The sequence below is a fragment of the Prinia subflava genome, chromosome 1 (assembly GCF_021018805.1).
Source record: "Prinia subflava isolate CZ2003 ecotype Zambia chromosome 1, Cam_Psub_1.2, whole genome shotgun sequence".
Taxonomy (NCBI): domain Eukaryota; kingdom Metazoa; phylum Chordata; class Aves; order Passeriformes; family Cisticolidae; genus Prinia; species Prinia subflava.
In genome coordinates, this window is record NC_086247.1 from 142,298,202 (window position 1) to 142,366,233 (window position 68,032).

The window sequence follows — 68,032 nt, forward strand, 5'->3', positions numbered from 1 at the left end:
TAAATACGGTATATTAATTCGTGTTTTTGGTGCATGTACAATGTAAATATATTCTATAAAATAATATACAAGCAGGTTGGGCACAAAACCAACTAATCTCAGGACGGGCAACACCCAGGGGCTGCTATTCAGAGAAGGACGATGTCTTGCCGGGAATCGGGAGCCCACTATTGACATCAGAATGAAAGGCAAATCAAGATCAAAATCAGTCCTCCAGGGGCAGCAGAACTGTGAAACACCCTACCATCACCAAAAATACCATCAGGGGAACACCTTTCATTCAGGACTTCACCTCCCATTCATACACTGGAGGAAAGAAATTAACACTCATCTTTTCCCAGGGAAACCCCATTCAGCAGACCTGACTGCAGAGATGAATTTGAAAAAAACATCCCAAAGACAAAGAACTGTAGGGAAATCCTCTGCCACCGGCCAAATCAACTGTATAAAACCAGGACCCTGAAAAAGCCCAATTTGTGAAAGAAGGAGTTACCACGCGCTAGGGGCTGTAACTGGTTCACCCAGCGTCCATCCTGGGCATCGACATTGTGCTTCCCATTGCTGGTTTTGCCTAGAATTTTGTCTTGTAATTCTTTAATTAATAAAATTCTATTTTATTAATTGGAAATGGATTGTCATGTATAACGTCCTGTTTCTGTAAAGTTAAAGGAGGTAACTGACGGTCAGTCAAAATGTTTCATTGGTTATTTTGTGAAAAATATTTTCTTTCACCTAAAAACCTCTAGGCAGAAATGGTTTAGAAATCATTTAGATTTCAGAAGGGATTTTCAATAATCAGGTTCCTGAATCTAAAGAGACAAGCTTAGAGAGAAACACATAGGAGATGGAAAAAAAATCTCTGCAAACGAATCTAAAAGTAGTAGATTCAGAGAGTAAACTTGGAGCTAAGGAGGAGAGTTACATAAATTTGCATGGCATAGCCCATGGGCCCTCAGGGAAGGAACTGGACACACACCAAAGAGCAAGGAAGCAGCAAATCATTCACAGCTGAGCATGACCTAAAACATCTCAAAATATTTTTCCTGACTATTGTTTTGGCCATTTTTAGACTACTATAATTTCTTGGAACATACAAGAAGAGGGAAGTAGGTAAAGGAGTGTGTTTCTGTCACATGTTGCAACTTTTTTTTATGTTAAAATGTGTTGCTATGAGCTCCTAATTGATGAGAATCAGGGATAAAAGACATTCAGTTGTGGAGGAAATGGGCAGGAGAGAAACTTTCAGGATCTTGAATATCCTCTGAATAATCCTTCTGCTCTGTTTATCTCTTTAAAAACATCTCTCTGCAAACAGTGGCAATGTTTTTATGGCTGTGGTTTGGGCACAATTTTAATCTCATGCTTATATTTTTGCATAGAAGAATCGTCTGTCTGTCTCTGATCACAGAGGGCAAGAAACAAGCACATATTTGTAGTTATTTGGCTGAACTGTACACATTGTTCTGGCAGCACTTTGCTCTGACCTGTTAATGGGCAAATGGAACATGCTCTGCAAGTCTAAAGGAAAGAGTTTACAATCAAAAATTACCAAGTAGGCACCACATCTCTTTCTGAGGGACCTCTGCATGCACTAATCACAGAAGTCCATGTGATCTTCCTTGAGTTGCCAAGCTCAACTGTATTTATTTAAAATGTACAAATATATACATGCACACTGTTTACTATTTAGAACACAAGTGTTCCTGTTTCTTTGGTGTCACAATTTTCTATTGTCTTAAAATTTCTTAGTATCATACTAATGATTACTTGTTTGGAAGGAAAATTCTGAAACTGCTAAATGTTCTTTTCTGATGATACATAAATGTAGATATTTGAGTGCAGTAGCTGTCTGGGAACACCAAGTTAAGAGAGACTTTTCTTGTTTTCCTAGTTTAACAGGACTGATTGGCTGCCATTAATTGTTCTGTGTTAGTAATTTTTGTTTCATTGATTAGGTGCCTCAGTGGTATCCAATCACATAATGACATCTTTAGAAATAGGCTGAAAGGCTGCAATACTAATTAATATGAAATATTATCCAATGAGCAGTAATGCAAGCTAGTACTTTGTTGAAATACAGATGCATGCCCACAGCTATTGGATGAGGCATAAATGATGATTATTTTACTATTAATGTAATGATGATTATTTTACTATTAATGTACAGAAAAGCTCATTCATTTCTGTAGAAACTGGTAGTTTTTGTGGGTTTTTTTGTTATTGGTTTTGTTTTTGTTTGGGTTTTTTGTTTGTTTGTTTGTTTTTGTTTTGGGTTTTTTGTTGTTTTTTGTTGTTGTTGTTGTTGTGTTTGGTTTTTTGTTGGTTTTTTTTTGGTGGGGTTTTTTTGGGTTGTTTTTTTTTTTTTTGGCATAGTGGTTTTCTCTATATGTGAAACCAAGCTGAAGTTTCAGTGCTGGAGAACAACCCTGGGATCCTAAACTCAAAATTAGGCTTTGGTGAAGCAGCAGCCATGCCACTAATTAAAGGCATATTGATTTGTTTGGCCTAATCTAATCATAGTCTTTATAATAAATCAGAATGTGTTTTGCAATTAGGAAATCTATACTAAATAACAAAAGCACTCTTATCTTTGTAAGCTTACTAACTGTGTTTTAATACAGAGTTGCTCTTCTTAGAGATGCATTTTATGGCTTTTCATCTGGGCCTCATTCAGGACTTTAGTGCCCTACATTACCCTGAGAAGATTCCCTTAGAAAATATGCACCAAAATAACCCATCAACATGTTTGTTCCCTCAGGATTTTTCAAAGTCCTTTTTTTTAATTTACATTTTCCTTCAATATCACTCTGCTGCAAGCATTGCTTTAAAAACTAGCTACTAGAAACAAATATCTATTTAGACATCTATCTTAAACTCAAATTCATAGTTCACACATAAAGGTATGAAACTTTTTTTGTAGATGGCTAACAGTTAAAAAAAGCCTTGTCTTGTATACTTGTGTGCCCTGCATGCCTTGAATGCCTCTTCATGCCTGCCCCCTTCTAACCCTCAGGAAGTAAAATCAGTGTTGTTGCTGGGCTTGATCATGAAGCTACATCTCTGATCAGTACAACTGAAGATATTGAACCAGAAAACTATTTGGTCTCTACAAATCATACCATTTCCTTTCCAAAATGTCAGTATGCGTGGGATAATTTTATACACAGAGACATGATCCATGCGTGTTCTTCATGCAAAACATCTGTATGCACTAAACTGTGCATAACTCAGAGGCAAGAAGGTAATGACTTAATAAGAGCTGTTAACCCAAATAAGGGGATTAAAAGCCAATTTCAGAGCAATTAATTAAATCGGGATTTCTGTTATGGAGTAAAAAATTAATTTTGACATTGTAAAAAAGAATACCTGAAATTAACTGTAGGAAAGGTTCCATAATCTAATTAGAATTTGTAATTCTCCTTAAAATATATGGAAGAAATACTGGATGGTTGTGGTTAAGCTTTTAGTCACACAGGTTCAATATATCTGAAAGCAGACCTTGCCATTCAGGGAAGGTAATTCCCATTTTCACTTTGTTACTCCTGCACTAGAGTAAAAATGGCCTGATCACAGGTGTAAAACCAATTTGCCAGAGCAAAGTGTAAATTAGGAACAGGATGAAAGTTTCAGTAAGGGCATTGTGTTGTGCTTCTGAGATGCTGTACATCAGCAAGAAAAGACAAAGGTAAAACTGAAACAGCCTTTATACACTTAGTAACACCATCATTTCATTCCATTGTGCTTTAGCTCTATAACTTCGATTTATCAAGGGTAGTCAGAGTCCCTTGACAGAAGATAATATCACCATTATAACATATGGTAAGACTGAAATTGTGCTCATTCTTTACCTCTAAATATTTTGCTCTGGTCCTACCTCTAGCATTATGGTAATACTGGGGGTTTGTTGATTTAGTTACATGCTCAGGAGTGTGCTCTCCCTTTGAATGGTGCACATAACTTCCATTAATGGTACTGGCACTTGTGTGTGCATGTTGAGATGGGAATGCTCCCCTCTAAAATTATATATGAAAATCCCGAAGGGAATAATATTTTCCACAATTACACCATTACCCTATCAGAGACTAAATACTTAGCATGCACAGTAATTAAGCAAGTACAACAGGCAAATTCAAATTTCAGGAGTCTGGGGTTTATTGTTACAGATGTTCTTCAGAGCAAAGTCTGCTCAGCAGTTCCTTGGGTCATAAATGTTTAATTTTTAATCTATTCCTTATCAGTTTTGTGTAATGCAAGCTCCTTGTAAATCGAAAGAATTTTTACAAGTGGGTTTTTTTATGTCTTGGAAATTTAAAGTAATAGTGGTTGTTTAGCATTTTTCTTCTAAAAACCTTCTGCCCCATAGAAGAGCAGTGTTATGCTTAACTCTAAAAGTGAATTCATTTCCTTGTGACTAGTGCTGTGAATTTGACCGTAAAAAATTAATAGATTTTTTTAAGGGAATCTAAGGGCTTGATTCTATTCAGTCAACTACGTGACCTTAAGGACCTGTCCCATTTGGAAATGACCCTCAGCTCCCCAGTCTCACTGTGAAAATAAAAATATGCTTTGAGAATGCCCTCCTATGGGGCTCTGAGGGTACACATCACCCTGAGGGATCAGATCTTGTGAGCAGGCACATCAGATGTACACTTCCTATTTATGTTGCTGTTTACAGATGGTAGTCTGTTTGCACAGATTGAATATTCTCCTGTGAAAACCACACAAGTTACTTTGCCAGTGTATTGTTGGACTCACTTTGAGTTACATCATTTATTTGCACTGAAGATATCTATTTAGTAGACTCAGGAACTCAAAACAATAGCTGTTTCAGGTGATATTTATCTTTTGTGACTCAAACAGCTGTCTTCTCTATTTGCATGATGATATAGTTTGTTAGTTAACAGGAGCTGATAAAAGGTAAACTGCTTTTTGAAAGACTGAAATATAATAACATAATGATTGGGGGGGGAAACTCCTGGTGATTTAAACATATTTACATTTTATCTTCTGCCATCTGCTCTAAGCCAGAAATATGCTCCTCCACATCATGTTGTGTGCTCCAGTCACTCAACCCACCAGACAGGAAATTACTGTCTTCAACTTCACAGAATTAAATATTCCTGTGGCCACTTCCTGACCCAGTGCAGCTCTCTTTACACTGTATTCAAGAAATGAATCAATAAATACATACAGGCATTGAAAAAATCTTAATTTTTAATCTACAGAGAGGGATAATCTATTATTTTGTATAATGCAGTTGTCTTTAGTCAACAATGTAACTCAAATAATAACCTGCAATTAAGTAATTATTCTTTGTTGGTCTAGATGGAATTCTGGTGAGGAAGGGAACAAGTATTTACTTACTCCTCCAAGGTGCTGCAGAAAACAATCATGATGATAGAGTGCTAAGAAAGCAGTTGAATATTTCAGAAATGCCTGGGTACCAAGCTAAGTCACTTTGCTTTCCACAGGATTTAGATATATCACTAGTTCTGGATCTGAAATGGATGTTTTCCTGTGCCTTTATGTACCCAAATACCTGCCCTTGTCAGTCCCTTTATCCCAATAGCTTTCAAAATGAATTTGGCACTTTTGAAATTCATGTCCTCTAAAGCTGCAGCTCCAGATCTAGAAATACCATCTAGAACTTGACAGTGAGATCTGTTATTTAAGTTCATCCTTTTGCTATGAAGTTTGAGGACAGCTGGGCTGGGTCAGAGCCCAGCAGAGGTGAGGCCAGGGCTGCTGGAAGGTGGGTTTGCAGTGCACAGCCTGCACATGGCAGAGGATGGGGTCATGCTGGACGTGTCTGGTACCACAGGTCTTTGCTAGCCCAAGGTGGGTGCAACAGCCCTGGGGTGCCTGCAGACAGGGGGGTGAGGGCTCCCACATCAGGCACATGTGCTGGGACAGCTCCCCTGGAAAGGAGAGGGAGGGAGAAACAGGCAGCTCTGCCTGGAGTCTGCTCCTGTAGCTTTGAGTCTTGTGGCTGTGAGCTGAGGTGCTCGAGGCTCTGGCTTGTCCCTCCAGTCCATGCTGGGGCTGCCACATTATGGCAAGGACAGTGCAGTCAAGCAGAGTGAGCAGAAATGCACTCTGCTCCTGTGTGAAATGGATTCCAGCCTCAGTGCCCCACCTATTGCTTTCAATCAAATACATTGTTGGAAACTGAGCTATAATAACATTTTAATGCTCTCCAGTTATTAAAATTAAACAGAGGGGAATAATTCTCCTTAGTAATCCAAAGCATTCAAGAATGAGAACCACAGTATCAGAAGATTGGCAGGAAAATTAAAATATTTATATGTAATAAGATGTGGAGGTTTTTTGTATTCTGGTTCTTATCTACCTTCTGATTCTTTCAAGTGTCATTAACACTGGAAACTCCTGGGGAAGGGAAGGGAAGGGAAGGGAAGGGAAGGGAAGGGAAGGGAAGGGAAGGGAAGGGAAGGGAAGGGAAGGGAAGGGAAGGGAAGTTGCTAGGTTAATGAGCAAAAAGTTTAAATTCCATCAGATTTTGTGGTAAAGGCACAAGAGATAGCAGAAGCCTCACCCATAGTTCCCTTGGAAAAGGATAAATTCTCCACGCATTTGCAACAACTTGTGCAATTGGGGTCAGGGCCAGTGCTAACAAACACAGCTGATTTGCTAGCAAAGGTATCTTTGTCTTGTTTCTGTGCCTGATGTTAGAAATTTTGAAATAATAGCAATGTTTGTTTCATTTTTTCCCCTTTGTGGAAAATATTTTGATTTTTTTTCCAAAATGCCCCAGACTAACAAAGCTAGGCAAACCCTCAAATATTTAGCTTTTAGGATTGTCAAAAACCCCCCGATTTTTCTTGCCTCTGGAGAAAGTACTTTACTATGTTTTGAGGACAAAGGACCAAGAAAGAAATGTCATTCACACAGATTATAAGGCAGAATCCATTGCTACACAGAATACAGGAAGCATAAAGCACAAAGTGACACCTCTCAGCACACCTTTTTCCCTCTAGATTTTGGATTTTTGCTGCCTCTAAATAGAAAATTTAAGTACTCGTGGTTATGGTTATGCAATATTTCCAGTGAAATTCAGACATTTTTTCCCCTAGAAGATTGCAAACTCCTCCCCCCACACATGTGCACAGATGCACAGATAGAGTGGCTAATTCTATTTGTTTTATGTGCATGTTCCTCTGCCACTCAGAAGGGATCTGCTTCCTTCCATTCCACTCCTACCCCCACATTTTTATGTAAATATTTTTCTAAATTCTTCTTTACACTCATTCCGCTTGTTTTCTGCATCACATTTAAGCTCTGCAACAAATTTAATCTCCTCACGCTATCAATATCCCCTGTAGCTTAATTCCTGCCTGTACTTCAGTGCAGCAGCCAAGCCAACCTTCATCCAGCTGTGGCTACAGTCACCAGATGTGCAGACTTTGCTTTCAGCTCAGATTTGCCCTTTCTTGGTTGATGGCAGAATGTGTTCTAAAATACATTCAGACCATATTTAAATCACTAAATCCCCTAGTATCAAATTTCTTAATTAACTGAAAAGGCTTTTCCCCTCTATTTTTCATTTCTCAGACAAAGGCTCAAAGAGAGATAATAGATTTCCTAGTAACACCTGAATGTCTTTTATGTGACTGAATGTACACAGCTGGACCCAGAACAATTCTTTGACTGATGGCAGTGGAAATATTGACTTTGGTAGTGAAAGATGAAAATACAATATACAATAACACAATGCATCCTCTACTTTTAGAAGTGATTTTCAAGGCTAGATATTTAGTAACTGCTCTAAAAGATGTTTGTAGATCAATTTTTTTGTTCTGTGTCCTTTGGGAAATGACCTTGCTGCTAAGAATGAAGAAGGCAGCACATGTGCTCCTTTAGACATGCTGAAATAAAAGGAATATCCTCACACATAATGGTTTTTCTTTATGGATATTTCTGCAGAGCACTACAGCTCATGTCTGTAAATCGCACATTTATTACCCATGTGGATCACTCCTGCACCCAACTGAAAACAAACACAAGTTTTCACTTCAGCAAAAGTTTTATCTGATGAGCTTAGGGCCAGGTTGTAAATGGTAACCAAGTGCATGAAAATGATCACTCTGTGAGTGAGATATTTTGAACCTGCAAATCCCTCTTGCCTGGAAAATATCTCAATGATTTCTGTAGGCACTCAATTCCACACCTGCAAAAACGCCAGAGAGAAAAATACTATTGTGTGAATAGAGCCTTCTTTTCTTTCACAAAACTGTTGATTCTTTTAATGACAGTTTTCGCAATTGAACAGTATTTGCTGTGCAACTAAGCAATTCTTATCCTGGAGAATCTTCACTGAGGCTTAATAATCAAAATAACATCATGTTCTGTGTTAGACTCTGGTATTACTTCATATTACATATTCCTCTTTTAAGCTGGTGTTCCAGATTAATATATAATTTTTCAGACATATTTTTCTTACCAGCATTGTGTATATCTTCTTCTAAATATATTTAATTTTTTGTACATATCTTTACGAACTTTCTATATTGCCATAATATTTGAAGAATATAATTTTAAAAAGTACTGAAATAGAAGTAGAGAATAGACTGATAAAACAGCTTGTTAACCCAAGACTAGTGAAAAAGACCTAGGTCTGAATCATGTATAACTTACAGCTAAGGAGTTTGAAGGTCTGAAATGTATCTTGGACCTAATTTCTTCAACAGTTTTTCACAAGATACCGTTCTGCTATCTTATAGAACAATAACGAATTTTGTGCACATAGGTAGTCCAAAAATTTCTATAGATGTTGGCAAAACTGGGGGAAAAATCATCACACATGTTCCTTCTTATATGAACTACATTTTATCATTTCCTATAAGGAAATCAGAGAGAAGTAGGTGGTGTGTCAGTTAGAGGCAGGAATTCAACAGAGGCCCTTCATGCCTTGAAGCAAGAAGAGTCTGCATAGCAGCCTGCTGGTGCCACGTGCCTCCTGCCTCCTTTCCCCATTCACTGACTTTGTTTGGGTCCTGGTTCTGTGCACAGACAGAACAAACTCCCTTTGGGGATGGTGTCTTCATCTCAGCTGGCCCAAAGCCTTGGGTCAAACTGCACTCTGGAAAGAGACACTGACGCCTCCCAAGGCAACTCCCTCCTCAGGGAGTGGGATGAATCGCTGAAATGGAATGCAACACCTGAAATTCTGACAGGCTGTATTCAAACATGGCTTAGTGTTCAGTGAGTTAAAATGTGTTCATTGGGAGATGTGGCAGCTGCCTAACAGGAGGAGTTCATTCCTTCAGTCTCCTCTGTCTTGTACAGCTGTGTTTTCTAATGGGATAAGGTTTAGGAGAAGGATGACTGAGGATGAAATCATTATATCTTCCATCCTCCTCAGAATTAGCTCAAAGGAGAAGCAAATAGTTTAGGGAAAGTAAGAGATTATGAAATAGATCATGAAGGTGCAAGTTGCTTAACATGGTAAAACCAAGACTCTTCACTCAGGGTGTGACTCACCCAAGCTAACCTTAGGTATCAATATTTCAGTCTTTTTGGGATCTCTCTTGCCGTAATTGGGAAGTGGAAAGACTTTTGGGGCATGAGACATCTGTAAATATGGACGTGTCTCTACAACTCTGCTCTCTACAAATATCTCTCTGAAAGGAGGTTGTGTAAGGTGGGGGTCAGTCTCCTCTCCCAGGTAACTAACAATAGAAAAAAGGGCCTCAAGAATGTGCCAAGGGGCATTCTGGTTGGGATATTAGAAAAAATTTCTTCACTGAGAGAGCAATTCAGCAGTGGAACTGGCTCTCAAGAAGAGTGATGGAGTCACCATCCCTGGAAGCATTCAAAAAATGAGCAAATGTAGCACTTTGCTATATGGGTCAGTAGGCATGGTGATATTCTGTCAGTTGTTGGACTTCATGATCTTAGAAGTGTTTTCCAACCTTAATGATCCTACGATGCAATGATCTGACTAATTATAGTGACATAAATTTACCTCTTGTCTGCTCAATCACAAAGAGGAAAGCTAATGTGACTAGCTCAGACATGGATGTTTCCTCTGTGGAAGTCTAGGTCTGGTCAGATAAATCCCTTTCAGAACATAATAAATGTCTGCACCTCGCAGAATCAGAATATGAAATTTTCCTGTGCAAAAATGATATTTGCATTTGTACAATAGATTTGAATGTAACAGCTTTAGTTCATGTAAACAAATAAAAGCATCGCTTAAGAAAATCACATGTATTTGGCAAAAGCAAGAAAAATATTTCTTTTTCCGTAAAAAATTTTATTATCTAGTCTAAGGTTATTCTTATAAAAAAAAGAAAACATCCATTCTTTGCTCTATCTATATTTTTTCAGGGGCATATTCTGACAATTTTCACATGTCAGTGGGATTTCAAATACTTTCAGAATTAAGTACCAGATCTCTCACACCAGTCAGGGTCTGTACCTTTACTCCTTCAGCTGATTTTAGAAGGTTTGCAGATAGACTTCAATGGACAGAAAGCCAGAGATGTTGAGCACTGAGGTGATTAAAAGGAGTGGGAGCAGTTCTCAGGGCATTGAACAATACAGACAGAACATTATGTGCCTAATAGCAATATGCTAAAGTTATTTTCAAAAAGCAGATATCTTCACATCTCTTTCATTTTCCTTTCACTTTTACTTTTTTAAATATATTAGATATTAGGTCTTTCTGACTGCAGTATGTCTATGCTTTCTCACTGCACAGAATTACCTAACTAATGCAGAAATTAATTTCAAGTACACTTTTATCTTCACCTCACACTTTTTCAAAATATTTTTATTTTAAAAATGTTTGTGCTTAAACTACAATAATAATAAACAAGTGCAAATAGAGAAAATGTACCTTCAAAATGCAAATAGGAAAAAATGTACCTTCAAAATACAGTTTTATTACCAAACAATGTTTCCTTTAGATAGATACCTTTTGTGCTTGGTTTGATTTTTTTAAACACTGAATTATAGTTAAATACTATGTACTGATAAACAGGGAGTTGATCATGCTATTACTTCATATATTCCTTTAGCCATAACTAATATTATTGAATTTCAGCAAAATAGATTTGTCATAGAAGTAAAACAGGAGCAGAAAAGAGAGAGAGAGGAGGAGAAAATCCAGTAATTCAAATTACTTCTTGGAACCAATTTTGCAGTGATAATATGTAATGGGTAGTAAACTATAACTACTGCACACACATGGTCATAAACTTACATTATGCAATCCATTCAGAAAAAAAACTGTGTGTGAATATATGCAGTTACTACATAATTTTATATAAACTGTAATAGCATCATATTTACAGCAATTTTTATAATCTATGGTTGTTAACTCCAGCAGGCCTCTTCGTAAAAAAAATAACTATAAGCCTACAGCAAATGTCGACCTATGTTCAATTCATTTTATCCATCTGAGCTGGCTAAATAGGTTACATGAGTTCACACTATAGTCAGTGGAGAGACAGAGAAAGGTGTTTCAAGAAAATGATTCATATCACCAGAAGAGACACAGGAAAAATAGGAGTGAACAGGTTTCCTCTCGTGACTCTGCTGCCTGTGAATTAGCTTATAGGTAGCTGAATTTAGCTGAGAGAATTAACACAAAACACAGAGGCACTCCAGCAATGAGACCATAGATGTAAAAATGAAAAATAAATATTTTCTTTAGAAAAGGTTATCTATTCCTTTTAGGTAATCTTGTGTTTCACAGTCTTTTTGATGTTGCAGCTTCTGATGCTTTGGACACTATCACCATAGTAACTAACTAGAAAACTATTATACCAAGAGTTCAAAAGTCAAGATGGAAATTATCCAGTATCATAGTTTACAAACATTTCCATCCTTTTAGAGTGCATGTGAGAGGTTTTCATCAATTTCCACATTTTGCCTACAAATAAGAGAGCTAAAACATACTTTTCAAGCACAAATTAACTCAGATTATTGCTTCCAGAATATGTTCCTTTAATACAGAAGTCTTTAAATATGTACAGTTGATGTTATACATTATTTATGTTCACATTTCTATTTCTGCAAAGAGATGTAATGACAAAGATGTAGGACAAAGGGTAATAGCTTTAAACTAAAGAGGAGAGATTTAGATGAGATATGATGGAGAAATTCTTTACTGTGAGTGTGGTAAAACACTGGACAAGATTTCCCAAAGTGTGCATGTCTCATCACTGGAAGTGTTCAAAGCCAGGTTGATGGTCATTTGAGCAACCTGGTCTAGTGAAAAGTGTTCCTGCCCATGGCAGGGAGTGGAAACTAGATGAGTTTTAGTTTTCCATGCAACTCAAACCATTCTGAGATTCTCCAGTTTTCTTGGGATAGAAGTTATTTAAATCACTGAAAATGACCCCCACATCTAGTAATAATTTTTTTCTCTAAATAAATATTCTTGATCTGACTGGTTGTTTTTTTTTTTTCACAAATGTATTACTATTTTCTTAAGTTACGTATTTTGATAGGTTGTGGGGTGGGTTTTTTTTGGTTTTTTGTTTTGTTTTGTTTTTTTGGGTTTTTTTTAATTTTTAGTGATTTGGGGTGACCCAGCATATCGAGTTTATTTAGAGATTTCTTCAAAGCTTCTGATTTTTTGGGAAGGGCTGAATAAATAAAACTTATAGATTTGGTATTGCTTGGGTGTATTCTGTAAGTTTTTAAGGCTTGCTTGCGGTGATAAATGAATAGATGGGATGAATCGAGGTGGTTTTGCCATCTCTGTTTAGGGATGTGTTTCTTCTTCTCTCAAACCATGAAAGTGTAAATCTTCAGACACCAGGCTCTGAAGTTTCAATGCACCACACATAAGCCTTCAGACTGAGGCTTTGTACAGGTTTTTCTGTTCTGTGCTGGCATTAATAGGTTACCTATCCAAAGCTGCCACATATTTACCTATTTTTGCATTCAGACTTTACATGCCGAAATGAGCACCTGTCCATCAAAGTACATGTGCATTTAAATTATTCCTTATGATGTTCAGAAGCCTAGACACAAACATGACATCATTGTTTCCATTTGAAAAGGAGTCCAACTCATGCATTTGCAACAAATGTACTTGGAAAAGAATTTAGTGCATGTACGGGTCACCCTGACCTTTTAGGATCCTGTTCAAATGCATTAACACAGGATATGGAGTTTGCTCTTAGCTCTGAGTGATCACATTAATCCTGGGCACCATCCTGATAAACATCCATGGCACAGCCGTGACCAGAGTGACTTTAAATAAAGATTCCAGAGCCTCTTTTCACAGTAATCAGCTGGGTCTTCCAGCATCCACAGCAGTAAAGAAACCCTGAGGGCTCCACAGGGTTTTCTTTTTAGTTATTCAATTACATGGGCATGGATAAATACACAACGAGTCTACAGCAGTCTGCAGCTTTTACAATGTCCAAAGGACATCTTATTATATGTTTAAAACTAGAAAATTCTCCAATAGCTATCTGAAGGATACCCCAAGGACTCCAACACTTGAGATGAGCTACCAGCACAGGGGAAAGATAAGGAATTTTACTCAGCTTCTGAGTCTTCTATTCTATTTGTTACAATAAATAAATAAAGTTGATTAATCAATAAGATTTAACCTTTTTACTCTAACTACACTAAGGTTAAATATGATGGACAGTTCCTTTTGTACATACATTCTTATTTTATTATCACATTAACTGCTCATCAACTATACTGTTATTTACTGGAGACTAATTAATCATTCATTGTCTTCTCATTAAAGCTTTACTTTACTGCTATCTTTTTCCTTCCATTTGGAAACATGAATGTCATAGTCCAAATTCTTTTGTAGATTATTCTTACCGTGCTCTAAACAGAGAATTCAATAAACTAGCTAAAGATTAATAAATTATGTTAGGCTTTTCAAAGCACTTAAAGAAGGTGAGTGTTGCATTCCTAACAACACCATAAGGAGTTGTTTGTTTGTCTGACTCTCTATTCTCTGTTGAAAGCATGAATTCTTATTTTCTACAGAGGAAGTCTGCATAGGATGATGTACTGCAGGACTGCAGTTTTAACAATGGTTTAGCTTGTGACCATCTGCATCAGCATGTCAGGATATTAAACAGGAACCTTCAGCCAAACTGCGAACCCAAAGTTTGCCACAGCAATCCACACTTGACTGTGCAAGCATGGAGAGGAACCGATGGCAGGAGGGCACCTCGTCTGCTTTTCACTGGCATACACATATTAAACCACAGAGAGGCTCAAAGGAACATGAGAGCTGCATAAAGGTCAGCAGTCTACCAAAGCCCAAATACTAATTTTGCTTGGATCCAGAGGATACACAGCACTCTCTCTCAGCTTCAGTTCAAGCAGTTCTAACTGAGTTTGCTGGCCATGCATAAAGCCAGGTTTCCAGGCTTAACATACTTCACTATATGTACTTGCCTAAATTTGAACCAGCAGTAAGACTTGACAGCGTGGAAGGCTGGGTTCTTTTTTCCAGACATCTGTTTTCAGTTATGGTTGAACTTTTCTCCTCCTCACACTGAAGTCCTAAAACATCTTGCTATGGCAGTAAATTTTTCAATCAGTGTTTATTAAAGGAGTGTGTGGACATTCCACATGATGTGAGCACTTCTCTTATTAAAGTTGTCACTTGTTGACAAATGGGATGCAATTATGGTATATGTAAGAACATTACAAGTTCTTCGTGCTGACAAGCCTAATTGCATAATTTCCTATATGCATTACTTAGCAAATCAGAGGGAACAGCAATGGTGGATTTGGATCAGCAAATAAGAAAATTGAAGAGACCTCATATAACTGATAATGGTAGAATGTGCATTATGAATAACTATTATGTAAGGAAATATATTTGTTTGGGTTTTGTGGTACCAAGCAAGCCTCATAATGAGATGCAGATGACTCAGGGACATTTTACAATACAGCAACCCACATTTGAGGAGGAGCCTTGAGGGATTCTTGGTTGGCATCCAACAAGCCTGATACAGACATCTTTTATTTTACTGATGAAAGAGAGCTGCAATAGTTCTTTATAGAATGCTCCATCTATTGATTTGAGGGTTTTGTACTTCAGCAAGTTATTAAGAATTGCCTCTCATAAACAAAAACCAAATCAAAAAAAGTAATGTTTCATGTTGACAATCAAAGCCACCACACAGAGTACATTCCATGGCCCATGAAGGTACTGTCCTTAGACAAACCTCAGAGGTTTTTATTCCCTAAGTATGTCTCAGAGACATCACCAAACTCACAAGTCACACTAGACATTGGGCCATCAGTGTGTGTCACCACACCAACTGAGATTCAGGTTCTCTTCTTGGTTACACCACAGTAAATCCAAAGCTATTCCAATGGACTCAAGCAGTTCATATGGATGTCCATGAAGGAAGAAACTGGCTCTGGAAGAATCCTGACACCCGGTAAAACATGGAGTCATCACTTTCCAGACCTCCAGAAAACAATCCTCTTGCTGTGCAGGCATAATTTGCTGTACTCATTATGGGAGACTGGTCCAAAAAATGTTTATTTTAGTTTCCAGAAGTTAATTCTTAATTTATAAAAACATCTATCTGTGTGTGTGCCTGTATATTTTTAATTAGTGCAAAGTACTCAAATGTCTTCTTGTTGGAAATCCAATACAGTATCTAAAAATTGGTCTAACAGTTCCTGTGCCATCCAATTGTATTTGAAATCAATGTTGCAAAGATTTTCTGGACAACTGCAAGAGCTGTGAGCTAAATTAAGTTCTGCAAATGCTTCACCTGAGCCAGCTTCCACAGAAGACAGTGAGAACTTCCATAGTAACTTTCCCAGAAATCATAGAGTTATATGTTCGTGAAAACTGATGCAGACTTCTGCATGAGGTTTTGTTTGGGTTTTGAAATGATCTGTGAGACTGAGTGTGCTGTTTTGGGAAAGCTTGAATAAACAGGTAGGTTTTTTAAGTAGCCTTTAGTATGGCAAGTGGTCCTCCTTATTTCTTCTTCACACCAGGAAACTGATGTAAGTGTTGCTTGAGCCAGATGAATGAAAATACTTTTTTATTTTCATAATGCCAAAAATAACTATTTTACCTGAGAAGTGAGTTTCTTAAGCAGTTTCGGGATCAAATTTCAGATACGCTATTAGTTGCTTGCATGTTTTAAAGGTATGTTAAAAATATATTTTTAATTACGATTTGACTAATCATTGCCTATAAAAAAAATGCTAAGCATTAATTTTTCATTCAATATGAACTGTACATTTTATAAGTATTGGATATCCATAATGCCACTATCATGCCAACAGTATACGGCTATATGATAGGTAACATTAGCACTAGAAATATTACCAAAAAAACCTTACTGGGAACAGCTCAGATATTTTTGCTCTATTTGCACAATGCAAAAATAGCCTAAATACATTTTTAATGCAATCAGCTGAATTCCGTAAATCCAAATTGTGTGCTAACTGCTCATGCTGATTAGTGTGAAATATTAATTTGCACTAATCAGCTCCAGGCAAGGGAAGCATAATAAACTTGACACATACATTTCACGCTTTACAGTGTCGGAACTTGCCTGTAAACACTATCAGTGCTGTTAGTTATGTCACAGGGGCTGTGTACTCAAGGTGCACTTGGAGAAATTTCTTTAGCCGATGCTTCGGCTGGATTAGTGTTGTGAAAATCCTGGTCTCTAAGAACTGATGGTCTGCACCAGCTAAATGTTGTCAGAAGCACTTGTCTCTGCAGTGAGCTGGAGCATCTGATTCCTGCCCTGGCTGGTTCATGACTCAGTCATTTCCACTCACATTACCTCTGCTCTCTGCACCAGGGGGAGATTAGACTCCACAAGCCAGCGGCTTCCTGCTTCCTCTATGTCTGAAACATGTGCATATAGCAACAAAATAAAACTGTGTCACTAGGCCTAAAGAAATACGCCAGCTATTAGACAAACACACAGGGGAATAGCAACATCAGGTTTCATATATTATATCTGAGGGTTGATTTTTGCAGCCCATCTTACTCTTCTGCAGAATGGTGCTTGTAATTCCTGAATTCATGGGTTAGCATTACCCGCAATCAGCATCTGATTTAGCAAGAACACCCTCCCCAGATGCTATTTTATGCCATAAACCCCTCATGTGATGTGATAAATGAGGCCTTTTCTCTCTAATACATGACTAAATATGTAGTACCTTAGAAGCTGGGTCACACTGAAAGTGAGTCTGACAGAAGGCTGGAGGGGAAAAAATTCTGTTTATGTGTACTTAAGACAATCATGTGCACAAGTGAGAAGGGATAATCTGTGCAGACAAATCTGTTGCTCGCTGCTGCCTGGGTTGTCCACACTCCATCTTTCCTACTCTGTGTACTGCTCACAAGGGTCTGCCTGAGTCTGCAGCCCTGCCAAGTATAAGGGATAGACATGAATGAAAACACATACGGTGAAAGTCACCATTTGGTTGGACAGCAAGATTGCAAAGGCCTGTAATCCTACTGGATTTTCACTGACCTCTGCCCTCCTATATTTTTCTCTTCCTTTTAAATATAAATTACTCCAGGACACAGCTTCGTGGATGCTGTACCCCAAGCCGGATTTTTAGATTGCCTGTCTGAAATGTGGGTCACCCAGCTGTAAACAGGGAAGAGAGCATTCCTCATGTTAAGTGGAAGCATGGGGAAATTTAAAATATTCGTGCTGTGTTTACATGTGATTAAAATGACCGAATAAAACAACATAATTATCTCATGTGCTCTGCTCCCCAGGACAGGCAGAGCTAAGCATACTGCTGAGCACAAAGCACATTGCTCAGCACAAAGCTCATGACAAGCTCACTGACCCCAGTGAAACCAGTAACCACCATTTACACATAACCAGATATACATTTTGTGTGATATGCTCTCAACAATATCCATTTGATTACAGCCATTTCTGATTTTAGAGGCAAGTGTAATTTGCTTTTTCATAAGAAGGGGCATTTGGAACTTGGAATGGGTTGATGGTAGGAGTTCTAGCAGTAAAAGGCCATATATCAATGGACATATGAAAAGTGTTCATTATTTGTGGCTTCTGTTTAGATTTTGAACAGTATATCTATGGTTGGAACAAATTTCATTCATCCTCCCCCCTCCAACACCCCCACAACCTGAAGATTTTTTTCTTTATATGTCAAAGAAAATTAAAAGAATCATTGGTCATTATATGGGTACAGATGTTCAGTTTGGAACATTTTTTTCTCATCTTTTAATAGTCTGCAAACAGGCTACAACACTGTCCTAAAAATCTTTGGTGTAATAATTTATCTGTGTATTTCACTCCTCTGTATTGTACTACAGGTAATCAAAACATGAAGCACTTACTAGATTTTGTTTTACTAGGTGTGTTTAGCCTGGATGAACACAGCTTGATTCTTTCATTTTTCCCAGCTATGTCAGGATTCATAAATTAAGTGTGACAAAGTCAGATGGATGGATCATTTTTAAGAATACTAGCTCTTGTTACTTTCATCTTTTCTCACACAAGTAAATCCCACTTAAGTCCCTGACTGCCGGGGGTGTAGGTAGAGGAAAGAGGAAAGAAAAAAGGATGACTCAGATCCTGGCCCTTAAAACACTTTTACCTCTGCACTAGGGAGAATTCCATTTTTGGAGAAATGTAATATTTTAGTTCTGACCTCTCATAATTCATTATATCTTCCTAATATCTCACATACCTCTGTCAGAATTCAGCTTGTGTGATTATATCCAGAGAAACTTTGATTCTCTTTGTAGTTTCAACTTATCACTTCTATATATAGCTATATTCTTCCTTTTTAATTCTTTTTCATTAACTAAATACTTTCTTCACAACTCCTCTAATACATTTTATCTTTCTCCTTCTCTTTTATTCTTAATAAGGGGTAGCAAGTGCTCATCTGAACAGAATTTCAAGACTTCTCTAATATTTGATATATTCTTATTGACTAATTTAACATTAGGTGAAGGAAAAAACATTCAGCTGTTTTGAATTTTAAGCTCTTTCCCTTGTTCACTGTGGGAATAAAAAAATGAAATTTTTTAGTTTAAGGTTTTAAATCACTGTGTGTAACAGTATGTTGTTTGTCTTTATTAATGTATTTGCACACTTTATAACCAAAAGATAAACAATATACCATAAAATTTTCACTGAAATATGCAATTGAATCTTCTTCCTTAAATTTATTACTATTCATAGGACTGTCTTCATTGTTTTAGATTCTGTACAAACACTTAGGAAGAGACAGCAATTACTCCAAAGCACTTGTAATCACACTTACGTGCAGTTAATTAATTAAATTAAATCAAGACGAAATAATTGTAAAATAATTTAGATTAATCCACCAAGGCTTTGCATCATTTTAACTTCATGTGTTCAAAAGAGTAAATGTGGTGGATGTGGATTGTGTTTAAAAATAGGACATCATTATACAAGATAAGGCTCCTGGAAAACTCCACATTTGTACATTGCATACAGTAAAGGAAGAGCAAATAATGGGTCACTATGCAGGAATGGGTGTCTAAGGCCACAATCATTTAAACATCTTGCCTAAAGAAGGCAAGAGAAGTTCAAAGCAGAGAACAATGGAAAGAATCCCAAAACAGGAAATATCTGTTACAGACATTAGAAATGCAGTAGATGATCCAGGTGCAGTCACATACTGACCAGGAAGGAATATTGGGCTTTGTTGCAGAGAATAACAAATCCCCGAAGCATTCAGCTTGATATGCAGCTGCAGAGCACAAGACAAACAAAAATTATTCCAGCAATAAAAAAATACAATAGAAATCAAAGGATATAGTTCTGCTTCTAAAAATAACACTGCTCATTAGGCTTCACCTACCAGGCAATATGCAGGCTACTGACTGGGGTTTAGAGGCGACGTGCATATAAACTACACCAGTGCCTGAAGGCACACAGTGTTTGGCAAGAGGAATACAAATTTTGGTGTTTATTAGCACCAGAATTAGAAAATAAAAGGCCAAGAATGCATTGAACCAATAAAATTATTTCTTAAACATCTCCTTTTTGTGGAAAGACAGTTATGGAGTACAGGACAGAGAACAGGAACAGAATAGGTTCATGCAGCAAAGACAAGGGAGGTAGTTTTGTTTAGCAGAAGGCTTCTGAGGCTACTAGAAAAATTGGCTTTTCGGGCTGAAAAATGAACACACAAAGCCCTTTACATGAAAGCAGGATTTAGATCTTGCTCAATGTTTTTCCTAGTTTGTAGCAGTCCTCTTTCAACAAAGGAAATCAATGAATTGGGTTTTCACATATGGGAAAAGGCCCATTTGGGGGAGTGAGTATCCAAAGTAAAGATACAATGAGGTGGTGAGAGGGGGATGAAAGGAGATTCTCAGTGACCTCTCCACTGTGAGGGGTCCAGCAGCTGCAGGGAAGGGGCAGCTCAGCAGGAGAGGAAGCAGCAGGGCTGCAAGCCCTGCACAGCCCAGCCTCCAAGGGAGAAGGTCTAAACTCACAGCCCCGCCTAGTTTCTTCCTCTTGAGTGCCCAAACACTAATGAGGGGAGTGATGCCACAATCCTGCCCACTGTGAGGTTAGAAAAAAAAACAAAAACAAAAAACACTACACCATAAAAAAGAAACTGTAAGATCTTGCCCAGTAGCTGAAAAATTTGCAGGACATTCATAAACCTTTGCCAAGAATGAAGAAATAGCACATAGGTCTTTCTTCTGATGCAGTGAGAAAAGTCTAAGAGTAGGCAAACCCTTTCCTCTAAGGGCTTGTGGGATGAAACAAATTCTCATACAGTAATCACGAGTCTGTTTCCAGTAGATAGAGAAAATAAAATACAGGAAATTTTACCGGAGTCAAAACATCACATAAAAAAAAGAAGAAGGAAAAGGGTAAAGGGAGGAGGGTCATGACTTGCCAGATGTACAAGAAAATTCTTCTACAATCCAGCTTCTCTGAAAGGGAAATGAAAGCCCTTTCTGTTCTACTGGCCTGATCTTCTTGTGAGATGAGTTGAGTCAATTAGACACAATGGAAGAGAAATGCCAGATTATTGTTGCCATATGAAAAGCTAACTTTCCCTCTGTGACTGGTCTCTGCAAGCCAAAATTCATCAAAGGACTGAGTGAATTTGAAGTTTGACACAGCTGGAATGAAAATCTCATCCAAGGCTTCAAAAGGAGTAGTCTAAATATAGGTTCTTAAATATAAGTAACCTGTTTTTCAAAAATGTGAAGCTCTGTCAGCTCCTATATGAAAATCAGGCCATGTCTACTTCATAGCTTCAATAGGTACTGAGATTTTGGATAAATCCTCTAAAACCAGCAGGAATAGTTCTAAAAGAGGGATTGGTGCTTGTGAACTCGTGAGCTACTGAAAAGCCTTGGCTCTGTCTTGGCCCATACTCTGGCAGTCAGTATGCTGAGTCTGGCCTTGTATGATTTGGAAAACAGGAAATGAAAAGGAAATTTCAAAAAGAGGATTTCCTCTAGGAAGGAAGATTCTGAAAGATGCAGGAGGCAGATTCTTCATGTGCTGTTTGAGCTAATGCCAAATTTAAGAAAATGGAGATATTACTTAAGCTAAGAGTGAAAATTAAAATACAATTGATATACACTCCATTAATTAAATGATAAAAGTTGAAATAAATCAAGCCTATTACAAACAAATTAGCATTAAGTAATTACTGCTTATAACCCCAATGCCACTTCAAATAAGAAAAGGTAGCTCATGTTTCAGCTTTAGATTATCTACATTGTCTTTACTGCATCATTAAAATCCACTGGCTTTGTTGTGCACAAGCACTGCATCTCTAGCTTTGACTAGAGGTTGCTATTTTTACACTCTGTGTTAGGTGTATTTTATTTCCCTAAAATATAATTTGTGGTTGCCTTTGTTTATAAAATACAGTGAATGACACAGCTTTTTGAAGCAGCCAAATTTGATATTTCAACCTAGTTCTGCAGTGAGGTTTCTATGCATGGAATATGTTTGAGGATCCCAATTCTAGCTGACTTTCTCTTCACTCAAGACATATTTAGGAAGTTTATGTTACACAAAACTAGAATAGCATTCTTTTAAATGTTTTATCAGCTCCCTAATGATATTCACAGGTCTTTGCTTTAGAATTCACTAGCAACTCATCAGGGCATGCAGCCAGGACTGAATGTTACTACATGCTTAGTAAATGCAGATATTTGTAACCCAGAAATACATGTGTATTTATATTGTTTCTGCTAGGGGGAGAAAAATAGGCACAATAGCATTTAATAGTGTCCTTAATTTTAGATCTGTAATTCCAGTGAAGTCAATGGATCCCCTCAGGTTCTTAAAATAAAATTAAAAAAAAAAGGTTGGAATGATTTCAAACACCTTTAAAAACCCAATCTTAATATTTAAAGAGACCTCACAATTTCTAGATTCACAAAAAAATTACTATGGGAGAAAATTATCCAGGCAGAACATGTTCTTAAATACTTAAATGCAGGTCTATTTTTCATAATTGTTGACTGAGTGCTGGGAAGATGCATCGATTGCTAAAAATAGACCTAAAGTAAAATATGCAGGAATAAATTTCACTTCCAATGACAGACGTATTTCCATAAACACAGCTCCACTGAGGGAATACACCTAAAACTAGGAAACTTATTTATGATTCCTTCAGTTTCATTTGCATACTACTCTATCAGCTCTGTTTGCTCCTGTTAGTCAAAACTACATGGCATTTTAGACTGATTTGGAGGCCTGTAGTGGAAAAAGCCAAATTCAAATTTTAGCACCCATGAATTTTCCTTTCAGAGATATTTATGTACCTTGCTCTCCTGAATCGCGTGGAATTCAGCAATTAAAAATATTCAGAATTATGGCTTCAGCACTGTGAAAATTACTTTCCCTAGCCTCTGAACATCCACTACTTAAATACATGAAAACAAACGTGCAGAGTGAGGAGCTGGGTTTTAAATATTTCCAAGGCTGGAGACTCCAAAACGTTTCTGGATTTAGAAGCCTTTGACACCCCTGCCCCTTGCAGTAAAATTTTCATCTTAATTTAACATTAAATTTCTTGTACTTTAAATGATGCCCAATTCCTCTTCTCTTGCCACTGAGCACCACTGGGAAAATTCTGGCTCTGTCTTCTCTTTTCTGGCCCAGCAGCTGTTGATACCCATGGATAAGGTCCCCTGACCTTCTGTTCTCCAAGCTGGGCAGCCCCAGCTCTCTTAGATTCTCCTCAAGACTCTGCGGTTCCTCAAACATCTTTGTGAACTTGTGCTGGATTGAGTTCTCCATGTCCTTGTCTCTCTCTTACTGAGGAACCCAGCACTGGGACAAGCACTCCAGGTTTATTAATTCCAGTGCTGAGCACAGGAGAGGAATCACCTCCTCATCCTGCTGGCGTCCTCTGCCTAATGCAGCCCAGGAGGCTGCTGGCTGCTCTGCTGCATGGATTATGGATCACATTCAGCTCTTGTCCACCAGGACCTGGAGGGTGTTCCTTACAAAGCTGCTTTCCAGGCAGTTGGCTCCCAGATGTGTAAGGGTTTTTACTCCCTATCCAGTTGTGTAAGGTTTTTCCTCTCCTGGGTCAGACCTTTAGCGTTTCCTTTTGCTGAACTTCATTAGGTTCCTGTAGTCCCATTTCTCCATTCATTCCAGGTCTGTGTGAATGGCAGCACAATTATCTGGTATATTACCATTGGTAGTTGGATAATTTCAGCGGGGTAGTTTTGCTGAAGGTCAGCTCTATTCCAGCACTATCTCACAGGCCTGCACCTGCATGCAGACCTCCCATTCCCTTTGTTCTTTTTTGATGCACATGTATTTCCCAAAAAAAGTGAGCATTTCCCCTCATAATGCTCTGATCCTGGCACTTTTTTATTTGTGTCTATATGGTTACAGAGGGCCGCCTTCTATCCTTTTCTTTTGTTCTTATAGTCTCTCCTTCCACATCAGCCAGCCATCATCTCCACCACTTCCCACTTAATTGTGTGTTATCATCTCCTTCCCCCACCATTCCTAGTTTAAGCCTGCCCTCACTGTGTTCACCAGCCTGTTGACAACAACATTTTTGCTTCACTTGGTCAGGTCTATCCTACCTCTTCCTAGCAGTTCTCAGTCATCAAAAAGGACTGTGGCTTTGTAAAGCAAATTCCTGTCTCCAGCACCAGATGTTCAACCAGTTGTTGGTTCTCAAGGTCCACAAATGACAGATGTGCATGAATAATGTCACAGTAACTGTGCTAACTGCAGTGCTGCCACAGGGCATAGGCTGAGCCCTGCTCTGAGGAACACCAGAGTGCTGTGAGTCTCAAAACTTCATTTGGGGCTCAATTCACTCTGGCTGTAATAGAAGGGCAGTCCTTGCAAGCAGAGACCTTCCTTGAAGGTTTTAATGAGCCTACCATGGAGGAAAAAGGTGCTCCTGATAATTTTACCTGTTTAAGATGGTACATATAGAATAGTTTGGTGGCTTCATGAATATGTGGTGAACACAATTTTTTAAGTGAAACTAAAAGTGAGACAAAACTTCATAAATAAGTCAAAAGCCAACATGACTGTAAACGTGCTAATTTCTAAAGAAATAATCATCTCAAGCCCAGCATTTAAGACTTATTTAAACTTTGCTACTGACTGTGATTTTTTTTAATTATTAATATTATTCCTAATCTGAATGTAATTGAAATAGCAAAACAGCTGTGGAACTTCAATATGTTTTTAGTCATTATCTTTTTATCAAAGTCGTTGCAAGCAGGTTCTCTTTCTCTTTGTGGCTAATCTTCATTGATTGGGGATGAACAAGCAGCAGTAAATTCCCAGATGACTGTATTTGACTAGAAATTGCAATTACTTGATGCCTAGTAATATGCATTTCAAATGTGTTTGGCATTCTTTCAATATTCATTGATTACCACTATCAGCTCAACAAACTGAAATCATCCACAGATATGAGAGAATATAGGAAAATACTGGTTGAAATCCTGGTCATAGAGAAACCATTGGCTTTGCCATTGACTTTTGGAAATACAGTCAATGCTCAGGTGTTGGGTCTCTAGCAGTGGTCAATGACTGGATACCTTCCTTTTCTTTAGACAGGAAAAGAAAAAGGTCTACCTTAATTTATTGTTTTTTCAGTAGTGTGATCATATTTCTTTTGACTTTGCAGCCTTTCCAATAACCTGATGATAAACATCTATAAACACTCCTCCTATTGGCTTGCAGTATTCCTAAATACTCTTAGACATCACTTCTACCACAGGCTTTAATGTAAAATATCTATATCATATATCCAATTAGCAGATGAAACAGTCTTCCCTAAAGCAAAGAACGTAGCAAAGAACCTAAAGAATTAAAACTTCTGCTGGCTTTCTGTTTGCCAATCTTGGAAAAGTGAGCTCACCTTTCTAACACAGCTGCCTGAGAAAGGTTCCCATCCTATGGACACCTGTGCAATGAGAGAGAGGTGCCCTTCACCCAAAGCAGTGATTCAATAACATTGAAATCGGTGCCTTTCAATGTTGTGCTGCAAAACAAATTTCTAAATTGATTGAATATTATAAATGATGCCCTGATGTGAAGAGCATTAAGTTGGGATAAACACAAGTTCAAGACTAATTTTAATCACTTAAGCAAACCTGCAGCAATGGAAGCTAAAATCAGTTGAGGATTTTCAAAAACTTAGGCTTGGATTCATCTTCTCTAAAAGCAGAGGCCTCCTCTGAGACATCTAATCAACTGAACTGCTCCCTCCAGGACGCCTTTACAGCCAACAGAGGCTGCGTCGGTGGAACCTCAGGCTGACTCATCACAATTCAAAATCCCTGTAAATATCCACTCTGCTCTACTCTTTTCAGGGAAAACTGAGGGTGGCTTGCTTAATTAGGTATGTTTATATCATAGATGCCTCAAACAACAATAGATCATCAACTGGTACAACAAAAGACCTGATCCTCTGGAAAACAAACTGGAACACATTGAGATGTGGCTCTTGCAACAAATAGACAAATTTATTCCAGAGAAATCGACAGTGACAGAACAAATTTTTTTTCAAATAGAAAATTTTCTGTCATCTCTGTGTAATAAGAATTAAAGCCAGATATTTGAGTTCTTATTTCCCATTATAATCACTAGAGCTAGGGAGCAAAAATAAAATTAGGAATGGAATAGTTCTGCATTTATAGTCATAAATGAAAGGTAAAAGCTTCAGTTTCAGTCACACCAGAATTTCAGTTTCATAGAAAAATGTCAGATTACTCTTTGAACATCAGCCTGGAATCCACACTGGTGTTTTTGGCTAGTTGCTGTATTATGCTGCTGTCTGGCTGAGTTTACATAAAAACATATTGATTTTCCCTTCTCTTTTCTCCTACATCTCTCCCCCTCCAATACAAACAGCATGAAAGAATCAGCACTTAATAAAAAAAATAAAGAAGCCATAGCAGTGGACCAGCTCTTGGCTCATACACAGGGAAAATCTTTTTGTTTTCTGACAGGACATTCAGGAAATATCTACTTTTCATTTCAGGCTTTTTTGTTACAAAAACAAGCTCATTCTGAGCCTGTTAAATCATTTCAGTTTCAGGCTACTGACAAGTTACATTTTTCTAGTGCCCCATGTTGTCAGTCTTGTTCATCTCAGGAGAGAGTTAAGAGTAAACATTTACCTGATGTCTCATGTGGATACCAGTCAAACTTAAAAAAAAAAGAATTTGTGCAAGTGTGGGAATGTTTGTTCCAGGAAATTTGACTCTATGGTTGGATTCACGAAACTGTGGGCCATTTTATTAACCCACACCATCAATGCTATTGCAATATACATCTTGCTGTGGCAGTATTTAGAGTTTATAGTCAGTCTCATTTTGCAGGGCCCTGTGAATGAGCTGTGCTTCACCAAAATTATGTCACCTGGAAATTAGAACCTAATTTAGTGTTTTAGACTATTGTTTAGATTCCCTTTAATGGATGAAGTGCCATCAAATTGTCCATTAAACGAGACTGACACCCTTGGATGAAAAAATAAAACCAGTTATCTTCTACACAGGGGCTGCCTCCCACCTGCTGACAGAAAAGGGGCAAGGATAGAGCAGCTAAATGAAGTATGATGGTTACTTTCTTGTTCAAGTGGAGAGCAAGGACAGGTGCTTTTCTAAAGAAATGTCTGGTAATTTCTCCATCAACAGGTCCATAACCAGATTCCTTATTGGGACACAATATAAGAACACTGGCCAGTGAATTTATCTTCCACCTACCCTAAAAGAAAATATAAAATGCAGTGTTTTTTTATTTCTCTCTAAACAAAAATGAAGGTCTGACCTCTTTATGCCACAAACACACACACACACACACACACCCCAAGTGTCATGGTAAATCTTTGTTACAAGGTCATAAAACAACTTATAAATGTCATACAAAGGTCAGGTCAAGTTCTGTTGCTCTTGGTTGGTTTTTTGATCACCTTGGGTTTGAGTTTGCATGCTTCTTTAGTCTTTTTGGTTTTAATATTGAAGAAGTCTTAAGTTAGATTGCTTACAATTCATGAAGGTAGATGAAAAAAATCTTACAAGTGTCTATTCTCTTAACATAAAGATGTTAATTTCTGAAGATATCAGAAATACAGCTTTGTCTGGATAATCCTGACACTTCATAGTGAACAAAGTAAGCCTTCATTTTATTTATCTCTGAGCTGACACTCAGGTCAAGCTGAGGATTATGCTTCCAACTTTCCAAAACAATCTCTCTCGTAGCCAAATTTGGAGATGTTTCCCAAGGATATTCCCACTGAATGCAACAGAACTATGCAGCAAGTGCTGAAAACTTTGAGTAGATGTGTAGGATACTGACATACAGACTGAGGGAAAGAAGGAAAAGTCTACCCTGAGTTTCCAAACAGGGTGATGAGCTCATGGCTGCTATTCTTCTTCTCAGGTCCTGGCAATACCCCACAGCATAGACAGAAGTTCAGGAGGCAGAAGAGAATAGGTTTTATCCAGAGACAAAAACAGAAGGAAAGATTACAATCTCCATAGATGAAATAATACAAACAACTAAATACATATGGAACTGGTCTTTAGTTGAGCTCAAAAGAGAAATTCCCTGGAGAGTGACAGCTGCCCAGGGTTACTGTGTGGTAGTTCAAGTCAAACACCCAATAACTTTCCTGGTTTCAAGAAGGGGTAAATTGTAACTACCTTGAGCTTCCCTCTGCTTCCTTGCTGACTCTGTTTGGCTTGCCTTGGAGCTTGGCAGCATATAATCTTGTAATTCCACCTGTAGTTCCTGAGCTGTTGGTGCAGAGCATCCTGTATGACATTCCCTGGCAGTATCCCCAGAATTCAGCTTTATTATTCATTCTGGCTTGCCACAAGGCTTCTGTTTCTGAAGCTTCCTGCTTCAGTGTCTACCAGACAAAGAAATAAATTGGAGACAGAAAGGAGGTAAGATAAGAATGGTGGATTTCTGTTTAGAAAAATTCACCATGATTCCTATGAAAACTTTGTTACCATAAAAGTCCCAACATTGATATTGCACTGATGTAATTTAAGATCTTTTTTTCATAAGAAAAGAACCTACAGGGCAACAGGAGCTCCCATGTATATTGAAGATGCTGGTAATTAACTGAGCTTTACTGTGTGGCTTATCATAATAGCACTTAGAGTATTTCTACGTCACACAACATCATGGCATGAAGAGATACCCCAGTGATCTATAAAACAGCCCTACTGAGAAACTAATTAGTCAAGGCAGAGCTCTGTGTTAATTCTACTCTGCTGCTCCTGGTATTACACGAGCTCACTCAGAAAGAGAAATAAAAGGCAAACTGAGATGAAATAACTGGCCTGGGGATACAGAGGGTGGGATCCATCTCACCTGACTTTAGAAATCAACAATGTAGACATTTAAACTCAAGCTAGCCCCTGGGGCTCGATGTATAGTCACTGGAGACAAATATGCCCTTTTAGGGTGCCAATCATCTGCCCTATTTCAGACATCTAATTTAGCAGAGGATGAATTGCCCCCAGATTCTATTGACTAGTTCTTCACTGACTATCCAGTGAGCCAGAAGCCAGATGCAGATGTCTTCAGCACAGGCATCTGCATTTAGTCAATATATTTCCACCTGGAAAGTTTATGACACAGTTGGGAAGAGAATATTTCCTTTATTCCCAGGCCTGTACATTATTCTGTAGATCATACCACCACTTTGCTAACTCTCCTAGTAGCAGAGACACTTGAAATTATGTGGTGTGATTCTCAGAGATTGTTCAATTTTCATAAATTAAGTTTATTTAATGGACTAGTCAAGTAACTGAACTGGCTGATGCAAAAAAAGCCTAACATGAAAAATAGGAAACACAATTTTAGTATAATTAAGGTCCATTCTAGGGTTTCAGCTGCATTCTCACTGGTCAGCATCACAGTGGATTAATACTTTAAAATTTTGATTCAGCTTAAAAACCAGAGTTGCAATTATGCAGTTACAGTGTCAGGACAGGACTTGTCAGAAAGGAGCTCTGGGGTAAGAGTACACAGCACTGTGCATACTGCCCAGTCATGAACAGTGTGATGAGAGACACATTCCTGTGTACAGTAGGAAATCCATTTCCTCTGCATGTGAATAAGTGCTAAAAACTCAGCAAGTGTGGGCGGTGTTATGTGAATAAGAACTGCAGGGTGAATGAAAATGTGTCTGTGGTGTCCCAGCTTCAGTTTGCTGCAGGTAGCGCAAGGTACCAAAGGAAAGATGAAGGAAGAATATTGCAGAAAGTATAGTGTTTCATTGCTAAATACACTGAGGAGAGGCTTGGCTGCAGATTCAGGCAAATGAATTGGTTTCCTACCAGCTCAGGGTGTCTGTGCCAGCTGAGTGTCCCCATTCCCAGCAGGGTGAGCTGAGACGTGGTTTGAGCATCAGCAGGGCTGGGCTCTCCAGCCAGGGGTGTCCCCTGGGAGGGTGAACAAGCAGCTCCCCAGGCCCTGCTGGCACTGCTGGGAGCTCAGATGCCCAACTCAGATGTAGAATCACAGCACTCACTTCTGCCTGTAGCTGTCTCAGTACAAAGCTCAACTCAACACTTAACAGCGTGCAAGGCACTTGCACCATCTCCCTACCTCTGCCACAGCGTTCATTTTGGATTAGAGTCAGCTGTTAACATTTTTATTCCCAGCTTTCTGGGTATGAAATTTGCAGAAATTCAGAAGACTGAAGCACATGGATAGATGACTAGAATGCAGATTGTCTATTTAATACTATTGCCCCTGAGAAATTATAGGCTAGGTGTCTAAAGTTGGTCATCAAAAATTAGTGTAGGATTTTGACAGCTTTGTCTATAATTTATCTTTTCTTCAGTTCTCCATCTGTAAAATGATGGTAATAATATGCTTAATTGCTAGGGCTGCTGTGAATATAAATTCACGATGTTTGTGAAGAACTGACAAATTACAGAAAGAGCACCATAAAAACCACATGAGGAACTTAACAATGTATTCAGCTGAGGCTTTAGATCGTGATTAATAGAGCCTGGAGCCATACACTGAAGAAAAGAGATAAAAAGAACTATTTAATAATTACCCATACAGAGAAATAAAAATAATAGATGACCGTGCAATTAAAGTCTGAGGCAAAACACATATGCACAGGGAGCTATATGAAGGTGACAGAAGAAATTTCTGGTGTTTACGAAGTAATAACAGGAAAAGGAAGACATAAAAAAAATCTCTAACTATAGGTGAAGGCTGGACACTTCTTGCCTACAAGATTGTGCTCATGGAGCATCTTCAGGTACCAGCAGGTCCTTATTAGGATTAGGATCCAGATTTGTGTTATAAATCACTTTTTCTTCCCTTTTCATTTTTGTGTTCCTTTATGGGCTACTTTCAGAGTTACTTTATCCCAGGATAGTCTCCAGTCTGGTTCAAAGCAAGCCCCTACAAACTGCAGCTCTGGTAGGACTGGAGAGGAGATGTGGGGTGAGCAGAACCATCCACTGTGTGAGAAGGAGCATCCTGAAGCAAGGGGACACAAGGAGAAGGGGGAACAGGAGCCCCAAAAGCCAGCAGGGAGAGAAAAGGCTATTTAAAAGGCTCTGCAAACAGATGACTCTCTAATCAAGGTCCATCTTTTTAAAAAGCCCCTAAGAAAGACAGGTGGTTCATGCAGAAAGCAGTCTGCATTTTAATCTGTTTTTTTCTTTCCCAAACATGGCATGAAAGTGCTATCCTCAGCGATAAAAGCTCCCCTGAGACTCCACCTCGCTTTCCAGCCCTTGAGTACTGACTTCCCCTGGTGTGAAGGAAAGTTGAAGTGCCAGCTGTTAGAAGAAATAATTATTACAGCACTTCCTGCAAGCACTTCAGATTCCAAAGAGGAGAAGCAAAAGCTACCTGATTCCACACTTTTTTTTTTAAATTTGCTTTTGCATTTTCATTATTTTTTCCTTACTCCCTTAACAACCTTCCTCTGTAGCCAGTGAATAAGCTTTTACCCAGAGGATTCAACATGTTGCTCAGAGCTGTCATTACAGCGAGCACATTTCTCAAAGTCATATTCACAGAGTCATTTCAAAAGCAGCTTAGGCTAACCCTTTCCCATTACAGACATGGAAATTCTCTCACAGTTAAACCCAGTCCACGCCTTCTAAACACTCAGAATGACGTGGGTGCCTCGGAAATGTTAAGAAATGTGTGTTCACTCAAGACTGCAGAGCACAAAGGCAATCGCTGGAATGTGCTTTGCCATTGTTCGCCGACCCCTTGCCGCTCGCAGCTAATTGCATAGAAAGGAGCCCTCGTTTGCTGCTGTGGCTGGGCACGATTCACCCCTGCACATCAGCCACTTCCCTGTCCTTCTGTCCGTGGCCTGGCACTGGGGCAGATGCCTCTGTGTGGGCACCCACACGTGTTGTTATCCTGCCTCTCGCTCTGCACTTGCAGGTCCACACAGATGCTGGTCATCTCTGAAATAACAGCTATGAGCTTTTATAATGGGCTGAAACCAACACAATTAACCAACCTGCTTCACTTGCTCTCTATTATCCTTCCAAGACCTGATTAAAGCCTGTTTGAATGATACTGTGCTTTCTCACGTTGTTCCTTCATTTCATTTTGTAAAATGCTGGCACTCTGAGTAAAAATATAATTAAAATATGGCACAGAAGCTGATAGCTTTGATCCCACCTAGCTTAGCAAAAAAGACAAAACAGGCACATTTAATCCACTATTTGTTCAGTTACAGTGTGCTAGTTTTAAACTATGCACATTCCAGGGACTGAATGAATATACGAGGAATGCCAAAAATTAATGTCTGAGTTACAATTACTGCCATACAAAGGCTGTTATAGTGCACACCAAAAATGTCAAAACAATGAGGTTATGTCACCATAAAACATAATGCATGGCTAAATCATAATGCAAAAAGAATTTTTAAAAGCTCTCTTCCCATGTGCACAGCCCGTGGCCTGTGATTCAGTAGGGCAGATTCATATGCATTTGCAGAAAAAGAGATTTCCCCCATCACACACTTCTGAATCTCTTTCCCTCTTTAGTGCATCTCCCCCTGCTTCTGCTGCCCTCTGCCTTTGCCTCTGCTTCTCTGCATGTTGCCTGAGGATTACTGGAGAAAATTGATTTGCCTGAGGATTTATTTGCATAGGCATGAAGCTTATCTGATGTGTAAGTTTTACCCATGGAAGTATGGTATTCATTTTGTGCATAGACACACAGAGCCAGGTGTGGTAATGCCAGCATTCAACATTTTTTTATCCTCAGAATGCCCTGCAAATGTTAATTGATTAATCCTCAAAACACCTCTTTGAGTTATCCATGCTTATCCCAATTTCTTGGGCAGAGACAGGGAAACTGAGAGGTTAAGAGACTGCAAGAGCTTCCACTAGGGTCAGGCAGGGAGGGAAGAACAAAACCCCTCATCAGCTTTCATGGAACTTAAATCAGGTCCAAAGAGATTTCTCCAACACCACCAAAATGTCAGGATTAGAGTGAAGTTACCTATATCTGCAAATTCCTGGCACTGATTCCAATCTTTTGGCCCTCCCTGAATTGGTCAGGCAGCTGAGATAGATGATCAGGACAGGTCACTTCCAGCTGGAAATATGCTATTCTATGCTATTCTTTCCTCTCCTGTCTCTGGGTGGGTTTGTGCCCAGCTCAGCCTCGTGCAGCCCCAGAGCTCCAGCAGTGCAGCAGCAGCACGGGTGCAGGAAAGATTTGCCATGCTTACGTTGGCACTGCACCGTCCTTGCTGCATTTCTTTGCATCTCTTTCCCAGCAGAACACAGCAGGACAAAAAATGATGGCAGGTGACAAGGTGGCTTTCTGCTTGTGACGGGCACCGAGCCCCATGACCTGTCCCCATGGACAGCTGTGGTGTGACATGCCTCACACTGCAGGGAGAGGTCAAAGTGCTGCAGCCCCCCTGGCCTCCTTACAAACAGCCCCCAGCCCCTGATGCTCCCTCAGCCTGACAGCTCAACAAAATGAAGGCTGTTTCTGATTTATAGCTGCAACCTGCAATGAATTATACTTGGGTGGTTTATTAATATGAAGCACGTTAGCAAGGGCATATTGTCTGCCTGCCACAGATGGAAAAACTAACTCTATCGATGACGGTAATCCATTCATTGTTTTATGAATCCAGCATCCTCCAGAGAGCACCACAAAACCCCTCTCAGTGTCTCTGAATACTACATTTTACATTTAGATTTTCTGGCTTAAAGAAAAGATGTGTAAAATCACAAGCAGGCACAGCATTCCCCACTGACTAGTGCATTTATGAAGTCTTTTGTGGTGTTAGTACAGAAAGCATATGAAATACAATGTACATGAAACTAGGAATAGGGAAATAAATACATCTGTTTTTCTTAAAGGAACAAGAGGCTGATATTTCTTCACTGTGAGAGTGGTGAAACACTGGATCAGGTTGCCAGGAGAAGCTGTGGATGCCCCATCCCTGGAACTGTTCAAGACAGTTTGGATGGGGCTTTGATCAACCTCTACTAGTGGAAGATGTCCCTAAAAAATATAGGGAAGTTAGAACTGAATGGTCTTTAACGACCCTTCCAACCCTAAGAATTTTGTAATTCTGATATTCAGTTTTATATCCCACAATTTAGATTGGAAATTATATATTCTGTTTTCTGAAATACATGAACCTGAAAAACACAGCAAAGTGTCTCCTTGAGAGGTCTGATGTAAGACAGGCTTTTTGCGGATTTTGGTCACAGATAATTTTGGAGTCACCAAGGGGATCCTGTATAACCAGTCACACAGCTCTGGGAAATCACAGGGGTTTGGGCCAAGCCTTTGGCAGTAGCAATAAATGCATATGGAATTCTATCCAGAGGGATTTTGAATTGTCTGAGGAGCTCACCAGAATGGTTGTAAAAGGTGGACCCAAATGGCAGGCCAGCTGGATTGTGTCAAACCTGACCTGAAATTGTCCTCACACCCTCAGGCTGTACAAATGTTAGAACCAAGTCCTCTTGGTCTCTCTGATAGACAGATATTCCTCAGGGTCTCTCTGAAAGCAAATGTGACAGGATGAACTGAAGTTTCCTACTTTACACTGCTGGACTAATCTTCCTACACTATTTCTGATGTATAAACCCCTGCAGTATCCCAGTGTATCCCTGGATGTCACAGGAGCCTCAACAAACGTGCACCAATGGATATGTACCATTTCTTTCTTCCCATTGAGAATTTTTTACAGTGAACCCTACAAAACTGCATAAGGTTGAGCTTTCAAAGGACGCATTTCACAAGATACTCATCACAATTGGCTGCTGCTCATGGGATTGAAAAGTGCCATATTTAAACAAAATTTGTCCCCTAACAAACCAAACCTCACTGTGGAACCGGTTCTTGGAGCACTGCACCTCACACCTTGCTATGCCATTGTCACACCAGGGAGTCAGGGACACAACTGCAGCTGGACTGTGACTAAGCCCTCCTGTGCCCTTTGCCACCCCCTGGCTGGAGCTCTGTGGGGCAGGAGGGACCTCCTAAGACGCGTGGCCAAACCATAACAGTCCATGGGCACACAGCATCCACATCTTATATAAAAGAGCCAGTCCAAGTCCTCCAAAACACCACAAGGATGACTTCTGCACCAGACACCACAGCATGGGCACTGACTAGTAGATGCCCATCCTGAATCCTGTAAGTCCCTTTCTGCCCCAAGGCATGACCCTATTTGCTTATCTCGGATGTGATAGCAGTTCAATTACTATGTATGAAGAAAAAATTCTCAATAATAGATAAGAATTGAAAGTATTATTTTTAATATAAAATATGAATCAAGCCCTATTGTCATACTTTTATTCAGTCCAACCTGTTACTAAAGTCAGAGCATTATTTTGTGTAAACATGTACTGCCAGTTCCAAGTCCTTTAAAAATCTCACTAATTCCAGCAGAAATTTTGCTAGAATGGAGACAATAGGGTTTTGCTTGTTGCAGGTGATTCAATTTTATGCAAAAGATGTTTATATTTCCTGAAGCAAAATACTCATCACTTATTTTAGTTAATAGGAAAACAATCAGCTAATTTGCCAGGTTTTGCTGTGCGCTGGAAAAAAAGAATGCATCTCTATTCAGAAATTACTAATATTGTCTCTTCCCAAGCATGAGAACAGTGACTCTCAAATAGTAGCATGGTCCTAGGTTTTGAGATTTTTACAGTCTTTTTCATTTTTTTTTAAATGTATTTATCGTTTCAGCTCTCTACTTCAAGGTAATTTACAAATAAGTATAAATCTCAGTCACATGACCAGGATATTGCAGCTGAAAAATTCAGTATGCATTATCTGAGACATGGTGGCTGTCCTTGTGCTAACCCAGCCTATAGCAAATGCAAGGCTATACAATTTATCCTCAATTTCCTTTACTGTAAGTGAAGCCAAGATGAATTTGCTGTGGACTACAACTATGAGCACAGGCAACTGCTCTGGCTCACCTGATTCAGAGGCACCTGATTCAGAGGAACTCCTACAACTTAAGAAGATTGCCTGCCTGTCTGAGCCTTCCAGAAAGCATGCAGTGATTTGCATACACTCACACAGAAAGTCCGTGGCAGCACAGGGAATCCCACTTCATGCTGAAATCAGTGCCTGACTTTCCCATTCTGGCCATGTCACACCATGTGGAAAGTAGCTGATGGTCCTGAGAGAACACTCACTCTAAGCAAAATACATTTCTTTTAAAGGAAGGGAAATACATGAATGACTTTGGTTTGATAGCCTAACAGGGTGCTGCAAACAGTGAGAAGAACAGCCTTAGCTCTTCATACAATTCCCCTGAACAGTATTTTCCTTTTTTTATTTTATTTACTTACAGTTGACTGAACAGAATATCTCTTATCGTAGCCTGCAAAGAAAAGCTGTAAAAAAAATTAAACTGGAAAAGCTAAATTATTTATACAGTTTCATGTGCTGGATGTTTTGGTACAGTTGAGCCTTGCTTCTTCCTAATAGCATAAGACTATTAGGAATTGTAATACTCCTCAGGGGATGTAAGATTTATCAACCCTTGCAGAACGGGATGGAAGCCAAGGCAGGAGATTAAGGGATACTAGTTAAATTAATCAACCTTCTCTCCTTATATTGGCCAGGAGAATGCAGTAAGTTGTTATTCATACATTTTACACAGTAGGAGCACAATTTGACCACAACCATATGTTGAATTTAATATTAAACATTGGATCTTTCCAAAAACAACTCCATAAAAATGTCAATACTGCTTTTTTTTTAGACAAATGGCTCTATTCATTTTTAAAGGCATTTACACTCACACACAAAATGAAAAAGTGCTTTTCTATACCAGTTCTGAAAACAACCTTCCATTTTAATCCTGGTTCAGGACCCTATCGTGCTTGTTTATGAGTCAAAGTCTAAAGCTAAGATTAATAGAGAAGACAGAAGAGTTGCAAATACTCCTTTTTTTTGACCTCTCTTAACTACAAAAGGGTCAAGAAGATATTTTCCTTGTCAAGTTGAAAACCTTGGAATGCTATCTTTTGCTTTATGCACAGCGCTGAAATTCAAGTTTCTTGAAATGAATGCACACAACTATTCCTGTCTGTACAAAACACAAAGCTTCATTACATGAGCAATTTTCGGGGTGCATTACACCTAAGGAACGGTATTTTTTTAAAACCCAGAAACTGGATAAAGGACCACAACATCATAAATTTTGTAGATCATAAAATCAGACTATCTTTAATCCTGAGGAGGTGGAACTATTGAAAGAGCATCTTTGCTGCTGCTGCCTGCAGCACAGAGCATGGGGTCTGTTACCTGCTTCTCTCAGGGGCTGGTAGACACAGCTCAAAGTCCCCGAGGACCTGCTGGTGACCAAGGGGCTCTGGCTGGCCTGGGGCTGGTGCTGTGAGGTTTGTAATGTCTGCTGGAGCACTTTACCCACTATTGCACTCCCCCTGGTTTCTGGTGAGGCTGTGCAGCCTCACCCCAGTGAGTTCTGTGCTCTCCCATTCCTGAACACCCGTGTGACAACCTGGGCTGTGGCATCAGTCCCCAAGCCCAGGATGTGCTTGCTCAATTTGGTGTCATGGCTCAGTTCTCAGCTCCGAGGCAACCAGGGGCGTGAACAGCAGAAAAAAAAGTCTTGTGGCAGAAAGTTGTGTATGCATACTTAGTATGCACATCATACTTAGGGCAGAAAAGCAGAATTTCAAAAATTCTTCGTAGTAACTCGGACATCAGGATAAGCAACAAAGTTAAAAAAAAAAATCAAAGCATTGGGTGATTCGTATTTTAATTCTTATAAGTTGATGAAATGAGGGATAGTTAAATGTTGTTTCAGAAATATGTGTTTTCCTGTGCATTTTAGCACTGATTTACACTAAAGGGCTGTAAATTTTTGAGAAAATTAGTGGGATAAATATGTGAAATAATGAACATAGGGAAATTAATTGTTAGGGTATGGTAGAATAAGGAAGAAAAGGAAAGACAGGATGTTTGTAATCTCCACAGTAAGTACAGCACATGCTATATGTCACACAAAAAAAAGACTACTATATCACACAAAAATTGATATCTATCAACTGACTGGAAGCAGCCTCTCAATAATTATTCTGTTCCTTTTTTAACTAAAAGGGATCAAAACTGTGTCTATGTATACAAAAAATATTTTGTAGAATCCTATTAACAGCAACACTTCTTAAGGCAATATAAAATTTTCCTCTGAAAAATACAGACAGAAAAAAAAACCCTTCCAGTGAGCAGATAACAGTGTTTGCAATGGCAAAATAAGTCAATTGAAAGTGTAATGACTTCTCTATAATGTCAACAGAAGTGTTTGGTTCACACACTCATATAATGCATAAGCCATTTGCCTGACATTGTATCCAGTTGCTGTTATAATTTATATGAGTAAGGGCTTGTAAAAACTCTATTTTTTGGTCTATTATGCTATCAGAAGTGTTTGTTGTGAGTGAAAGCCTTTCTAATGCTCATTTATTATAAGCAAAAGGCAGTAACACTAACATTAACCAAGAAACCTTACTGCTTTTCCAGTTTTCTTCAGTGTGTGCTCTGCATTCATCTGCACTTTCTCAGATCATCTGATCTGAAAGGGGGATTATATAATCCTCTCTTGGAGGTACATCAGTTCTGCCTGAAATAAAGCACATGGTTCAACAGTCCACAGTCATTGCATTATAGCAACATCTAGGAAAACTAGTCATAAACATTCATTTCACCGTGACTCAAAAAAAAAACACCCATTGAAATTTACTGCTTTGAGGATCACTGATGAATTTGCCATCATTTAACCCAATGTTTTGAGTTACACAGGCCACAGAGTGGTGCAGTTACCTTGTAATGGACCATCCTCTCTGGCCAAGGCCAAACGCAGCCGTAATGTGGAGAGGGAGCCCCTACTGATCTGAGGTGTGGGAGTGTCCTTCCTAATGGAAGGACTACTACAACTCTAATTCTCCTCTTTTCTCTGCTTTGCCTCATCCTTTCCCCAGTAAAACCTGCAACTGGTATTTTATATGAACTTTCAGGCAAGAAAATTCTTCTTAGGACAGCCTTTCATAAGAAGAGAAGGAACCGAACCATTGGTGCATACCCACCCAGAGTTCAGACAAACTGTGGGCACAATGTGGAGAAAACATGTAACATTCCCCTTTAGGAAATGTATATAACCTGTGATGCAGGTGAACTCATACAACTGAGCAGCATGAAAATAAATTCCCAGTACAAACACAACACACACACGATTCTGACAGGAAACAGCTTGCAAGGAATCCACTGGCTACAGCACGTTTGTACAAACCAGTTACTAATGCCTGGGTTTGCCAGCTGTAATCACTTTAAGCATACAGTTATTCCAGAGTAGTCCCAGAATAAAAAAAAATAAAAAAAAAAAAAGTAAAGTTTGTACACAAATAATTTTTCTAAGAAACATAAAGCAGCACTTTTTGATGAGTAAGTTGCTTTGCTGAGAACAGCTCACTCCGTTCTGTGTGCCCCTGTACACATGCTGGAAAGTGCATGACATTAAGAAATCTTTTCATGAGAAGCCAGTCAATCAAATCAAATCCAAATAAAGCTGTAGTTTGAGACTTGGTTATGCACTGTGAAACCCTGCTCAGGAACATATCTTTTTGTGTAGGAGTATCCAAGGGGCCACCCCTGGCTCCTAAACTCTTTAAACACACAAACAGGTATCACAGGTATACAGATGGAATTAATTTCAGCCATTTCTCCCTTGTAGCCTCAAGAACATCAAAACCTAGAACTGCTGAGGTCAGATTAATTGTTTTCACAAAATTAGATACTATCCAAAAAATGTGTAGATGTGTTTTCTGGCTTCATTGTAAACATGTTCCATATCAAAGTGGTGAATTAGTTGTCCGAAGGTTAAAGACACCAGAGGAACACCAATAATTTGAGAATACAAGTTTGATCTTATAACTCAAGTGTCTGCAGCTATATCCTTGTCTTGGAAAGGCCATCTTTTCTTTTCCCATCTTCTCATAATAAAGGCAGTGCTACTTAAACAGGTTTGAAACTGCTAAAAACTACTGGTCTGATTCCCCATAAATCCCTACTTTCTGCATTGAAGTTAGGGTAAATTCAAAAATTTTAAATTTAGGATTTTTAATCCTACTCTTTAACTAAACATTAAGTGTCAGAGAGAAAAACATCTCTGTGGAAGAAATATATAATATGTCTATCAATCCATATTTTCTCCTAGATTTCTTAGGACTTCATTAATTTTCCAGGCTCATTTCTTACAGCTTATTAATCCAGTGTTGCTGAATCTTCTTTCTTTGTGATTTTTTTATTACCTCTTTTATATTCACAGGATGAATAGTCCCTGTGAATCATCAAAATTCACATTATTTTTATTTGCCAGACTCTATTGCTACAGATATGCCATGCCTGGATGCTGATTGGTGCTGTGAAGGAACAGTGCTGTTTGCTGTGTGCATATGGTATCCCTGATTGCTTTTAATCACTGACCTATGGGCTGTTATCCAAAAGATTAGCAACATGAAAAGGATTCTGCTGTGCTGCTCAGACTATCAGGACAAGTTAGGCATCTAATCTGCAGAGAGGCTCCTGTAAATTTTGTTTGTCACCTTCTGGCTTCTGAGGTACTTGAATAGCTACATAAATCTTACCTTTGATCTAGAGCTCTTCCCTCATATAATGTTACAGCAGCACCTACTCAACCATGCTCAAGGCACCATGCATATTCAGTAAGAGACCTGTCCCATCCTGGATAGCTTAAAAGACTTCTTTATCTACATGGGAAAAAAAATTAAAGAAAACAAAAGGGAAGGATAAAAAAGGGACTGGAAATAGAAAAGAAGCACACAGGTGACAGAACTGTGAAATGGCATCTGAGGAAAGAATCACCAAATACATGCTCTTTCCTGGAAAAGAAATCAATTAAGGTGGCCAGAGGAAAGTGATCTATAAAATCACGAGTTACATGGAGAGGATAAACAGAGAATGATCAGTCAGTGTTCACTGCTGCAGCACAATGACATCAAATCAAACTAGCAGTTGGCAGACTGAAAGCAGACAAAGAGACCCATTCTCACACAAAGGGGAGGAAGGTAAGACACAAACAATGCTGCAAGATACTGGGGGGAGTGTGGTGTCCAAAGGCTTCCCCAGCTTCACCCTGACAGACTGACAGAAGAGCCATATGCTAGGGAGTGATTGGATACTGAGCGTTTCTGGCTTGAGCAGCCCCTGAACTTCAAATGACTGGAGCTGAGGAGAGAATTCTTGGCAAGTTCTGCTGTGTTTGTCCTGTCCTTAAACTCATCTGTAAGCTTTTTCTCATTGTTAGAGAAAGATTTTGGATTGGCCCAGAAAAGGCTTTTTATGTTCTTATGTTACATTAAATAAACAAATCAAGGACATTAAATTAAGCAAATTTGAATCTATCTGCGTCATAGGCCAGCAAAATAACTGGAATCAAGATTTGTACAATGGCTGTGCTCCATCACAGCTGCATCTGCTCCAGCAAATAAAAGTGACCAGAAAAGGTTCTTTGGCCCTGAATCAAATGGTAGGACAGGGCCATTGTCCATACAGCTGAATTATTTTACCTGCTGAAATCATAGATATGACATCCAGACTGGCCAATGGGACTATTCTTGGTCCCCATGAGTTCTTGAGAATGATCATAAAGTTTGGAAAACCTGATCTTATTTTTCTCTTGCCAGGACCTAGCTATGAAAAAAAACAGAGGAAAAACATCTTTTCTGCATCAGGTACCTTTGTAACCAATGGTCTCTGAAAGTGTGTTTCTAAACACAGGATGTTTTTGTGTTGCAGAATAAATCAAGTCTCCTGTATTGCAAGTGCTTGGCATGACTCATGTAATTGGTCCTGCCTGTAGCAGCCTTGGTGATAATTAACCTGTGCAGTCAATCCTAGTGCCCAGTCCCACCTTCTGTAGCTGTGGTTACATCCTTTACACAGAAGCACTCAGAAGATATATTAATAATTTCAGTGGCATTAAAAATCCTTATATACACACAGAGATGACAAAATGATGTTGTAGTGCCACTGTAAGGCTCCAGGTGCTTGAATTAATGTCTTCCTACAGAAACTTGTGTGTGAGTTCTCAGAGAGTGGAAAACAGTGAGGGGTAATAATTCTCTAAAAATTCTGCTGCTTTTGCCAGACTAGATTACGATAATTTCTGTTATTGAGTGGGAGGAGGGGAGATAAAGAATCCTAACTTTTTTGTTTTCCTTCTTAAAAAAATTAAAAACATAAAATTAAATTTTAAAAAAAAATCTGTGGGGAGCAAAGAAATATGGTTGTTATCTGTCAGCTGTATACATGCAGTAGTGTTATTTGATATTCCTGGAACCAGAAACATCCTGTTTAAAAAATGGAAAAAAAAAAAAAAAAAGAAAGGAATTACTACACTGTCTCCATTTTTTCTACTCCCCAATCAAAGGAAAGTACTTAAAAAGCGTGAACATTATGTTTAAAAATAGTTCTGCTGAAATATGCCCAGAGATCAGAAAAAACTTCCATATTTGGAAAAACCTACAGTATGTTCTGCCAAAGTATTTGGCTTTTCTTTAGGTCAAGGCAACCCTGGGCTTTGCTGTTGTTCCCATAATGTGCTATAGACGGGGTGAAAGTGCTCTCCTGTCATTTCCAGTTTACAGTACAGTTTGTGCTGGCTGCTATGGGACATGCCTTTGCAACCAGTCCTGCTTTGAAAACCTCAGTAACTGCAAACTCATATTCTCCCGTGCTGTACTTGTATTTCCTGTGAGTACACATGCAGAGCAGGCAGAATTTCCTTGAAACCTAAAGGATTTCTCTTCTTTTTTCTCACTCATTCCCTTCTACATGTCCATTCAAAAATAGTTATTTTCATTTCTTTTGAAATTTCTTTTTATAAGACTTGGTAAGAACTAGTAAAAATATTACATTGCATCTATATATGTTCTGTTCCTTCCCTTCTTTTTTTCTTTTTTCTTATGAAAAGTTTTGATTATGTTATTTTTCAGTATTTGTTTTACTATTAATTATTTAATTTCAGGAATATTTCTGCTACCAGTAGTCATGGTGAGTAAAAGCTCCATTGATTCATCTAATAGACTGGGATTTATCTAACTTTTATTTCCCACTGACACCTCTTTGCATGTCTAAAGAATGAAGTGCCACTGAAATGCTTCCAAATATTGTGATGCATCACTATATGAATTAACTCAAGCATGACCATATATTCCCCTTAAACGCCCTATTCTTTGGGTAGATCATTACATATTGGTATAATACATTTGTTTTTTTCTACTTTTTGCCTTGTTTAACTTTATGGTCTCTCCTGACACTGCCTTTCATGCTCTAAAAAATAGTTGCCACCTAAGCTGGAGGGCTGGAGCCATTACCCATCTTTAGTTTCATTGTGTTAGCTGAATATATAAATCTTGTCCTGTTAGCATAAAAATTCCAGGCCTTCCAAATGGGGTTTGAGTGCAATGTTACCTCTGCTGTCCTGTGCTGTTCCAGCCAAATGATCCCCTCTAAAAATCAGGTGATTAAATCAGGGAGTTTCCTGAGCAGCCCTGGCAATAAGTATGTGCCATTTACTATCTCAGCATCTCCTGTTCCTCAGCTGCTCAGTTGCCCTCCCAAGCTACCTCAAATGCAGGATAAAGTGTTTTCATCTCTTGTCCTCAGAGAGCTGTGGTTTGCAAATTTAATTCAATGTACAAAGCTACATAATGCAAAAGAAGTGATGAGCAGAGTGGACAACAGTGAATATCCAAAACCAATTTCTCACTGTAGCTTGAACCAGAATATTGATAAGTAAATAATAGCAAACTCCTATTTCTGATCTAATTCTATTTTCCATCCCGCTCTTTGCCACTCCCAGGCCCACCATTCCTGGGGTGCTGCCCATGCTTTTGAGACCTTTTGGCCAAGGCAAGTCAAGTACAAAAGAAGCTGAAGCTCAAGCTTGCATTGGAGGGCTCTGATGAACTCACAGAGTCTCATAAAATGAAGGACAGAGAGTTAAAGATTTGCTTTCAAGCTGGAAAAATGCATCCTGTAAATCCTACGGCTGGGTTTATAGGGACTTTGTTTTGTGGGCAAAATAAAAGTTAGCAAATAAAATTTGCTTCAAGGATTAAGCCTCTAATCCTTGGCTCTCCTTTGGCCAATAAAGTGTTTGATGGATATTGTAAGTCTACATCAAAATGTGTGTCTCAGCACTGACTTAGCCAGGCCCCAGAGCAAACCAGAAAACCTCACCTGCAGCTTGGAGCCATGTCACCAGGCAAATCAGTGAGCCCAAAATACAGTTTCAGGAATATTCATGTGTTACATAAAAATTTTACTAGTTGGTAAGTGTAGCAGAAGTATCCTGGGTTTAATTAAAAATATGGTGTGTCTCTAGTGAAAACCCTTGTTTCAGGGGGGTGCCCTGCAGAAATTCAGTGTAGCTCATCACAAGACTTCCCAGTGAGCCTTTCTTCAATAACCTAGTGAGCACACACTGAATCTCTGAATTCATTTTTCTGGGAAAGTCATATTCATTTATGATAAAACTGAGCCCTGTGCAGCTGTCAGTGCAAATGTTGAGCTTCTCTCTGTTGGGTTTTATATTCCTGTACCTAGAGAAAAGTCAGCTTGGGTGAAGATTCAGTGTTTTTTTTCTGAGGGGGAAAATTATAAGTACTTGGTATAATGACTCTGGGTTATCTCTGACTTGATGACTGATGACAATCCAAATGTAAGAAAATAATGTAATGTCTTATCTGTCAAGAGAAATGAATTGCTTTTAAAATCTTAGGTAAACTATGTATTTTACAGAACAAAATGAGATTATGGGTTAAGTTAAACTGGGACTTGGTACTATGCAATTACATGAATTTACACCAGCAGTATCTCTGGGGTTTTTCTGAGTCCTTGATAATTTAATTGGGGTCTTAATCTGTTAAACATTCAATTTGCACTGAATTTCAGTAGACTTCAGATATTTTTACCTCTTTAGGCCCCTTTAACAATCTCTCTCCACACAGAAATGTGGCTTGTACACAATCCTGGAGGTGAAATGAGGTACAAGGACACAGCAGCAAATGTTTCTGCTTCTGTGTGTGACAACACTCAGGTGTAGGAGCAGCACTGGCAAGGGAGATAATGCTGGTTCCAAAGCAGTGTCCATGGCTGCACACAGCTCTTTTCCACTCCGGGGTAAATTGTCTCAATTCATCAGGCATCTGCCTTTGGCAGAGAACATTTACCGTGGCCTTGATGTGTGGTAACTTGTTACTTTGAAGTGACTTGACTGAACATCTGACTCTACCTCGCCAGTGCCTCTTCAGCTCTCAAACCTAAAAGAGCAAATTGGGAAATCAGGGAGTATTTCAGGATTTACTGTTACTAGACTTTGATAATTGAGCCTTCTGACTCCTCTTGCTGGAGTTGATGAGCAAGCACTGAGTAGCTGGATGCCCTCACACCCTCCAAGGCCTTTAATGACTTCTTCAGTTGCTCAAAAGACCAGAATGCACTCCAGGCTGATCAACTATCTTCCTTCTGGATTAAAACCACCAGGAATCCTTTTATCCCAATGAGAAAATTGTTGGTCTGTTGTCTGTATCAGTCCTTCTACCTCTACTCTTGACATAAAGCACATCACCAGCTGTAAGGTGACAGCTCTTTTTGGTCCTTTGCAGTACAGGCAGCATTCTAATAAACACCACCACTGGCAGTAGCTGAGCCAAGAACCGTAATAAATGAATGTAAAACACTGCCAATTGCTATAGATTTTTTCTAGTACTCGTGGAATGCCACTTCCCATATTTTTTTCATCTCTGATGCAGTACATACCCTCAGTCTTTCACATCACTTTAAATTAATGTGTCCTTACTGTTCTTCGCCTACTTTTTCCTCCCCTTCTAAGAACTGCTGCTTTTATTTTCCTTTCTGGCTTGCATTAGAGCCAGCTTAGATTTGATTACTACCAGTGCATCAGAGGAAACATACAGTACATACTGTGCTTTGAGCTGGGTGGACAGGGAGCTATACATAACCCTCAGTTAGCAATAATATGACTAATGAATACGTTTTACTACGGGTTTCCTGCAAAAGAGCAATTCACACAACCCAGCCTTTATCACATTGTTTTTGTTAGCCATCGCTCTTTATTTACTGTCACTGAGGCTGGGAAAGACAGCTCATTTTCTCAGCACTGTGCATATGTATCTGAGCTGGAGCTGGCAGTACAACTTGTTCTTCTCCTGGATGTTTTATAACCTGGTTTTTATTTTATAGTACTCTAGTAATTCATTCTTTCTAAAATTAAAGTGGAATGACTATTCTGTGCATGGGCTACCTTGCACATTACACTGTACTTTTAAGAAAGTATAAAGGATAACATTCAAGCTCTCACCAGTACACTGGAGCTCTCAGAAATCCAGTAGTCTTTGCTGGCCTATTTGGAGGCACAGTTTTAATTCCAAGATGTCAGCTAGCTCGAGGCCTTTGGTAGATTAAATTTTCAAACTATAAAGCACACTGCTTGTTTCAATATCACTTCTAGCTGTTTATATACAGAGCAGATTTACTGGACATTCAGGAAAACTGTGGCTCCCTGCTTTGTTGTCACCATTCTGTGTGCTCCCAGAGGGTAAGAAAATGACTGTGTCCCTGTTCAGCCTCTCCTCCCACACAGTACTTTTCATTCTTTGTCGCAAAATTTACCTTTGTTGCTTAGGTGCTCATACTCCAGATCTTAGACATATAAATATCAAAGATCTCAAGTCTTGTTGCAAGATGAAGGCCCTTCATACTGACTTAACTTTGTTTATCCTCCTATGATGACTTTATCTTGCTTTTTTAAAAGCAAGATTCCCATAATGGCACTTTAGTTTCACTTTTTTCAGAAGAGAACAAGTACTTTTTTGACTGGCATTTGTAAAAATTCCTGCAGTTGGGTCCTGAGTGCCTCTTGATGTGAGAGCTGGAGTAAGAGCCAAGAAAGTTTTACAGGACCACTTAGTCTTTAACACCTTCCTTTCCTCTGGGTTTGTGCCTCTTTCACATTTAATCCCTACACTGGTCATAAAGGCCATTGCAGCAGCAAAAAAGAGCTTTTGAATTTCAAGACAAGTAAATTATAATAGACTCAACAGAGATCTACAAGATCTCTAAGACATGCTTATACACTAAAATAGCAAATATATATCTTAGAAAAAAATTTCAATTGCAGGAGAACAGCCATTAGAAAGTCATAATTTCAAATTAATGCCACTCGGCATCCCCATTTTAAAGTGTTCACCTCTCCAAATATTTAATTGCTTCTCCTCATTGCTCATTATTAGCCTCTTTAGCAATTTCCTCAGTTCTGGAAATTCAGTTCAGTTTTGTTTTTCTTTTGTGCAGAGTCAGGTATTTTCCAACAGCATAATTATTCATATTTCTGTAAAAGTAGCTGATTTAGATGAAGGGAATAGGTGACTACCGTTCCAAATGTTTGGGGTGATGTATACTCAGTCCAATGTTACTTCTACTGATTAACCCAATCACTTGCAGAGTCTAAATATTTAAAAGAAGAATTCAGTATTATTCTTGGAAAGCTTATTATTTACATATAGCAGTAGACTCTACCAAAAAATCAATTCTCAGGCTGTGAGAGTCAGCAGCCTTAGATTTTGTTCTTCTCTGACTCATACAGATAAAAAGGCTCCATGTCACATTTTGGCTCATAGGTGAAATCCTTAGCCAGCTTGTCTGTTCCTGTGAAAGCACAACAAGAAATTCCTGTGCAGCCCTGTGCCCAGCCAAGCACTGCCCCTGTGCCAGGGGATGTGCCAGTCTGCTGTGCCCCTCAATGCCAGTGCAGCACAGGATTCTGCACCAGCACTCTGGAGAAGCTGTGGCAAAACCCTGCACCCTGCACCACCACAGCACAGAGCTGCTGGAGTTCACCTCGCCCCTCACCATGTCCTCCTCAGGAACAGGGGCAAGATTTTTATGTATAAATATTATTATGTACCTAAGATAAAGTATTTTAAAAGTATTCCCTCTCAGAATGAAAAGTCTCTTTAAGGTATTTTTGTTTAGAGACTAAAGTTGGAAACAATAAGAACCGCCAGGTACTTTCACGCATTATTTTAAATGGAAAACACAAACAAAGCTCAGAGGAGAGACCATCCAATGCTGCATGCTCCTAAAATGCATTCACTTAATGTTTTTCTTTTTCTTCTTCCTTTTTCTCAAATATCCCAGCTCTTTAGAGAAGCAAAATAAATATTAGATATTGTACAGATGTGATCTCAGTATTTTGGAACTGCTTAAAACAGTGGGAGTCCCAGACTGCAATCCTTATGTAGAAATTACCCAAATAAAGCTCCCACTGAGGCCAAGTGTTTTACTGCCATTTATACAATTGTATAAAATGAGCTACATGCTTTACAGAACAAATAAAGAAAAATCACATGATGTCTTTATCTTCTTCCCTAGTTTGTCTTACTCTAACAATTCATTGCATAAGAGAAACAGAGCACAGGAGCAGGAGAGAAAAGAAACACCATAAATGGTGATAGAAAACTCTATAAAAACAACAGCTGGATGGGGCAAAAGTTCCTTTGTTGAAGTCAGATGGCTATTTATTTTTAAACATTTGACAAATTATTTTGCTTTTTGATTGACTAGCTGATAAATCCACAGGAGTTTTACCTAAGTGGACACTAAATGAGGAGTCGTGAATAAACCTGTTATAAACTATTAGATCGCTGCTGTGTACTATGGTCTTATTTTTATCCAAAGACTTTTACTAAAATAGCACAGCTTTCATCTGAGCTCCCTTGTCAGACAGTGCTGTGAGGAACATTTTGGCACTGCTTGCTCCCCCCTGCTGATTCCCCAGCCCAGTGGGCTCTGCAGGGATGTGGGGGAGCAGCAGCCTTGCCACTCTCCCTCCCATCCTCTCTGTGCCTCACACCTCTCTGCCCTGGAGGCTTCTCCCCAGACACCCAGCTCACTGAATAACAATTTATCAGAGTTATTGTTGTTGTTATTATTATCATTATTTTTCAGCACAGAAATTAGCTGTGATTTTCTTTCTTTTTTTTTTAATCTGACCATTCAGATTCAAAGAGCCTCTCCACAAAGAGTTGCTACAAACAAAAATTTTAAAGGTATCCTGCTTTCCTGCTTTCAGAGGATTTCTGATCTTTTCTGCAATCAGAGATTTCTGATCTTTTCCTTTCTCTTGGTGACACCGAGATAAAAACAGCACTTTAGGTGACAGGATTATGTTGCAGTGAAATAGAGCTTTGCGTGGGAGTAAAGTGAGATCCATTGTATGAAACTCCCATTACTAATCATATAATTGGGAAGTAAAAACTTTTTCAGATTAGCCTTGGCTTTCATAAGAAAGAACAGGGGTCCCTTTTCAAACATGTTAGTGTTAGAGCAGCAGGGATTGAATGAATTGTGATCAGGACATACGGAAGGGTAGCACAGAACCTGAGCTGGGCAGGTAGAGGGAAGGGAGGGAAGTAGAGGATTGGGCACGTGCTGCAGGCTATAGTAAAACTCTATAGTCATGTGTGTATTTAAGCACCTTTATGTATTGCTGAAGACCAGGAAGACTTAGAATTTACATAAATAAATACCTGAAAGAATATGTTCTTCTATGAGTAGCGCATCTCAAGCATTCTACAAAGATAATGGAAGATATTAAAAATTCAGAAAAAAGAAAGAAAATATTTTGATAAACAAGCAGACAATGGATTATGAAATGTCTTATAGACTTTCACTGGCTTGAAATAAGATTTTAAGTGATTGTGAGATTTCAAGTGTTCTGCCTAAACTGGCTGCAGTATTTCTTTGATAATAACACGTGGCAAGCAGATATATTACTATATTCTGCTTCAATAACAGGAGCATTTCTCTCTCCATTCTGGTTCAGCAACTTTATGACATGTGGAAATGAAGAGATCAGTATTTAAATATTCCTTATGAAGAAAAAGCAAAAAAACCCTGAAAAACCCAAAAATGCTTATCTTCTCTACTTCAGGCCAGGAAGTCCCTTCTGAAATGGTGTTCACATGCTTACTAAAATTTTGTAAGCCTATGATGTGGAGGCAGGGAAAGCTCCTCACTACTCTTCTTTGATGAAACAAGAGAATAATAGAATTAGACTGATTTTGCATGCATGCCAGGCCAGACCAAAAATGGGGTTTGGGCTTCAATTAATTCTGTACAGATATCCCTAAGCCAAAAATATCATCCACCACAGTGACAATGAACTAATACAAGAACTAATACTACACTCACTGTGTATCTGGAAGGAATAGAAATACATTCAGGGTGACCTGCTCAGCATAACTAATATCTTATTAACAGGTTTGTCAATCAGTTTGGTGCTGATTGAAATTGTAACAAAGGAAAAGGTGAAAAACTAAAAAAAAAAAAAAAAAAAACTAAAAAAAAAAAAAAAAAAAAAAAAAAAAAAAAAAAAAAAAAAAAAAAAGGTGGCAGAGTTTCTGGTTAAGATTTATTTGTTTCCATGAAGTGTTACCAGGCAGAAGACCTGATTCCAGCTCAAGATCTTTACTCACTACTGCAGTGCTCTAAATAAAACCCCCTGGGCAGTGAGGTAAAAGATAGCACAGTGAAGGTGGAAATGGCTCTACTGGGTATTAAAGGGGCTCAAACCTAATACTGGCAGCGTGAGTAGAGATAAACTAATGGCCACTCTGAGGTGTGGAATCACTCTGCTGGGCCCTCCAAAGCCCTACATTATTCCATTCATATCCTACTTGCCACTCTGAGATGCAGAGGAGGTGGGTGTAATCCAAATATCTTTGTTCTCAGGTTCTATGCTCATATTAGAGATGGTGTGATGGCAATGGTGCATGAAGAGAATCAGAGAATATCCTACAATAAGAGGCACCAGGGGTAAGTCAGCATCTCTCTTCTGGACACCAGAATGTTCTTCCTCTCAGTGGAGGCATGGTTATAACAGGACATTGCTAAAGCAAACAATATTTGAAGTTGTATTATTTTGTACCTATCAGTCCAAAAAGAGAAATGGAGTAAATAGTAGAGAAACAACAAAGGGACTCCCAGAGAGACTTAATTATACATCAAAGTTATATGTTCAGAGTTTTCACACATAGATTGGACAATTGCAAATTATCTCCCTAGCATGTCCCATATAGTGAATAGAAGGCTTTGAATGCAAACATCATAAATAACATCTCTGTAAACAGTACTTTTGGCACCTTCATAAACCACCTTATCAGAATCAAAAGCCTGGATAATCCCAAGGACTAAGGCCTAGACACTTAAAGGCATTTTAAGGATCTGTGTGTGTTAGTGCCTTCTTATGTTTATCACTGATTCTTACAGTCTCTGAGAAAACTGTACCTCTGACATTTTCTTATCTCTCTGACCACACTCCCTCTGCTGAGCAGGTCTTTAGCCATCACTTGCCTCTTCGGGTAGAGTCAGAAATTTTCCTGTTCTCGCCTGGACATCCAACACAGCCCACACACAACAAATAAGATTTAAAGCAAACATCTGATTTTAGTCCAGATCTTTAGTCCAATCAGTTCTGGTCCCTTTTGACAAAAGCTTCCTTATATATAGCATTATTTACCAAGGACAAAACTGCTTCTGAGGAAAGATATCTTCAGAGCAAAGCAACCAAGAACTGATTAACTTTTCTCCCACACCTTTCCTAAATCTGGCACCGTTCCACTCTCTACTGCTTTCAGTCCCACCTTTTCTCCTGAAAGATATCCTACCCTCAAGGAGAGCTACACCAATTCAGTCTTAGCCAGCTTTCCTGTCTCTGCAAGTGGAGTATAACAGCTTCTTTATTAGCACCAAAGAAAAAGAGCAAGTATGAAGTAATCTTTCCTCTGTCATGCACAGCCTGTCATATGTTGCATCAGACTACTGTTTCCAGTGACCAGGAAAGGGCTCATCTCAACAAATAGCCCTTTTTCACTCCAGATAAATATTTTTTTAATCTCTTCTGTTTTCTTTTCTCTCACTCTTTTTTTTTTTTTTTTCAAAAACAATGAGACTTACAACCCACTGAAGATATAAGCAGGATTCCTACAGATTCCCTTGACTCTCTTCCCCTCCTCTATATGTTGGAAAAAAAATCTATTAATCAACTGTATGGTTTTTTCTGATCACTTTTCCCACAGCCTGATCTGATTTAAATTAGTTTAATGTTTTCGGAAAGAACAGCTCTTAGTTCCCTCCATAGACTAAAACTTGCAACTTTCCCTTGTTGATCACAGAAACAATTATCCACAGAAGCTTCATGCCAACTGCATTACAGGGAAGTTTGTTATTCTGTTGTCTCTAATAGACAAATATTGTCTTCATTCTCCAGTGCTTTCATTCCAGCAGCAATTATAGACATTACTTTGCCTTGGAAGAAGATAATAATAAAAAAAAAATTAAAATTGAGAGTTCAGTTTCAGAGGATTAGATAGGGTGTTGACATCCACTAGTCTGGTGTTGGAACAGCACTGAACGGAAAACAGAACAGAGATAAAAAGAGAGATGACAAAACAAAAATTATCACCTTCAAATAAAGTGAAGCCAATTCAGGAGGACACATGAAGGCAGAAAGGTAATAGCATTCATCAAATTTTCTATTTATAAATAGAAATATAAAATTACTTATAAATAGAAATATACAAGAGAATATAAAAGAATCATCACTAAAGGTGTCTATGAACAATTGTGTGTAGGTACTATACATCCTTAAAAAATCCAGCCTTGAACATCTGATTCTGGAGACTTTGAAAGGCACTTCTAGGAAAAAAATTGTGCCTGGTCTACCTTAGAAGACTTCAGTGTCCAGAGCTAGGCTTAGAATAAGCTGATTTCCTGTTCCTTCCAAGGAAACCTTATGGACACTGCTTGTGTCTACAGCGGAAAATGTCTGGATGAAGGAAAGTGGAGCACAGTGATGTGTACACTGCATGAGCTGGTGATATCTGCCAGAGTGCAAAAACACATCAAAACAGGGTAAACACTGAGGATACACAACAGAGCATGGCAGCATTCCCAAGGGAACACTAATCATGTCCACAGGCTGCCCAAATCTCATGATAAAAAAGGCAAAGCAAAGCAGATGTTTGCCTGTGCTGTCTGTTTCTCACCACCTTGCACTGAGGATATCCTTGCAGGAAACAGCTCTTTCAGTGTACACAGACACACAAGGATATTTTTGTGGGTTTGGAAGGCAGTCAGTTTTGTGGCACTTGTTTTTTTATAGATAAGCTACAGAGGAGGCCTGGACATTCCTCATCACCCTGGAGAGTTGTGTTCTGAAGCCTCCACAAAGTTCTGCAGAGTGCACATTCAACTTGCACCTGCTAAGTCTGTGATGGCTGCAGGATCCAAGCACAAAGCAATTAATAAAATCTTGAAGCCCTTCATGGATATTTACTACGGCCCAGATCTCACTTCCACTTCACATAAAACTTTTCTAATAGCATTAAATTATGAGATCTTCAAAACCCCATACAAGGAATAGTTCATAAAGATATGAAAAGCTACGTTTCAGGTCTCTTGAGCAGTAACTATAATTAAAACTATTGAATAGTGATTATAGACTTGAACTATGAAAATACTGAGAGAGAATCAGCCAAAATAAAAATCTTTATTAAACTGGGACTTGATGGGGAAGAGCTCAGAGACTTCAGTAAAGCATAGCCTATAATAAAAGTCTGAAAGTCACAGACAGATATTTACAACAGCAGAATTAATTTGTAACATTCAGTTACCACTGATTCTTTACTTATCCATATTACCTTTGATTTTATTCACAGTATAAACTTGACAATCATCACAGAGTTTTGCCAACAGCAGCTTGCAAAAAGTGAGCCAAAGTTTTGACCAGGTGACTGCCCATTTAGTAACAAGCTCTGAAATTGGACTAGAAATGTCAGATGAGAAGCTTTTCAGTTTCTGATTGCATTGGTAGGAACTACTGCAAAGACAGGCTGCGCTTTGGCTTTTCATTTTTTCGGGGCAGGGGCAGAAAATGCTGAGACACACAAAAATGTAATGAAATGCCAGTGGTTTCTTTGCCAGCCAACTGCATTCATAAGCCTACAAGATTGCTACATATGCAGGCCACATATGGACAAATGATTAGGTAGTCTGCTTCTTCGTTAATGCTCTGAATTAATCAGTGACATGAAGGAGAATGACTTGAACGAAGGACTTTCTGTGCCAAAAATCTTTTATGTGGGGACATAGCTGAATATGGAACTAATGCGAGATGAGGAAATAAAATTTTAAAAATTTAAATAAAATAAATTGATAAATATTTAAAAAAAAAAAAAAAAAAAAAAAAAAAAAAAAAAAAAAAAAAAGCCTATATGTTTTCAAGCCAAAGATCTGGTTTGTGCTGTCCCTGCTTTGAACTTCTGAATGAATGAGCCAAATTAGTTTTATCCTTCATACCTGGAAAATGAGTGTGATAAACAATGCCACTGATACCTCTGCAACAATTGCATGTTTACATAAGCAGAAGTGGAGCACAATCAGCAAAAGCAGAAGCTGCTCTGCCGTGGCTCATCTTGCAGCCCCTTCTAAATCTTGAACCTTCTCCTGCTCAATAGGAACAGATCCTCCCACAGGTTCAAACACTTAGCCACCAAATTCCTCACCTCACAAATGGGAGGGTGATATGGAAAAATTAAAAACTATGGAAAAGAATGAAGCTGGTGAGACAGGCTGTGAGGGGCAGCTCTGGCTCTTCACTGTGCAGCTCCTTACTTGGGTGATTACTGCAGCCCATGTGGCAGAGAGAGTGGGTCTCAGGGCATGAGAGCCTTTCCTAGATGTATCCATGACTTGTTGGGTAACTATGGGTAAATCCCATTCCATAGTCTCTGCCCCAGTTTCCCAACAGTTAAAAACAAACTAACAAACAAACAAACCCAGAATAAAGGGAAAAAAGAAAAAGAGAAAGAAAAATAGTGTTCATGCTTCTGGTTTTATTTGCAAAAGGTACTGGGAGCTTGAACCCTTTCTTTTTAGCAGCAGTGAGAATTATTTTCCATATAAAGAAACAACCAAGGACAAGTTCAAGCTAGCTGAGACGGCAGCCTCTTGTTCTGATGACCTAGAGAGTCAGTACAGGTGCCAAGTTTTCTCTTTAAGCCAACAGAAAAGTTAATATGGGTATGGTGAAATAAAAGCCCAGAGACAGAGGCTGACTTTCTTCTCTCCATGCTCAGTTCAGCATGCTACTTGTAGGATCAGAGAACTTTAAGCTCATAGCTTCCAGTCGAGCCAAAAGCTGCTGTGATGTGATCTAAATAAAATGTGAGAAAGAGGAAAAGCAGAATAGGGCTTCACATGGAAAATTTTAACTCTCTGAGAAACACCAAGAAGAACATTTCAGTGCAGCTACTTCTGAAGGAGGGTAATGGCATGGATTTTAGCACAGCACCTCCGTTTTTAGAGCTCAAACATGAAAACACAAACTGCAGGGTAAACTGAGTTTTGTCTTCCTAACATGCAGATGGAACAATTGCAGGCTTGAGGCTGAGAGAAGACACTTGGTGGAGGGCTCAGGTTTAAAACCTGGAGTTTCCATGCAGTCTTTGAAGTTTGCCAGTTCAGAACCCCAGAAAAAGCTCACCCTGAGACAAGCAAAGTTTTGCTGAGCAGAGAAGCCCCTGCTTTCAGAGGCAGAGCATCAGGCCTGGCTGGGTACAGCCCCGTCAGCCTGGGGAGCAGGCTGCAGGAGCCTTGCCATCATCTCCTTGTCCAAGCAAAGTCAAACTGACTGCAGCACAACAACAAATCTTTGCAAATGTGACTGTAAGAGATATAATATTTTTCCTATTTCCTGCACAACATCAAAGTGCAGTCTTTCCAGGTTGGGATCAAGCAGAATTACATCCTAACTCATGCCAAGGTGAGAAAGAGGACAAAGTGAACATGATATGGTGACATGATAACAACAGTCATGGAAAACAATGATAATAATATCTCATGCAGGAGAGCAGTTGTCAGGGAGCTTTAAAATGCCATACTTCCACTAATCCCTCACCTTTGATTTTGACCACAATGAAATAATATGCAGACTATGACAGGAATAATCTTGAACTTCACCTAACACCCAGTTATCAGCTCTATACTGAAAAGCAGGTATGACATTTGCCTGTAAGTATAAGCATGTTAAGACAAGTACCTTTTGAGATAAATTAATATGCTAACAACTGAAGTTGCTAGCAAAATAAAATTATTAACTGGATAAAGCCTGAAAGCAGTATTTCCTCACTTAGTCTCTATCTGGACCAAATGTAATCCCCACATCTCCTTTCTGGGCTACTCAAATAATTCAAAAAAGAAAAAATAAATCAGCAAGATGGCTTATAGTTGGCATACTGCTATAACCCAACAGATTGATCTTTAAGATGAAATGTTATGAACTTACAAGGCAGGATCAAAAATTTCTTGATTCATGATAAAATGGACACTATGGCCACTGTAAACCATACATACTGCTCATTGAGGGGTGATAGAAATTCACAGTCAGGGCATAGAGTTGCTGCTCTTTTTGATTTATTTGAGTAAATTACTTGACATTATCATATGTGTGTGTATGTGTATATTTCTACTGCATCCTTGCCCCTAAGCCAAGGAAATAAATACAAACTGTACACATAAAAGATAAGACACAAAGGCCAAAGAGGGAGGAAGAAGTTGCATTTGTAAAATTTAGTTGTGTCAGTTCATTTACTACTCTCAGAGCTCAGTTCTCCCTGCCTTGCTGATGCTGTTTGTTCACAAGAGCTGATGAGTCATTGAAAAGAAGCCTAATTGCCTGTCACAACAAACTACAAGGAAAAAAAGGCTTAGAAGTTTAATCAAATTATCTCAATATTCAGTCAAAAGATTGCATGTCAATTTAGAGGGCTTCAGTAAGAATCTAAGGCCATTGAAAAGAGAAGAGATACTGAAGGACAAGTCCACTTAAATGCCAATATCAGGGAGTTGCCCTGTATGTGTCACTTGATGACACTTGTCATTTCACTGCCCTCAACCCCTCACAGCCCTTCTGTAGATGGGCATCACATTTGCCCAACACCAGTCAACTGGGGCCTCCCTGCTTAACCAGAGCTGCTGGTAAATGGTGGAATGTGGCTCAGTGAGCACGTCCACAGCACCTTTAGAACCTTCCTATAGACCCCATCCAGGCCCATGGACCTGTGTGTGTCTTAGTGGAGCAGCAGTTCACAGCCATTTCCCCTTGGATTATGGGCTTTATTTTCCTCCTCATCCCTGTTTTCCAGCTCAGGGGCTGGGTATTCCAAAAATAACTGGTCTTTATTTAAGACTGAGGCAAAGAGGGCATTAAGCACCTCAGCCTTTTCCTCATCCTTTGTCACTGTGTTTTCCCCTCAAATTCAGTAAATGATGGAGATTATCCATAGACCTCCTTTTGTTGCCAGTGTATTTAGAAACACTTTTATTGTCTTTTACAGCAGTAGACAGATAAAGTTCTAGTTGGACTTTGGCCCTTCTAATTTTCTGCCTTCAAAACCCCACATTTTTGTACCCTTCCTGAGGTGCCTGTCCCCTCTTCCAGGTGGGGATCAGCCTCTTCTCCCAAGTAAAAAGTAATAGGACAGGTGGAAATGGCCTGGAGTTGTGCCAGGAGAGGTCTAGATTGGAAATTAAAGAATAAAAAATTCCCAGGAGGGTTATCAAGCACAGGCACAGGGTGCCCAGGGAAGTGGTTGGGTCACTGGTCCTAGAGTTATTTAAAGGACATTTAATGCACTGCTTTGGGACATGGCTTAATGCTGGACTTGCCAGTCCTGGGTCCATGGTTGGACTTGATGATGTTAAAGTTCTTTTCCAGCCTAGATGGTTCTACAATTCGATGATTCTTAAATCACTAGGAGCTGCTTGTTAAACTCAGTGTCATTTCAAACTTCAGGTTCTTTCACATGATACCCAGCAGGAGTAAAGTTTCTACGTATTTGTTAAGATACTGATGATTAAACAGATGTCAGAAGCTTTTTAGGTATAAATGGAAATTGAGATTATGAGGGTTTAGGGATTTGGGTGGTGTATAATATCAAAAACTGCATCTGAGAAACAATGTACTGTTGAAAATAATGATCTTCAAAATCCTGAACACAGCAACTTTTATCTCTTTAACTAGATACTTTTACTGATGTTATTAACGATGTAGTAGACAAATACAATGAACATAAAAAGTCAAATATTTGACATTTTCTGTTTCATCTGCCCATGTACTTTTTCCCCATGGTCATCCAGAATTTTTTATTTCTTTGCATTCCTCTTAATTTAAACCTTCCTGAGTGTCTAATGCAATTTTTTATATAAACTCGACCTGATAAAACATCATCCACAAACACAGCAGAGAAATCATTAGCACCACCAGCTACAAAATGGAAGTCCTATAATCCACCAAATGTTAAGTTACCTGCTGGTATCCACTCACTCTCAAAAAAATGTGGAAATAAATTATCTTGATGACTTGCTTTGGAGAGTAATGCCTTTGGGCCTTTCCCTGTCAGGGGCCAAGGAATTAATTTTTATATCACAATTCCTTCCTGGTAATGGAAGTCAGAAAAAATTGCACATTAGGGCAGAAAGGGAGCATAGGGATTATACAGTGAACTGCCACAAGGACAAGGAATTCATCTGCAAAAACTCTTACAAAGAATGCTGTGCCATGGCTGGAAACATGCTTTGAAACTTTAACACAGAACTACCTGTACTTTGGAAAGAAATATCTCAAGCAAGCAAAAATTACCACAGCGGCATTCTTTCCACCATGCACCTTTACCCATAAAGTTCACTTCAGAAAATTCTGAATATTGCAACAATTTATGCTATATATCACACATTTTCAACATCAGTGGCAGATGAGTTCTGTATGTAATTGGCAGATGAGAAGAAAGGAACTGCATTTGCATCTACACACTAGTTTAACACACCTCTCTGGAAGTCAGAAGACTCAGTCTGATTTGTGTTTTCACCATTTGCTACTTAGAGCTTCAACCTCAATTTATCATCCCAATTAAATATCTTTTCTATTTTCAGACCTAGTTAAATATAAATATAATCCTACCAAGGGAATACATAAATAAATTTTTCCTCAAATTACTCTAAAAAGCCTAAAATGCCATTAAGTATTTGAGCTTCTCTTGAGCTTCTTGTTTGTCAAGCTGGCATAGAAACCAAGGCATTCCCTGGAACTGAAATATAAGTTATCTATCCAGCTCTTCACCCTTAGTTGTGACCATTTTCAACAGGTCATATTCAGAGAAGTAATTTTTTAATCATTCTGAATGCAAAATATCTGAAAAAAATCATGTCTAAAGAGAAAAGATTTCATTATTAGCCTTCATTATAACTAGATATGGGTTGTATAATCTATCTTTCAGGATTCTGAGAGAAAGGATTATACAGACAACAAACACTCCAGCTTTTCCAGTGAATTAGACTATTTCTCCTCACAACGATACCTTTGGATCTATTTTTGCTGCTTATCTATTTTTGCCTTGGATTTGATGCATGCCTGTATGCTGGGACTTCAGAGAGAATGCTGCATGAGTGTCACAGCTGAACACAGCCTTTTGTTTACTTTTACCACAGGCCACAGCACTTCTCCAGAACGAGGTCTGCTCCTTCCAGTGCTGACTGAGACTCCTGTCTTTTGAATTGTTTCCAAACACATGCTATCAATCTGACATGACTCAGATAAACCCTCAGAGTAAACAGTCTTCCCTTTTAAATGCAAGATTCTGCTTCCAGCACACAGCTATACGTGAGTGGGCACACAAAAGGTACACTGACTCCAGTTTTCTCTGTTGGTGGTCAGAAGCAGATATCCATGGAATCCTGCAGTCCTAGAGGAAGTGCAGACTGTTCACTTCCCTAGGAGGCTCTCCTGGCCACCAGCTGAGCACAGATCATGGAACTCTTCAGCTTTGTGTCCAATAGTCCTGGATTAATTTACCCTTTTAGCCTATGGAAACGCTTAGCATTCACATCATTCTGTTATCAGGAGTTTCACAGCTTAATTGCATCTGCATGTTCCAATCTCATGCATGCTGTTTTAACTACATGCCACCCAGCTCTTTAAGGAAAGAGTGAACAACTGATCTCTGTCCTGTCCATGCTGTATCACAGTCCTTTATCATATCCACCTCAGTTGCCTCTTTTGCAGACTGAACAATTTTAGCCTACATAGCCACACCTCATTGAGAAGCCATTTCACACCTTCAAGGGTCTGTATAGCCCTTTCTGAAGTCCTCGCACAGACTTTTTGATATCCTGCATATTTTGTTCCAGACATGGATGGATTCCCACTATGGCACGTTTTGCCAGCATGCTGAAGTACCTGTGGCTAGACTAAGTGCTGGTTCATTGCATTGCTGGGATGGCTCTGAGCTAACAACCAGAATATGCACCTCACAGTTGAATGTGATGTTCTTGTAGATAAAATCTGCCCTGGCATGTAGCTTAGCTTAAGTCATGTGCTTTAATGTCACAGGAATTCTGGCCCAGCCAAATACACCTGCACTGTTATCTAAACACACAAATCTAGACAGAGTCAATGACATTTTGATAATGCTTCTTATCTGTCTGGATTCCACACAGTTCCTATTGGCCCAGTCCTCCAGCCTGTGCAGGTCCCTCTGGGTGGCTGCTCTCTTCTCAGGCATGTTGACTCAGTTTGGTGTCATCTGCCAACATGATTAGAGTTCCCTGACCTTCAGACAGAGCTGTGAAACATGACAAATCTCAGGATAAACCCCTACAATATCCAGCTTGTTATGGGCCAACAGCCATAGTGTAGCTCACTCAGTCAGCTTTGTACCTACCTGGTGTATATTATGGAATAGGTGCATCTTTCGTATGCAGAATGGAAGAAGGCAATGGGTGGCTGAAGGGAAAGTAAGATGTTGTACAAGAAGTATGATAATGTGAATAAAATCCTGCCATCCTGCTCTTTAAAGCAGCAGTTCTTACCAGTTATAGGACAAATTCAATAGATTTTGAACAGATTTTCAATTATCAGGAAGGTATGTACTGTCTGTTATAAACAATAGCCTTAGCAATGTGAGGAGTCACTTTCAGCTATTCAACAAATAAAACATTTTTGAAAAAGGATTGTTTTTCTGCTTTTGGTAACACACATTCAACTCTTTTGACATTACTGAACTCATAACAGAATTTAGTCCAATTAATTCATGTTTTCCCTTTAAACATTATTTGTGTTTCCAATGGTACCTGTGTTCTTCAAGTTGGTCATTTTATCTCAGCTAGTGACAAGCCAAGCAAAGGGCTCTCAGCTATTCTCAGGCACCAAACAGGCCATCAAATGCCAGGAAACGCCTGTTCCATCAGTCATTAATACTGAAATAGCTGTGTCTGTTAATAATAGATGAATATCGTCTTTTCAGAAGAGGATTGGTCTTTTTGACACTGATGTACTGGACTGGATGAGACTTTTCCTTAATTTCGTGTAATAACTTTCAGTCATAAAGAATAGAATCATTTATGTTGGCAAAGACCTCTGAAGGTCACCCCCTCCAGACTCAGACTCAGAGCAGAGGTAACTCAAAAATTAGCCTGGATTCTCAAGGCCATCTCCAGTTAGGCACACAGCAAATGCTCCAGCCAGGTTCATAGTGGGGACTCTCTGCTGAACTCACTCCTACAGGAACACTCTGATCCCCAGGTGCCCTTCCAAGAGTTCACCAGAGGAAATAATATATTTTCCTTCAATCTGCTGGTTGTTTTCTTTGCCAATACAGTCCATCATCCTGTTAGCCTTTGTGGCTGCAAGGACTCACTACTAATTCGTGTCCAGGTGTTTATTTATGAGGGCTTCCAGGCCCTTTTGGCAGAGCTGACACCTGGACAGTCATTTCCCAGCCTGGACTTCTGCAGAGTCGTTCCACTCCAGGTTCAGGGCTTTGCACTGTTTTTTGTTGGACTTTATGAACTTTCCTAATTCTCCCGCAGGTTGCTATCCCTTTTCTGTACTATCAACTCATCTCCCTGTTTGATGCCAATTGAAAACTTTGCTGGGGTTATGCTTTGTCCCATTGTCCAGGTCATTGATAAAAATGTTAAACACTGTTATGTGCTACAGGGAATATGCCACAGTTTTCTTGTCCAGACTCTGCCTCACCTCCACTCCTAACTGCCCTCACACAATCTGTCACAGAGGAAAAAAGAAAAAAAAATGGTAGTAGAAACTACAAAATCTCCCCATTTCACATGTGAGCAGCACCACGTGGACTATGCCATGGAATCAACATATATAAGTAAGATAGCTCAGCCAAACAAGGATAACCCAAAGTCAACATTAAATAGGTGGGAATACAGTTTTTCAGGACTTGATTTTTAATTTCTTACTGTGTTTTTGTACAGTGTTCCTAACAGCAGAAGATGTAGGTGAAACTGTAAAGCCAGTAATAATAATAGAAGGAGAGGAGCTTAGCCAAAAAAGCAAGTTGTCCTTAAAAGGAGGTTAAATTCATAAATACAGACCATGTGTTAAGTGGTAAAACAAATTTAATACTTACTGAATAACATCACTGATACAAAAATAGAGCATGTTACCTCATGCTTAATGGATCATATCAGATTCAGAAAAAAGTTTCTAGATATTTTTGTTAGTTCAAAATAGCCATGTGACACAGAACATTCACAGTGCCCCATGTTGGTAAACAATCAGCACAACCAGGAAGCTTTTAGAGAAAAAACTGAAAAGAGCAAAGTGCAATAAATGAGCTTTAATATGGGGATGGTGATGAACTCAGTCCATTTGATCTTCTCTCAAACCATGCAGTTGGTATGTCCTATGTGGCACAAAGGGAAGTGGTACTTTGGTACTTTCCTTGAAAGAACACAGAACAGTCTAGATTGGAAGGGATCTTAAAGATCCTCTAGTTCCAAACCTCCATGTGCAGGAACACCTTCCACTAGACCAGGTTGCTCAGGTCCCCATCCAGCCTGACTCTGAACACTTCCAGGAGTGAGGCATCCACACCATCTCTGGGCAACTTGAGCCCACCACCCTCACTGTAAAGAATTTCTTCCATATATCTAACCTAACCATACTGTCTTTACTTTGAAGAGATTCCTCCCTTGTCCAATCACTAAATGCCCTTGTAGTATCTTTAGGTACTGGAAGGTCTTCCCCTGTAAGGTCTTCCTGGAGCCTTCTCCTGGCTGAGCAACCCTCAGCTTGTCTTCACAGGAGAGGTGCTCCAATCCTCTGATCACTTTTGTGGCCTCCTATGGACTGGCTCTAACATGTCCATGACCTCCTTATGTTGGGAGCACCAAAACTGTAAAAGCACTGCAGAGGGGATAGAGGGGAAGAAGTGCTTTCCTCAACCTGTTGGCCACAGAGCAATACCAAACACACAATAACTAAACCCCTCTCACAATACCTAAACCTCCCTCTTCCTTCTCCAAGACAATGTTTAGTGAATGACTTGACCATGACTCTTCTATGACTTCCAGAAAATGCTGTCTTTAAAATCCTTGTCTAGGGCAATATAGGAAGGATTAATTAGGTGATGGGCAGCATAATAATCCACTGATAGCCTTCGGAGGCTTACAGTAATTAACACAAATACTGAGGTTGTCTAAGATGTGGCCACTGACTATTTCTACTCAGGATTTCTATAAGTGCTTGAACCTGGAAACCTTGCAGATTGTGAGTGATCATTCTCTATTTTGTAAGGAAAAGCAAGGTCCAACAGAAAATCACAGAATATCCTGATTTGAAAGGGACCCACAAGAATCGTTGCAGCACAATCTGTCCCTGCATGGGACAACCCCAAGAATTACCACGTGCCTGAGTGCACTGTCCAAAGGCTTCTTGAACTCTGTCAGGCTGGAACTGTGACCACTTCCCTGGGGAGCCTGTTACAGCGCCCAACCACATCTGGGTGAAATAAAAAAATAAGTAGATAAATAAATAAATATTCAGAACCACAGAATGTTCTGAATTGGAAGGGATCCACAAGGAAGATGAAGTCCAAATGTGAATGGCTGTCAGGTGTGAGAGGTACTGGGGACTGAGGCTGTCTTACGGATTTCTCTAATACTAACATTGCCCTGTGGTTGCTAACAATAGTGCCAACAAGAGGCAAAGAAAACTTTTCCTTTGTCCTGGGCTTTGAAAGGGATGGTGGAAGAACATCTACTTGAGCAGTCACAACATCTTGTGTTGTATTTGATGCAAGGACAAAGGACTTGATAAATGCAACAGTTTCCCAGATCTGCTGTTTTAATTCTGTTCATTCATTCTCAGTTAAATCTCCTTCATTTCCCTTCTGAAATGGATTGTCCAAAATCCTAGGTATGTATTCTCAAGGCCCAAAGCAGATCTGAATTTTCAGCTGAGATATTTTTTTCAAGAAACACTAATACAAGTTGTAACCATTTGTCCTGGTTTTGTGCCAGGTTACTTGGCAAATGCATAGAATTAGGCGGTTCCTTTAACCTAATTTGATGCTTTGCCAAGGTGGGTTATTTTTATTATTAATCTTCTGTCATGCCTGCTGTACAACAGTCCAGAAACCTCTCGAGTCTTTGGCAGAGTAGTGAGGGACACTCTCTGGCAAAGGAATAAGAAGGACTCAAAACCAATGGAATTTAAATGATTATGAAGAACAATAAAAAACTAAGTGACTAGATTGCTTAAAAGTGTCTCAAGGACCCTGCTGCATCCAGCAGTGGGAGTTAGTGCTTGCTAACAAAGTATTTTTATTACTGTAAGAGTGGCCACCCAGAGGGGAATTTGGTGATCAGTTCATACAAAAACAGGTATCTCTATTGAAACAACTGTGTTCACAGTTATATTGCTTCCTTTTTTTTTGATATTTCAGTAGATGTCAACAATTGACTGAACATAAATGTGCTTTCATTTAGATGAGAAAAATTCCTCCAAATCAGGAATTTTCCAAGCTTCAAGAAATCATGATCTTGCTTTCAGATACTTGTGCTCTGTTTTCACTACAGGAGGGTTGATATTATTCTCTACTCAAATTCCTAATGCTTTTTCTTTTTTATTTATGTCTAGACCCTTCTACAGTAAATCTCCTCATCTAAAAGACACATAAATAGTTCACAGCTTCAGTCTAAAATGCTGTGATTCACTTGTGACCCACTGCTTTGTTTGGAGTTATATAAGGAATATCCCTCTTTTTTTAAGCAAAAAATGTTGACGATGTTTTGGATAAAATACGATTCCTTTGAGGAAATTGAGGCAATCAATCTTTTGTAGCAAAACTTCATGAAGATGCATGTTAGGAACTTTCTTCCCAAGCATAGTTCTGCAAAGGTAGACAACTTCCAGTTCAGAATTTGCTTTATAGCCTCAAATATTCTTCAAAACAGGCAGGGTTTTTTTGCCATTGAAACTTTGAAGTCAGTAGAATTATATACATAAGATCAGGCTGCATACAGTGCTTCTGAAGCACAGTAATATGATCTGACTAGCACTTTACCTCTTAACAGTCAGGATTTATATTTTATTTAAATAGAAAAATCAGCACAGGAAGATGTCCAAACTAAAGAACTGCCTTGGCCCTTAGGAGTTCAAAGTCCAGATATTTTTATTTCACATGAACTCTCTGTTGTATAAAGGGTGAGTATTTTAAGAAGTACTAGTCAACTAATGCCAAGTTAGGTATCTCATTAATTTTATCTCCCCTGTTAACTTTTTATCCAAGTACCTGCTCTACCGCATTAGGCTTTGTCTGTCTTAGGTCATATTTAAAATAAGGAAAATAAAATGGGAAACTGCTTACAAACAAAAACTGGAAGAGTCTCTCAAAGTTCACAGATTAAAAAAGTTAAGTGGAATTTACACACAATCCCACTGCCCTTTATTTTTTGTGTGGTCTTCCTAATATTTCTGTCAAAACCCCCAGACTTTATAGGAAGTGGTTCTCTCCCACACATTTCTCACTCTCATATTCCCTTCAAGATTCAGTCAACCCTTTTAACACCACTTGGCAAATGCACTGACTGACACGACAGCAGATTAAGACCATTAATAAAATCCACTGCACAACCAACCTTCCAATGAGAATGTGCCCTGTGGTAATGGGGAAGCTGTCAGTGGTAACTAAAAAGGAACAGAAAATCCACAAAAGGAAACTCATAACCATCTAACCTATGTAGCCTGCAGTAATGACCTAACTAAAATCATTTAACTAAATAATACAATGTTTAACTTTCCTCAGTGAGAAGAGGAAAGAAGAAAGGCAGATATACAAAGGAATTTAATTTTAGGAAGCTTACTTGTGGGAACATGAATGTTATTGGTATTTATTTTTTATTCTTAGAAATACCTGTGGGATTGGTAATTTGCCCTTTAACACTTTTACCATTCCACACATCAAGCTATTCAATGAAATAGGAGGGGGAAAGAAATAAATGTGGCATAGGAATATGGACTTCCTTATTTTTCTATTTGTTTAGTAACAGCATGGTCCTGTCATGCTGTGTATGCAGCCAGAACAGATATTTCACTTTCTATCAGGCAAATGGGAATGGAAAGATGGAACCTTTGTGACATTAGCTTCTGTCAGGGTCATTTAATGGACATCAGGATAAGAAAACTTTTAAGGAGAGATTTATAAGAAGAAAGGAGGTTGAACTAGAGAGTAGAAAGCAGAAAGGTTTACTTGCCATACAGCCCTTATTACATTAGCACTGGAAAGCCTGGACTACAAAAGCTTGAGCAACCAAAACAAAATCAATAGAACCATTTGTATAAATTAAACTTACATTATGTGTCACAGCTACTGTATACAGCTGCACATTCTTCATGTAAGCAATCTTCTTCCTTGGTTTAAATTAATGTCTGAGGAATAAGGGATACTCAGTCAGCAGGAAAATGGAGATAGTGGATATTATCATGGAAAACAGAGGATGTGGTACTAGGAAAGAAAGAAGGAAAAGGACCTGGGAAAAAACATTCTTTTAGATACCAATTTTCAGTCACAAGACAATGGTCTTTTCCCATTGACCTTAGCATCAAATCAGGGTGAAGGATGATTGAAGGATGAGGAGGGACAGGGGAGGGGTAAGTGGGCCTCTTTCTCAGAATAATGTTGATTTCTGCACATGGGGTTTTTGACCATCACTATTGAACCCGGCTGGAGCAAAGTGAAAGGACATGGGTAAAACAAGAATTTATTCACTATAATACTCTATCTTCCTTTTTCTGTGACAAAGGACAGCTCTGTGGCATGCAGAAAGCTCCCTGCACAGAAGGTGTTGACCTTTTGCAGTGACCCAAAATGGGGAAATTACTAAGGCAAGAGATCTTCTCAGAAATTATAAACGTCATTCTTTAATGTGCATAAAGAATCTCTTTCTCTACCTTATTTTCCCTTTCATGATTCATTTTGGCAATGGGTGATGCTGAATTTTTTGGAAAGCAAAGGACTCCAGGGAGAGAGATGTAACAGTAAGAAAAACTGCAGATAAGCCTGTGAGTCACATTTTCTGTTGATCTAAATCACTGTCATTCCAGCTGTCTTCATTAGAGATACACTGATTTACACAGGCTGAGGACCTTGCTCTGTATTTCCAGGAATTAACAAACAGTGGATAATTCAAAAATTTGTATTATAGTTCTTATAACTCAGTTCTGTTTTCTTAGGAGAAGGAGGAGGATGGTTTTATGTACAGTATCTCTGTTATCCACGGTTATTAATCGTCTTTTTGTACATGATACCTCTCTTATTAATAGATGAACTTCCCAGCTGTAAATGACAAGATAAATTGATTGACCAGCTGGTAGTTTGGAGATGCAGTATTTCTCCAAAGTGTCCAAAGCTTGAAGAGGGGGAAGGGATTAATTTTGTTTTAACCAGGCTTCAGCATTTCTTCATACAAACAGGACTAACAGAATAAATCTGATTAACACATCTAGGTTATGAAGTTAAAAAAAAAAAAAAAAAGGCATTTTCCTTTAATTGTATACCCTGACTTGCAAAACATTTCCTCTC

The 68,032-nt window shown here is 38.9% G+C and overlaps 1 long non-coding RNA gene across 1 annotated transcript; it reads left to right on the plus strand.

Annotated features, from left to right (window-relative positions):
• Positions 1 to 40,221: 40,221 nt before the first annotated feature.
• On the plus strand, positions 40,222 to 44,894 carry LOC134559984 (uncharacterized). The gene is made up of 3 exons (XR_010082657.1): positions 40,222 to 42,749; positions 43,024 to 43,049; positions 43,861 to 44,894. It is a non-coding gene; the product is annotated as an uncharacterized LOC134559984 (long non-coding RNA).
• The last annotated feature ends 23,138 nt before the right edge of the window (positions 44,895 to 68,032 follow it).